The sequence below is a fragment of the Lactuca sativa genome, chromosome 6 (genome assembly GCF_002870075.4).
Source record: "Lactuca sativa cultivar Salinas chromosome 6, Lsat_Salinas_v11, whole genome shotgun sequence".
Taxonomy (NCBI): Eukaryota; Viridiplantae; Streptophyta; class Magnoliopsida; order Asterales; family Asteraceae; genus Lactuca; species Lactuca sativa.
Genome location: NC_056628.2, coordinates 57,387,821 through 57,459,909, shown reverse-complemented (window position 1 = coordinate 57,459,909; position 72,089 = coordinate 57,387,821). Strand labels below are relative to the sequence as shown.

The window sequence follows — 72,089 nt, the reverse complement described above, 5'->3', positions numbered from 1 at the left end:
AGTTTTGTTTGTTTGTTATTTGTGCTTAAAAGTTGAAAAAAGTCGAAAAACTTGTTGTCTGCCTGATGAACTCGCCGAGTCCATGGGGGGACTCGCCGAGTTCACTTGTATCTTCAACCTACTCGCCGAGTAGGTTCATGCACTCGGGGAGTAGGAGCCATAGAGTGCAGATTTTCGACTTTAGTTGCTGGAAATGGACTAGAAACATTAACCTAAACTGTTTTGGTACTTGAAAACTTGTTTTAGATGGTGTCATGTCTTTCCTAATCCATTTACAACAACTAGTTATCAAAATTACAAAGTTTTAAGTGTAATTTTGATTCATGAAAGTGTTCATATTCATGTTCTTCTTAGGATGTTTAGATGATCATAGGAATTATTTGTAACCTATGTGGTAGTTTAATTCTTGATCATAATGTGTTTTAAGGGAGTCCATAACTTGTCCTCAAGTGATGGAAAACCAAAAGTCTCTTGAGTTAAAACCATTAAAAGAACACAAGAGTTAGAAAAATGAAGAGTCTTCATTTTTATTACTCTAATAAACTCATAAGTTATAAGAAATGAAAAGTTTTGAAAGTTTACAAAACTTGCCCTCAAGTTTTTGAACAAGTAAAGTCATGTTAAAAACTTTAGTTCCAACCCTTAGAATTTTAAAAGTTAAAATTCTACCCTTATACTTATAATATTATAAGTTAATAATATATATATATATATATATATATATATATATATATATATATATATATAAGGTGGGTATAAGGTGGGTATAAGGTTGTTGCCTATAAAATGGCAACTTAATGGGTGTCCACTCTCACCCACCGCTTGCTTGACCGGTGGAGGGTCGTTAGCCGAACGGGTAAGACAAGGACTTATAAATTCTCATTAAAAGTATGATGAATATTATAAAGTAACTAAATGTTTTATTAAATTCCCAATATTAGTTACTTTAGAAAAAAGGTGAATAAGGTGCTAATCCATGAAATTACACTTTACACTTTGTTTAAGTCGTTGGTGGAGCGTAACCGGCACACTAACTTGGACTTAACAAGGTAGGTAAAGGGTGACTTAAGGTTTATTATAGTATCGGTGGAGCGTTTGTGGTTTACCGGCACATCGATTGAGTGATAAACTTTAAGGGTACCAAGTGATTTGCATGGTTACTTCACACCTCGTTTTGTGATCCTTGGTATCCCAGTCACAAAACTTGGAGGGCACACTCGAGATTGAAACATGCCTTTGAAAAGTTCATTGAATCTCAAAGAATCTAGGAATTTCTAAGAACCAATCAAAAACCTAATATTTAATATTTCGGTTTTCGAGGTGGAAATTGGTGAATCGTCATTCACCTACCTTTCAAATATGTTATAGCTTGGATTACGACATACCTCTTATAAGTTATAATATATTGTGATTGGGTCCTAGCCTTAATATTACATTTGGGTGTTGTATTAAGGACTCTCTTAATATCTAAACTAGTCTTGTCATTTTCTTTCAGATGTCTTCAAACAATGTTGCTTCTGGCTCTAATCCTAATGGCTCCTTTACCCTTATGAACTTGTGTGGGAAAGTTAGTTTTGATGGATCCAACTTCAATGAGTGCATCAGGAACATCAGGATGATTACTCGCTACGAGGACAAAGAATATGTCCTTGACAAGGAGCTTAAGGAGATTGATGAGACCACTGCAACTCCCCAGGAGATCGCTGACTTCCAGGCACATGAAAGGGATGCTACGAAAGTGGCATGCATCATGATAGCCACGATGACAGCAGAACTCCAAAAGTCTTATGAGGATTTCTACCCTTATGAAATGCACCAAGATCTGATGGAAAGACACCATCAAAGTGCACGACAAGAGAGGTATGAAATCATCTGCTCCATGATAACAACCGTGATGAAGGACGGGGAATCCGTCACGAGCCAGATGCAGAAAATGCAAAGGTATGTGGATCGATTGCTGAAGCTTAATGTGAACTTCCCTGAGGAGCTTGCAATAGATATCATTTTGCACTCCTTACCATCGTGCTATGATCAATTCCGCATGACATATCACATGAATAAGGAAGAGGTCACACTCAACAAACTTCAGGGACTTCTCAAGACTGCAGAAACAGGACTTAAGGGGAAGTTGGTTGTTACCACTCCTACTCCAAACTCTACTCCGGTTTTGGCAATCGGGAAAAGTCGAGGGAAGAAGAGAAAGAGCTCTTCAAAGGGTACCAAGGCTCGGATCCTTGATGGCTCTTCTTCAAGTGGAACCAAGAAAGGTTTCGTTACTGCTTCTTCTGACCCAAAAGAGGTTGAATGCTTCTATTGCCATGAAAAATCATATTGGAAGCGGAACTGCCCAAAATACCAGGAAGATGTGAAGGATGGGAAATTTAAACCCAACCATGCAGGTATTTACACTATCATTTCTAATAACTCACCCCATTCTAAATCTTGGGTCCTAGATACCGGTTGTGGTATTCACATTTGTTGTGACTTGCGGGGACTAAGAATAAGTGAGAATGTGGAGCAAGGAAGAATAAACCTAATCATGGGGAATAAGAAAGCTTTACCTGTCACCAAGATTGGAGTTTATACTTTATCGCTATGTAGTGGGTTTAGTTTAGATTTGAATAAGTGTTGTTATTCGCCAGAAATGGCAAGAAATATTATTTCCTTTCATGCATTGTATAAACAAGGTTTCACCTTTTCATTTGATAATGAAGTTGGTTCGATTAATGCTTTCTTTAATAATGCTCTTTATTTTAAAGCATTACCTTGTGATGGCGTGTATGAAACAGTATCTGTGGTTGATAACTTAGGAAATAATGTATTGTGTATTGATTCTGTTAATAATAACTTGGATAAAGCATCATTATGGCATTGTCGTCTTGGACATATAAGTAAGAAACGCATAGGCCAACTCCAAAAGGATGGAGTCTTGGAGTCATTTGACCTAAAGTCAGATGATAGTTGCGAATCATGCTTACTTGGAAAAATGACAAAGTCACCCTTCACAGGCTCGTGTGAGAGGGGTGAAGGTTTGTTGGACCTTGTACACACGGATGTGTGTGGACCATTCAAACATGCCACAAGGGATGCTAATCGTTATTATTTGACTTTTACTGATGATTACAGTAGATATGGATATGTCTACTTAATCAAGCATAAGTCAGAGACTTTCGAAAGGTTTAAGGAATTTAAACAGGAATTCGAGAATCAATTGGGCAGGAACATTAAGATGCTTCGATCCGATCATGGTGGTGAGTATCTTAGTTCAGAGTTCCTTGACTATCTAAGGGAATGTGGGATAGTCTCACAATTGACACCTCCCAGGACACCACAGTTGAATGGTGTGGCTGAGAGGCGTAATCGAACCTTGTTGGACATGGTTCGTTCCATGATGAGTCGAGCTTCGCTACCAATCTGATTCTGGGGGTATGCCTTAGAGACTGCCGCCCATATCCTTAATCTAGTCCCTACAAAGAAAGTTGCCAAAACTCCTCATGAGATGTGGACTAGTAAAGTACCCAAACTAGAACACATCAAGATTTGGGGTTGCGAGGCTTTCGTGAGACGCGAGACTCATGATAAGCTCGAACCTCGAAGCAAGAGGTGTATTTTCATCGGCTACCCACAGCAATCCTTTGGTTACCTCTTCTACAAACCTAGTGAAAATGTGGTCTTTGTAGCTAAGAGGGCTTTCTTTAGAGAGAGAGAGAGAGAGAGAGAGAGAGAGAGAGAGTTTATAAGCCAAGGAAACAGTGGGAGGCAAGTTCATCTTGAAGAAATTCAAGAGTCAAGCGGTGAAGGAACTTCAAACCCTAGCACTCAACTTGAGGAGGAAACTCCTGTTGAGCCAATTGACAAGTCTGTACCTCTGAGGCGGTCCACGAGGGCTAGGAATGCTCCTGATCATTACTATGGATTCCACATTACTGCAGAAGGTGATACACTTATCAGTGATAAGACACTGATAGGTCTGGATGAACCTAACAGTTACGCGGAAGCCATGGCAGGCCCTGAGTCAGCCAAGTGGAAAGAGGCAATGGACAGCGAAATACAGTCCATGTATGACAACCAAGTTTGGAACTTGGTTGAGAATGTACCAGGTCGTAAGACAGTAGGGTGCAAATGGATCTTCAAGAAGAAGACCGACATGGATGGTAAAGTACACACTTATAAGGCTAGACTGGTTGCAAAGGGCTTCTATCAAATTCCTGGAGTGGACTATGATGAGACCTTTTCTCCAGTAGCCAAGATTAAGTCTATTCGGGTTCTGTTAGCCATAGCTGCATTTCATGACTATGAAATATGGCAAATGGATGTCAAAACCGCTTTCCTTAATGGAAAGTTGGCTGAAGATGTTTACATGAGTCAGCCAGAGGGTTTTGTCAGCAACGAGTACCCTAATAAAGTGTGTAAGCTTGAGAAATCCATTGATGGATTGAAGCAAGCACCTCGCAGATGGAATCTTTTCTTTGATGAAAAGGTCAAGGAATTTGGCTTTTCTAGGAGTGAAGATGAGTCTTGTGTCTATGTCAATGCTAGTGGGAGTATAGTTATCTTTTTGGTATTGTATGTGGATGACATACTACTCATAGGAAATGACATCCCAACTCTGCAGGAAGTTAAGTCCTGGCTTGGGAAGTGTTTCTCTATGAAGGACCTAGGAGAAGCTTCCTATATTCTAGGGATAAGGATCTTGAGAGATCGGAGTAAAAGACTAATTGGACTTAGTCAGAGTACGTACTCGGATAAGGTGCTGAAGAGATTCAGCATGCAGGACTCCAAGAAAGGAGAGTTACCCATCCAGAGTAACGCCAGATTGAGTAAGACACAAAGCCCTATCACTGAGGCTGAGATTGCAAAAATGAGTCGAATACCTTATGCTTCGGCTGTAGGATCGATCATGTATGCAATGACATGTACTCAACCTGATGTAGCCTTTGCACTGAGCATGGTTAGCAGGTATCAGGGGAACCTTGGCAAGGCACACTGGACTGCGGTAAAGAATATCCTCAAGTACCTATGGAGGACTAAGGACTGGGTCCTTACCCTCGGTGGGAATGATGACTTGAGAGTTGTAGGGTATAGTGATGCTAGCTTCCAGACTGATAGGGATAATTTCCGCTCTCAGTCGAGCTGGGTCTTTACCCTAAATGGAGGAGCAATTTCTTGGAAGAGTTCCAAGCAAGAGACAGTGGCTGATTCAACTTGTGAATCAGAGTATATTGCAGCTAGCGAGGCGGAAAAGGAGGCGATATGGCTGAAGAACTTCATTGGAGACCTTGGAGTTGTACCAGCTATTAAAGAGCCAATGGAAATTTTCTGTGATAGTGAAAGTGTTGTTGCCTTAGCCAAGGAACCAAGGGATCATGGGAGATCCAGACACATCGATAGAAAATACCATTTTATCAGACATCGAATAGAAGAAGGACTCCTCGTGGCAAAGAGGGTATCATCGGATGAGAACCCAGCAGATCCCCTCACGAAGGGACTGACTCGGGTTAAGCATTTCCAGCATGCTCGGAGCATGGGGCTGAAGGATGATATTAGATTTAGTAGTTAGATAACCTAGAAATTTGTAAAGTGTAATTGACATTAGATGATGAATAAAAGGTGCTTTATTTATGAGTAAAGTGTTGCTATCTCTTGTCGATCGTTTACTATATTTCTTTTGCATATTTTGACTTCCAGAATAATTTTGTTTGGTATAACATATTATTCAAACCTCCACAATCGGTCATATGTCGGAAGTAGGTATGAATCAAGACTGTCATGATTGGTTGCAGAGGTCTAAGGTGTTGGACAAGGCTACAACAATCATGAGTGCTCATAAGTTCTGAGCATTGGACTCAACCCACGCTCACTGGAATCACTTCATGGAATTTATCTCGAGTGATCGTGAGACGGTAATATCATATAAGTCTTCAAACCTAGAGATATGATTTGTTACTTACAAGTTGGTTGTGCATTGATTGTACGAAAACGCATTGGTAACTCGATGTTATAAAACGTGCTTTTGTGTATAATTCAATAAGTGGTAGAAGAAACATATGAGTCGAAGTTTATCTGTTCCTTATTGGATTAGAAGCTGATATATGGGCCCCTCGATGATTTTGTTTTTACCTACGTATCGGGCCCGGTCAGAACTAAGTTGATGTGTTCAATTAAGTTCTTTGTCAAACAAATCGGAAACCGAGAAACAAACTGCTGGACAATAAGTAAGACATTGTTCCATGTATTTTTCCGGCTGGTATCTAGAACAGAGGATTATATGATCACTTATCTTAAATGGCGTATCAACATCTTCTCAATTCCGAGAGACCTTGAAAGAGCTACGATTGCCATTCGGTTCTTGAAGTACTGGAGTTATAGTTATTAGACTTATCCAAGTGGGAGAGTGTTGGATAAGGTGTCTAAGTCCATAACTATTTCTGGTCAGTACTTAACCCGACCCGGCATGGTCCATTTGGGTTGCATGGCACCATGCAATTGGATAGACTAAATGAGAGAAATAACACTTGGAGATTATTAATATATTATAAGTTCTAATATATTAATAATATTATTTGATTAGTTTGATCAAAGAATTAATTTAGAATTAATTAAGTGATCAAAAGATAACTAATTAAATATATGGGTTGATTTTGTAAATCATTCATATCTTGTATAGTGGGCTAAGAGGCTCCATGGATTATCAAGTTGGGTTCCACCCATAGGATGCTCCATGGATGCTCCATGGGAGTTACAAACCCATGGGTCATGGAAATGAAGATTCATGACACATTAGGGTTTACATGGTGTAACCCTAGATGTGTCAACACTATATAAGAGTCCCATTCTCCACCAAAATCGGCTAGACATATGAAACAAGAGGGCTAGGCCGATTTCAAGAAGTGTGTGTTCTCTCAAAAGTCTTTCCAAGAGCATTTAGTGTTGTGTGAAGCATTTGAGGCATCACACTTGGGGTGCTAGGCTCACAAGGTTTCAAGGAACACAAGCAACAAAAAGGTAAGTTATTCTATCTTTAATTCAAGTTAAAAATTGTTCCCCATGTATGCTAGATAGGAATATAACCTTGGAATTCAACTTTGCATGATAATTAGACAAACATAGATCCAAGGTTATTAGGGTTGCATGTACACTTAGGAAGTGTTAGAATGCTCAAAACCCATCACTTAGAACATCTTAAGGCCCAAGATCTACTCAAGGACCTAGTTAAAACCGAAATCACACCATCTTCTTCTGATCTTCCACAAAACTGAATCCAAATCTTCAAGGTGAGTTCATACCCCCTATTTTCGACTTTTACTTTGTTTTGGGGGAGAATACAAGTTCTGTTGTGTATATCTATGTGTGTATGCATGAATATGTGTGTTTTTCATGATTTATTTAGTGGTTATGTGTTGTTTACTTCATAAATCTAAGAATATGTTAAGAACTTGAAGTTTATCACTTGGATCTTCATAAGAACCTTGAGAAAAGTATGTTTTATCACATATATTACATATAAACTTGTAGATCTGGGAATTATACACTTAAAATAGCAAAAATGATTGTTGTGCTCAAAGATCTATAACTTATATTCAAAAATCAGCTTTTGACAGGAAAGTTTTAGTCCAATCTCAAACTGTTTTGACCCTCTTAATGGAAATATTTTTCAAAACTATTTTACATGGATAAATTTCAGATTTATACCTTTAAAACAACTACCCTCACGTTTTCATACGATTTTTCTATAATTTTTGGCAAATTTTACAAAACTGCCTATCATATTTGAAATAATTTCAGACCAACCTGTGAAGGTGAGTAATTTCACACTAATTTGAGGTCGTCAAAAATTATGAGAAACATTGTGAACAAAGTAGACAAAATTTCCAAACTTCCAGAATTTTACAGATCCAAATTTCGACTTACGATGAATTTTCTACGAATTTTCCATTAACTAGGTCAGAAAGCCCAAAACCAGAAAAATATGTGTTTTCACAAAAATCAATCCAAAAATGATATTTTTGACAAAAACGGGTTTAAAATGTTATTTTTACCACAAATTAGTCATCAACACAAGTTTTGAACAAAATGGAGACTAAAATGTTATTCTTACAAAAATTAGGCCTTAATTGTAAATTTTTGGCTTATTGGGCCAAAAACGTCATTTTTACAAAAAGTGGGCTTTTATGCTATTTTAGTGAATACTTGAACCAAAACCAACGATAAACTAACAAACGGATTAATTTGATCATTTTGTAGGTTATTGAGCCTTAGTGGCCCATTTTTATATGTGATAGGTCATGTATACTATTTACATGTTTATTGTGCCTCATTGACTCATTAACATGTGCGACAGACCTTGGATACTATTTCTGTGCTATTTGGGACTGTAAATACCTTACATGTGAAATGGGCCTTAGTTGTCCTTTCATATATATATTTCAGGCCCATGTTATATAATTTCATTCCAATTTGGGCCTTTAAATGATTTACATGTTTAGCGATGCCTTAGTGGTTCACTTACATGGTTCATTGGGCCTGGAATGAGATTATACCTTTCTTCACGTAAATTCAGTTAAGGATCTAGTGAGATTTGTCGGTTGGCACCTATTAAGTGTATGATCGTAGCCTGTAGTTATAACCAGAGTCTCTTGGAGGGAGAGCGGGGATTTGTGTATTGATCTATACGGGGATGACATCCCACACCTGAGCTGTTCACTACAGTTAGACTAACTCAGTCTAGGGTGACGAAAACCTTATAATCAAAAATCAAAACCGACGTCCAACAACGCCAAGACAGGTGAAATTGTCATTATTTTGTATGGTTATGATGACTCACTTAGTGGAACTAACGTTGTGATGTTTACGGAAGACCATTCTCTTTTCTCTTGGATTACTCGGAAACATTCTTGTACTGGTACTCAACCTCGGGGGTTGGTATGGCAGCTTTCTCTTTTACAGACAACATCGGGTTGTCTGGGAACATTCTCTTTACATGCTCTTTACATTCTCTCTACATTCTCTTTACCCTTTTAGTCAAATAAACAATAACATACATGCATTAATACAAGATATGACACAAACACACTAAATAGTTTGCAGAAAATATAGGATTTTCTGGGGGTTTTCAAAGCTATACAAATCATTTTCACAAACGTGCTTATGAACTCACCAACATTTTTATGTTGACCATTTTCAAAATAACTTGTATTCTCAGGAAACCGTTGAAACGGGATAAACGAAACAAACTAATGGATATTGTGTTATATGTTGTTTCATCATACTCTTACTATTTTGGCATGTAATATTCAAATACAATACTCGATGTAAACAATGAATGTTGTTATATTACATGTGTGATGATGATGATGTTATGTTTCAATTATATTCACTGTAATGATATTTCAAGATGAAGTCACGCACAAGCCCCCGGACGTTTCCGTCGTCTGGTTCGGGGGTGTGATATATTTGAAACTATATTACATTATTCCTCAGTGAATATCATTATATTTCAGGAAACATACAAAGGGTTTTACACATATACGATAACAGTACATTATTTCAAGTACAATATAGTTTACATTTCTGAAAAATAGACATTCAAATAGTTTTATAAAGAAATAAAAGTATACTATACTACTATAAAGTACAACGATACTTATACATTTTAGTCTTGGAACATTTAAGACTACATTGCATATACACAGAAAATATTGGATTTTCTGGAAGAACATACTATCATTTTCAAGGAACACAGACACATTTTTCATACAAATACCTATGAACTCACCAACTTAATTGTTAACACTCTTTTCAAAGCCACTTGTATTCTTAGGGAATCAGTAGATAGGTACCCACACATGTTTTGGTGAAGGCGGAGCTTATTATTGTTACGTCTTATATTTTGTTGTATGCTTTTGGAGTCAAACAATGATTCAAATACAATGTAAATATTAAATTATCAATACAATGTTTGTAATTCTTTGATCTCTGTTATGCAATTATTGTGATACTGTAAATGACGTCATCCGCCTCAACATGTTTCCGCTGTTTACTTGGTTTGGGGGTGTGACAGATCGATATCAGAGCATGGTTTATACTGAAATAAGTATATCAAACCACACAAGATATACAATTATAAATACAATGGGGCTAAGACATTCTGACTAAAAGTATACTTTTAAAAAATACAAATATTTTATCAAAAGTATACATACATGCAAACATACCAGAAACAATATAACAGTAAGAACTACATAAAAGTATTTAGATAAGTTGGATACTTGAAATAAGCCTAAATAGTTATGTAATCATATATAGGATAAATATAGCCTGGTCAACGATATTTATTTGAGATACGACCAACATGTTTTTGGGAATAGTCGTGGTGAACAACTAGTCTAAAACATACCAACACTACATACCAAGAAGCACTAGAACACAACATAAAGTTAAAATACTATAGGAGTATTTGATGACACTACAAAACTGTACAACTAGACCCTTCATGTGTCTTTTATTGCTATTCTTACGCAGTAAGCATAACTAAATAGTTAAGACACTCTGTTTTGATAATGCTCGATTCATAGCCATTATTAAAGAATTATCATTATTGCACTCTTAAACCTTGTGGCAGAAAGAGGCCAGCATGTAAATCAAATAGGCGTGTCAACAACACACCACCAACTCCACCACCGCCACCACCTCAACAGATGGACACTGCTATTTTTCAAGTTGCTGTAACAGCCGTTGTGGCAGCCGTCATGGCACAAATCAGCACAAATGGCGCCAGTGGGTCAGGAGGCAGTACTAATAACGCTAGCTAGGGAGATAGTCAGGGATATCCGAGGGAATGTTCCTATAAATACTTCAGGAATGCCAAACCAAAGTCTTTTGATTGCACCCGAGGTGTCATTGCTCTAACACGCTGGTTCGAGAAGACAGAATCGATGTTTGAAATTTGCGCATGCCCTAAAGCTAGCAATGTTAAATTTACAGCATGCAACTTCATGGATAGATCCCTTTCTTGGTGGAACAGTTATGTCAAATCATTGACTCTCCCAGTAGCCAACGCCATGAACTGGGAAGACTTAAAATTCTGATCCTAGCAGAATACTGCCCGAGGAGCGAAGTGTAAAAGTTAGAGCAAGAACTCTAGGGTCTGACGATGAAGGACTCCAACATTGCAGCTTACACTGCCAGATTTAGTGACCTAGCTATATTATGTCCTACGATGGTCACCCCAGAAAGTAAGAAAGTGGAACAATACATCTAGGGACTATCTCCCCAGATCCAAGGAAACGTGATAGGTGCAAACCAACTTACTTTTGACAGTGCCAAACGTATGGCAAAAACACTCGTGGATCATGGAGTCCGCCAAGGATTCATGACAGTCATTCCCGAGCAACCGAAAGAAGATGGAAACAAACATAAGTTTTGGAATAAAAGGAAGGGCCAATCGTCATAATAGCCTGCAAAGAAGCAACAAATTGTGGCAGTTCACTCAGCTACTATTCCTGCTGCTCCACTACCCGCCAAACCATATGATGGAACTCTCCTGAAGTGTAACCAGTGTAACTTCCATCACACCGGGGCATGTCGAGAAATGTATTGCAAAAATTGGAACAGTAAGGGGCACATCGCCCGTTTCTGTAGGACCCCGGCACAACAAACCACTAACACCGGAATGAGCCAGGCTTGCTATGGATGTGGCGAAACAGGGCATTTCAATAGGGACTGCCCAAAAGTAAGGAATGCAGGAGGTGGGACAGAGTTCTAACAATAGGGCACCAGGAAGCCCTGAATGATCCTACCGTGGTTGTCGGTACGTTCCTCCTCAACAATTCATATGCATGCATACTTTTCGATAGTGGTGCAGAGAAAAGTTTTGTGAACCATAAATTTAAACACTTACTTAAACAAAATCCTCAATCACTAAAAGACACATTCACCATAGAAATGGCAAACAGAAAGGTAGAGAGCATTAACGATATATACGTAGGATGTAGCCTCACTCTAAACAACTACTGTTTCCAAATCGACCTGATGCCAGTCACAATAAAAAGTTTTGACGTCATCATTGGCATGGATTGGTTATGTCCTCACCATGCCGATATACTATGTTACGAAAAAGCCCTTCGTTTTAATCCGCCAAGTAGCGAAACCCTCGTCATTTATGGCGACAAACCCGACACGAACCTTCAAATCATTTCTTGCGTCAAGGCTCAAAAGTATCTTCGCAAAGAATAATGTGTCTTCTTAGGTCACATGGTGGATAAGAAACAAAAAGTAAAAGACATCAAGGATATCCCTAAAGTTTGTAACTTCCCTGACGTATTTCCCGAAGATCCCCCAGGAGTCCCACCCGAATGCCAAGTCGAGTTCAGAATCGACTTGATTCTCAGAGCTACGACCATAGCGAAATCCCCGAATCGTTTAGCAACGGCAGAAATGCAAGAACTATCCAGTCAACTGAATGAACTGCTAAGCAAAGGATTCATAAGACCAAGCCTCTCACCTTGGGGAGCACCAGTGCTGTTCGTGAAGAAGAAGGATGGATCATTCCGCATGTGCATTGACTACCAGGAACTAAATAAACTCACTATAAAAAACCGATACCCTTTACCTGAAATCGATGATCTCTTCAATCAAATTCAAGGAGCAAGTTTCTTCTCAAAAATCGACCTAAGATCCGGATACCACCAACTGCGAGTCCAGGAGGAAGATATTCCTAAGACTGCATTTAGAACTCGCTACAGTCACTATGAATTCATAGTAATGCCCTTCAATTTAACAAATGCACCTGCGGCGGTGTTCATGGACCTGATGAACCATGTGTGTCGACCTTACTTAGACAAATTTGTAGTAGTTTTCGTCGACGACATACTAGTCTACTCCCGAAGTAAGGAAGAACACAATCAACACTTATGACAAGCCTTGGAAACATTAAGGGTGGAGAAGTTGTATGTGGTTAGCGAGGAAGGAATACACGTAGATCCTTCCAAAATCAAAGCAATCGAAAACTAGGCAACCCCACGAACTCCAATATAAATTCATCAATTTCTAGGCCTCACTGGCTACTACAGAAGGTTCATTCAAAACTTGTTTAAGATCACAAAGCCACTCACCTCCTTGAATCATAAGGGTGTAACCTTCAATTGGGAGGAGAAACAAGTGACTGCTTTCCAAACACTAAAGCGAGCCCTATACAGCGCCCCGATCTTGTCCCTCCCAGAAGGCAGGGAAGATTTTGTAGTTTACTGTGACGCGTCCAAGCAAGAGCTAGGCTACGTTCTTATGCAATGAGGAAAGGCCATTTCCTCTACCTCGAGACATCTTAAGAACCACGAGGTCAACTATACCACGCACGACCTCGAACTGGGAGTAGAGTTTTTTGCTCTGAAGATCTGGAGGCATTACCTTTATGGTACGAAGTGCACAGTCTTCATGGACCATAAACGCCTCTATCACATATTCGATCAAAAAGAACTTAACATGAGACCTGTACGATGGGTAGAACTACTCAATGATTATGAATGCGAGATTCGTTATCATCCATGTGAAGCCAATGTAGTAGCAGATTCCCTTAGTCGAAAATAGTACTCGGGCCGCCGAGTAAATTCATTAACCATGACCATCCATTTGCACCTGTCCACACAAATCAAAGAGGCTCAACGAGTAAAGTCATTAACCATGACCATCCATTTGCACCTGTCCACACAAATCAAAGAGGTTCAACTGGAAGCCTTGAAACCCGACAATGTGGTAAGTGAAGCCTTAAGAGGAATGGATAAAAACCTAGAAGTTAAGGGTGACGGAGTTTGTTACCTCATGAATCGAGTCTAGACACTGGAGTTCGGTGGGTACATATTCGTTGTCATGAACGAAGCACACAAGACTCGATACTTCGCTCATCCCGGTTTAGATAAGATGTACCTAGACCTCAAGAAACTTTATTGGTAGCCAAAAATGAAACCAGAAATTGCTACCTATGTGGGCAAGTGTCTGAATTGAACCAAAATCAAGGTAGAATACTAGAAGTCTTCGGGTTTACTACAAAAACCATAACTACCCGAATGGAAGTGGGAGTGGATAACTATGGATTTCATAACCAAGTTGCCCAAGACCAATGGTGGTCATGACACCATTTGGGTAATCGTTGACAGATTAACCAAATCCGCGCACTTCCTGCAAATAAAAGAAACCGACAAGATGGAGAAGTTAACTAGGAAGTACATTAAAGAGATAGTACGATTGCATGGTGTGCCAATATTCATTATTTCCGACAGAGAGTAGATTTACCTCGCGGTTTTGGCAATCACTGTAAAAGTCCATGGGAACCAAACTCGACATGAGTACAGCGTACCATCCCCAGACTGATGAGCAAAGCAAGAGAACCATTCAAATGCTGGAAGACATGTTGAGAGCTTGTGTGATAGATTTTGGTAAATCTTGGGATACTCATTTACCACTCATCGAATTCGCGTACAATAATAGCTATCACACTAACACGAAAGTTGCTCCATTTGAAGCCCTCTATGGTCGTAAGTGCATATCCCCTCTGTGATGGGCTGAAGTAGGTGATACACAACTAGAAAAGAAACAAGTACCTAACATCACTCTCACCGGTCCCGAGATCATTTGAGAAACAACATAGAAGATTGTCCAAATTTGGGAATTAATAAAAGCATCTAGGGACTGACAAAAGGGTTATGCGGACAAATGACGAAAGCCCTTGGAGGTTCAGCTTGGTGACCACGTCTTGTTAAAGGTCTCACCCAGGAAAGGAATGATACGTTTTGACAAACGTGCAAAACTAAATCCAAAGTACATCGGGCATTCGGGATTCTTGCTAGAATCGGCCCGGTGGCTTACAAACTCTAACTACCGCATGAACTCAGTAGCATACATCCCACTTTCCACATATCCAGTATAAAGAAGTTTCTGTCTGACGAGACTCTCATAATCCCACTCGATGAAATCGAGATAAATAAGAGTCTACACTTTGTAGAGGAACCTGTGGAAATCACTGACAGGGAAATCAAGAGAACGAAACAAAGCCATATACCAATAGTGAAGGTTCGTTGGAATGCCAAGTAGGGACCTGAATTCACTTGGGAACAGGAAGACCAAATGAAACAAATGTAACCATATCATTTCCCTAGTTCATGAGTAACAATTTAGAAATAATTTCGGGATGAAATTCCCTCTAACGGGGGGATAATCTAACAACCGGTTATTTCAAGTCAATAAAAGTCAAAGAAAATCAACAAAAGTAAATAAAACTCAATAATTATAACAAAAATAAAAAAGGTTAAGATTTAATAATAAATTATACCACACTTCTTTATATTCGGTTTTTGGAATCAAAATCCCACCAAAATTGAAATCCCATTTGGAAAACAATTAGGACCGAAATCAAGCCTAGATTGAAATCAGTTTTGGCTGAAATCTATGCGAGACTGGAATCAGCATGCGAGGTCCTTACCTTTCGGACCGAAAACCCTCTAGACCAAGAACTCTAGTTCTCGGTTGAATCTAGACTGAAATCAAAGTGATTTTGGTGGTACTTTAGACCGAAATCCCTCGATTTAATCGATGACACACTAATCATGAGGATAAAATACACTTCCCTATGCATCTATCACATCACATTTTATCCCATATATATATATATATATATATATATATATATATATAGGGAAAAGTGAATATACCCTTAAGGGTATATAAGCTTAGGTACCCAAACTCACCAGAAAAATGTCGTTTTGTATCATTTATAAGGGTATATAAGCTTAGGTACCCAAACTCACCATAAAATGTCGTTTTGTATCATTTATATACATTGTAATTGTCTAATGTTCTTATAATTCAACTTCTAACTTGATTTATTTCAAATATTTTTATAAATTTCGCATTTATCTTCCTCTTACATAATTTTCATTTTCAACTATAATATATATAACTTAGTAGGTGTTCGTCAAAAAATATGATGTAAGAGGAAGATAATATTGAAAATTTGAAAATCTTGAAAATAAATCAAGTTAAGGATTGAAGTTTAAGAACATTATAATGAATATATCAAACAAAACGACGTATTATGGTGAGTTTGGATACCTAAGCTTATATATCCTTAAGGGTATATTCACTTTTCCCATATATATATATATATATATATATATATATATATATATATATATATATATATATATATATATATAACCGAAAGCCCTTCCTCATTTCTCCTATGTCACTTCGAAAACTTCTCAAATTGCTCTCAAAACTCATAAAATAACCTTCATATCTACATATCATTACCCAGATTATCTTCAAATCTTCATAATATCCCCAAGAACACCTTCAAGCCTCTCAAGAACATCCATCAAATTTCATAGGAAACTAAGTTCATTTCAAGGATTTATAGTAAGCATTCTTACATAAACTAGTATTATAAAAACACTTTAATTGTTATTTCACTAATTGACACACAATATCATGTGTTAATATTATTAGTACACGACTATATATACATATTCTAACTGGAAGAACATCACCACTCATTTCGTTATCCAACCAAGAACACATATTCGAGGTGAGTTCATACCCCTATAGTTTTCACGCTTTTTATATGTTTTAGGGTGGAATACAAGTAAAACACATGATAAATTGTGTTAATATACAAACCGTTACATTTATATTTTTATTAAATATAAATATACATATGGGTACCAGTTTGATACAGAAAAACTTTAACCTTTTTGTAACAGGTTGAGCAAAAGAGTATAATTATTATTTCATTTCACTATGTTATCATAGTAAAAATGATAATGTTCATACAAGAGATTCACTATTTCAAACGAAACATTTTATATAAACTATAATATGTATAGTTTATGAAACATATAAACTATTTTACCCGATTGGGGGCACAAAAAATAATTATTTAAAAGAATAATTATTTTTCATACTATGTAAACATTTACATATAAACATTACAAGAAGAAGGAGTTTCATTACACTACACATAAACCATTAATTTAGCTTTCTGAGACATTATCTTCAAGTACTTACCTAAGTACCATCAAAAGTCCTGTATTATAACCAAAGTCTCCTGGAGGGAGAGCGTGATCTATACGGGACTGACAATCTCACACCTAAGTTGCTTGCAACAGGTAGACCGGCAGGTCTGGGGTGACAAATGTCGTAACATTCCGACACATGAAGAACGTCGTAACAGTCCAACGGTCGGTAAGTATGGTTATAATAACTCAGAATTTGATATAAATAATAAGTTTGGTTTACGAATACATACACGTCTTCAAATGGTTTCATTTATTTAGAACTACATTACATTATTCCTTAGTGAATACAATTATATTTCAGGAAACATACAAAGGGTTTTACATAGATACGATTAAGTAAATTATTTCAAGTACAATACAGTTTACATTTCTGAAAATAGGCATTCAAATAGTTTTATAAAGATATAAAAATATACTATACTACTATAAAGTACAACGATTCTTATACATTTTAGTCTTGAAACATTAAGAAAACATTACATATACACATAAAATATTGGATTTTCTAGAAGAACACACTATCATTTTCAAGCAACAAAGACATACATTTTTTATATAGAATACTTATGAACTCACCAACTTAATTGTTGACACTCTTTTCGAAACCACTTGTATTCTCAGTGAATCAATAGACAGGTAGCCACACATGTTTTGGTGAAGACGAAGCTTAATATTGTTTCGTCTTATATTTTGTTGTATGCTTTTGGAGTAAAATAATGATTCAAATACAATGTAAATATTAAATTATCAATATAATGTTTGTAATACTTTGATCTCTATTATGCAATTGTTGTGATACTGTAAATGACGTCCTCCGCCCCCGTACGTTTTCGTTGTTTGCTCGGTTCGGAGGTGTGACATCGACCCTGTTGCTTGACCAGACGAGGAATAGATATGTTGCCATGAATTCCGCATTCACAACACTTCTTCAAACAGGCTAGCTGCTTTTCATGATCCAAAATCTTCCTTTTTTTTTACATAAAGTGATGTGTTGGCATTTTTATTTTCTAGGGTTTTATGTTTATAATTGGATGGATTATAAGGAGTGATTTTTGATGTAGGTAGTGGTTTTGATTATACATTTGTATTTTTGTCACCATGTAGGTTTGGGGCTTCAAGTTTGACAATACGAAGGTCTAATATTTTTTAGTCAAGTAATTCACAGATGAATTTTATGTTGCAGGGTTTCTCAAATCAGAATTTGTTCTTATTTCTTACATACTGATACCATTCTTAGTGGAATAATTATGATTCTTGATTATTAGTTGTTGCCACCATAAGTGTAGGTAATGATTTTAAAGTGGGAGCATGATTTTGGAAGCAATTTAAATAGTAGGAAGAAAAGGTATTAGAGTTCCGGTTCAACATTTTAATTAAAGATTGCCCAAGGGCAGATCCAAGGGGGTCCTGGGATACCCCTCAAATTTTTTTCGGTAGTGTAATTTTTGTTTACGTATCCCTCAAAAAAATATGTATTGTGTATATATACGCATCCCTCCACTTATGAACACAAACAAACAGTTGGTCTGCTGGTTAAGGCATTGGCTTATTGAAATAAAGGTCTCAAGATTAATTCTTGCTTCTTACATATTGTTTGTTTACTTTTGTTTTATATTCCCATCTATTCTATCCCACATCGCTAAACACATGTAAACGCAGCCATTTTTTCTATTATATAAACCTGTTATCCTCATGCTTTATTTAATATCTACTTTGAGTCCCACATCGATTCAAGTATCAAAATATACTTCAACTTCATGTTTCTATAACAAGACTTGAGGTTAACTAAGGGTTCGATTAAGATTTGGGTTTAAAACCGAAACCGAACCAGGGAAACCCAAGCACACCGGGAAAAAAATTGGGTTACCCTAAAAAAATTGGGATACCCCTTTACTTTGATACTGGCTCCGCCACTAAGATTACCTGATTCACAAATAGATGGGACTTCTTTGCATCATCTGAATATTGTGTATTGATCAAGTATTTCCGTAGAAAAGTTTATGGATGTGTTCAGATTGCAAGTTTAAGGAGTAGTGGTTATGGTTTTTTGGAAGATTCAAAGGAGGCTTGGGAAGCTAGTAGAGAGCCTGTCTTGGGGAAGTGGGGCAGGTATTCTAATTTGATTAATATATCATTAATTTTATTTTTTTACTCAACATATTACAACTACAAATATCTGTTTTCTCATATTTGTTGTATTTATCTTTATGAAATACCATATTTGTAGGCACTTGATGTTTTAAGACATGAAGTTGGAGTAGAAAATCTCGTAACAGTACACAAAATCTCTCACTGCGATGATTATCTCATAAGTGATTGATTCTTCATATTAGTCTTATTCCCCGTAAATAAAATCATCACCTTATAAGATTATATATTTACATCTCACTACATATATTAGAAATGTTGACCATGGTGCTTGTATAGACTATGTTTCCAATAAGACTTTGCATGTCGGAAATTCAAGCTCGGAAACTCCATTTCCAATGCTCCATAATAAGGGAAATTTCGGAATACAAAATTCACTGACGGATTCCATTCCGGAATCCGAATGGAAAAATTACTTCCTTAGCAACACTTTTGGAATCGAGTTAAAACCGTAGATAAATTTGAAGATTTTTCAAAATAATTCATAGATAAGGAAGATAAAGAAGGGAATCTCCCACTCCAGTTTGCACAAACCAGAATGGAATTAACCCCTTTTCATCAACATCTCATCACTAACTCTATTCAAGAACATGGTGCGGATGGAATCACATAGAAAAGATCATGAAATCTCACAAAAAAGATACATTGATGAGTCATCAAAATTAACTCTAAAGAATTTAAAGAAGAGAAAAGAGCATTGGCGGAGCCTTATTAGGGCAAGGGGGTTGTGGCCCATCTGATTTTTTTTTTATAAATAGTCCTTATAGTTTCATTTTATACATTTTAGGCCCAAAAACATAAAAGTTTGGCTGGGTTTAAAACCGAAACAGAACCGGGGAAACCCAAGCACCCCGGGAAAAAAAAATTGGGTTACCCTAAAAAAAATTGGGATACCCCTTTACTTTGATCCTGGCTCCGCCACTGAGATTGCCTGATTCATAAATAGATGGGACTTCTTTGCATCGTCTGAATATTGTGGATTGATCAAGTATTTCCGTAGAAAAGTTCATGGATGTGTTTAGATTGCATGTTTAAGGAGTAGTGGTTATGGTTTTTTGGAAGATTCAAAGGAGGCTTGGGAAGCTAGTAGAGAGGCCGAGCGTCTTCAAACCTTCGCTCCAATACTTTCGAACAACTCTCGTACCCTTCGCTCATAAGCTAACTAAGAGCATGCCTTCGATCCGGCGTCGAAGGCGATGAAGAAAGGAATTGGCTTGCTAGAGGACTTGCTATATTTTGTTGGCATTCAGTGTGTGGTAAAGAGAAGAAAGTACGAAAGAATAGTAAACGGAGCACACCGCAGAAAGATTCTAAATATGAGAAATCCCCCTTTTTTCGATAAGAAGGAAATGCTTTTTACAAACTTCTTAAAGGGGGAGAGCGACACGACGGCTTCAAGGAGAACGTCGAGACGCCATCAGTTTGGAGCGCGAGGCGGAAGTGGGGCAGGTGTTCTAATTTGAATAATATATCATAATTTTTATTTTTTTACTCAACATATTACAACTACAAATATCTATTTTCTCATATTTGTTGTATTTATCTTTATGAAATACCATATTTGTAAGCACTTGATGTTTTAAGACATGAAGTTGGAGTAGAAAATATCGTAACAGCAAACAAAATCTCACTGTGATGATTATCTCATCAGTGATTGATTCTTCATATTATTCTCCCCCCCCCCCTAAATAAAATCATCACCTTATAAGATTATATATTTAAATCTTCACTACAAATATTGGAAATGTTGACCATGCTGCTTGTATAGACTATGTTTCCAATAAGACTTTGCATGTCGGAAATTTAAGCTCGGAAACTCCATTTCCAATGCTCCACAATAAGGGAAATTTCGGAATACAAAATTCATTGATGGATTCCATTCCGGAATCCGGATGGCATAATTACTTCCTTGGCAACACTTTTGGAACCGAGTTAAAACCATAGATAAATTTGAAGATTTCTCAAAATAATTCATAGATAAGGAAGATGAAGAAGGGGATCTCCCACTCGAGTTTGCACAAACCAGAATGGAATTAACCCCTTTTCGTCAACATCTCATCACTAACTCTGTTCAAGAACATGGTGCGGATGAAATCACATACAAAAGATGATGAAATCCCACAAAAAGATACATTGATGAGTCATCAAAACTAACTCTAAAGAATTTAAAGAAGAGAAAAGAGCAATGACGGAGCTTTATTAGGGCAAGGGGGCTGTGCCCCCCCCCCCCCCTGATTTTTTGTTTATAAATAGTCCTTATAGTTTCATGTTATACATTTTAGGCCCAAAAATATAAAAATTTGGCTGGGTTTAAAACCGAAACCGAACCAGGGAAACCCAAGCACCCCGGGAAAAAAATTTGGTTACCCTAAAAAAAAATTGTGATACCCCTTTATTTTGATCCTGGCTCCGCCACTGAGATTGCCTGATTCATAAATAGATGGGACTTCTTTGCATCATCTGAATATTGTGGATTGATCAACTATTTCCGTAGAAAAGTTCATGGATGTGTTCAGATTGCAAGTTTAAGGAGTAGTGGTTATGGTTTTTTGGAAGATTCAAAGGAGGCTTGGGAAGCTAGTAGAGAGCCTGTCTTGGGGAAGTGGGGCAGGTATTCTAATTTGATTAATATATCATAATTTTTATTTTTTTACTCAACATATTACAACTACAAATATCTATTTTCTCATATTTGTTGTATTTATCTTTATGAAATACCATATTTGTAGGCACTTGATGTTTTAAGACATGAAGTTGGAGTAGAAAATCTCGTAACAGTACACAAAATCTCTCACTGCGATGATTATCTCATAAGTGATTGATTCTTCATATTAGTCTTATTCCCCGTAAATAAAATCATCACCTTATAAGATTATATATTTACATCTTCACTACATATATTAGAAATGTTGACCATGGTGCTTGTATAGACTATGTTTCCAATAAGACTTTGCATGTCGGAAATTCAAGCTCGGAAACTCCATTTCCAATGCTCCATAATAAGGGAAATTTCGGAATACAAAATTCACTGACGGATTCCATTCCGGAATCCGAATGGCAAAATTACTTCCTTAGCAACACTTTTGGAATCGAGTTAAAACCGTAGATAAATTTGAAGATTTTTCAAAATAATTCATAGATAAGGAAGATAAAGAAGGGAATCTCCCACTCCAGTTTGCACAAACCAGAATGGAATTAACCCCTTTTCATCAACATCTCATCACTAACTCTATTCAAGAACATGGTGCAGATGGAATCACATAGAAAAGATCATGAAATCTCACAAAAAAGATACATTGATGAGTCATCAAAATTAACTCTAAAGAATTTAAAGAAGAGAAAAGAGCATTGGCGGAGCCTTATTAGGGCAAGGGGGTTGTGGCCCCCCTGATTTTTTTGTTTATAAATAGTCCTTATAGTTTCATTTTATACATTTTAGGCCCAAAAACATAAAAGTTTGGCTGGGTTTAAAATCGAAACAGAACCGGGGAAACCCAAGCACCCCGGGAAAAAAAAATTGGGTTACCCTAAAAAAAATTGGGATACCCCTTTACTTTGATCCTGGCTCCGCCACTGAGATTGCCTGATTCATAAATAGATGGGACTTCTTTGCATCGTCTAAATATTGTGGATTGATCAAGTATTTCCATAGAAAAGTTCATGGATGTGTTCAGATTGCAAGTTTAAGGAGTAGTGGTTATGGTTTTTTGGAAGATTCAAAGGAGGCTTGGGAAGCTAGTAGAGAGCCTGTCTTGGGGAAGTGGGGCAGGTATTCTAATTTGAATAATATATCATAATTTTTATTTTTTTACTCAACATATTACAACTACAAATATCTATTTTCTCATATTTGTTGTATTTATCTTTATGAAATACCATATTTGTAAGCACTTGATGTTTTAAGACATGAAGTTGGAGTAGAAAATCTCGTAACAGCAAACAAAATCTCTCACTATGATGATTATCTCATCAGTGATTGATTCTTCATATTATTCTCCCCCCCCCCCCCTAAATAAAATCATCACCTTATAAGATTATATATTTAAATCTTCACTACAAATATTGGAAATGTTGACCATGCTGCTTGTATAGACTATGTTTCCAATAAGACTTTGCATGTCGGAAATTTAAGCTCGGAAACTCCATTTCCAATGCTCCACAATAAGGGAAATTTCAGAATACAAAATTCATTGATGGATTCCATTCCGGAATCCGGATGGCATAATTACTTCCTTGGCAACACTTTTGGAACCGAGTTAAAACCATAGATAAATTTGAAGATTTCTCAAAATAATTCATAGATAAGGAAGATGAAGAAGGGGATCTCCCACTCGAGTTTGCACAAACCAGAATGGAATTAACCCCTTTTCGTCAACATCTCATCACTAACTCTGTTCAAGAACATGGTGCAGATGAAATCACATACAAAAGATGATGAAATCCCACAAAAAGATACACTGATGAGTCATCAAAACTAACTCTAAAGAATTTAAAGAAGAGAAAAGAGCAATGGCGGAGCTTTATTAGGGCAAGGGGGATGTGCCCCCCCCCCCCCTGATTTTTTGTTTATAAATAGTCCTTATAGTTTCATGTTATACATTTTAGGCCCAAAAATATAAAAATTTGGTTGGGTTTAAAACCGAAACCGAACCGGGGAAACCCAAGCACCCCGGGAAAAAAATTTGGTTACCCTAAAAAAATTGTGATACCCCTTTATTTTGATCCTAGCTCCGCCACTGAGATTGCCTGATTCATAAATAGATGGGACTTCTTTGCATCATCTGAATATTGTGGATTGATCAACTATTTCCGTAGAAAAGTTCATGGATGTGTTCAGATTGCAAGTTTAAGGAGTAGTGGTTATGGTTTTTTGGAAGATTCAAAGGAGGCTTGGGAAGCTAGTAGAGAGCCTATCTTGGGGAAGTGGGGCAGGTATTCTAATTTGATTAATATATCATAATTTTTATTTTTTTACTCAGCATATTACAACTACAAATATCTATTTTCTCATATTTGTTGTATTTATCTTTATGAAATACCATATTTGTAGGCACTTGATGTTTTAAGACATGAAGTTGGAGTAGAAAATCTCGTAACAGCAAACAAAATCTCTCACTATGATGATTATCTCATCAGTGATTGATTCTTCATATTATTCTCCCCCCCCCCCTAAATAAAATCATCACCTTATAAGATTATATATTTAAATCTTCACTACAAATATTGGAAATGTTGACCATGCTGCTTGTATAGACTATGTTTCCAATAAGACTTTGCATGTCGGAAATTTAAGCTCGGAAACTCCATTTCCAATGCTCCACAATAAGGGAAATTTCGGAATACAAAATTCATTGATGGATTCCATTCCGGAATCCGGATGGCATAATTACTTCCTTGGCAACACTTTTGGAACCGAGTTAAAACCATAGATAAATTTGAAGATTTCTCAAAATAATTGTAACGCCCGGGTTTCAAGGCTAAGAATTTTTGTCAATGTAATAGTCTAGGTTAACTCTTGTAACTCTTTTTGAAGTAATAAAGATGAAATATTTGAGTATTATGTGAATTATATGTGTTTATTATTTAATTATAAATGTATAATTAATAAAAAATAAAAATGAGCGTCAAAATTAAAGTGTGAGATAATTCCGATATCTCTACATAAAGTTGTAGAATATGTCTCAAGGTTTCCGTGCATATAAGGAACGCCGAAATCTGAGTTATAACGAAGAAGTTATGACCCGTCGAAGTTTCACGACAGAACCGACACGATACCGGGAAGCGTGAATAGTGAATTTACGATAGAGCGAGATTTAGCCTTAGTGATCTAAACGAAAGTCGTAGAATATGTTAAACTAAGAACATCGATAAAAAGAACGCCCAAATCTGACTTCGTATGAAGAAGTTATGAGATTTTAAACAGACCAATCATGTCCCGGCTTGTTAAAAATAACTTTAAAAATAAAGTCAAAATTAGCCGACGGAGTCTAAACAAAAGTTGTAGAGTACGTCTTCACCTACGCGTGGATATAAAGAACGTCAAAAACGGAGTTCGTACGAACGAGTTACAAATTATAATAGCATATTTACGTATTAAAATAAAGTATAAATCATGTATACGTACACATATATATACATATGTATATATCATTAGAAAGGTATCGATGATGTGGTCATTATAAGACTAATGTTGAGTTCTTTCGACATTAGTTTAGTACAAATATCATTAAATCCATTTATAATAGTATTATAGAGGGGTGTTTAGTTGTTTATATAACTAAAAGGTCATTAAGTAATTATGGAGGGTAGTTTTTGAAAATTCAATTAGTATAAATAAGAGCCTTGGGCTCTCATATTTCTTGCACCATTCTCTTGATTCAAGAGTCTTTCTCTCCTTATCCCCCGAGCATTTCGGTCCCTCGTGATTCGACTTCTCTTTCTGTAGCTTAGTATAGTAAGGTGAGCGCTGAAGCGCTGCACGAATCTTTCTTAGAAAGATTCAGCGACGAAGTTCTGCCCCTGCAGAGCCCGACTCCTAGCTAAAACCCCCTTGTAAGTAAGTTATGCTTACCTTATTTTAATATAGCTTATATTTAAAATTAGTACTGTTATTATGAACTTATAATAAATATTTGAGCTATTATTATAACTTATATAAGTGTCGTTATAATATTTTTTTTAACTACTCGCAGTATGGGGAATCTGGTTCAAAGGGCCGCATAGGGTTGTTGGATTTCAGAAGTGCTATATGCCAAAATGGTCCTGCCCTCCGGTGTTTTATGTCTGGCCCCTGTCTGTACATAGTGGTTGGAAAATATTGTTTAACGCTTATATAATAATAATAATACTAAGACTAATAGTTGGTCACGGTAAATATTAGACTAAAATTTAGCGATAATAATGCTAGGTTTCGTCGAAGGAAAATAGAATCGTTAGAAGCAAGCGTTGCCCGATTTTGGAATCATCACCTTAACAAGTGAGTGCATAGTTACTTTCAACTTACACATAGATATGAAGTATTTTATATAAATTACGCGCTATGTGTGCATATTATCTGAATACTTGCTATCTATGCTAGATGAACGTTGTTATACATGTTTTCAATGATTTAAACTATATATGTATTTTATAACTACGAAAATGTTGGGGTAAAACATGGGTAGATGCAATAGGTGATGTGTGATAAAATGATGAGAGGCCTCGATGTTGATGTTGTTGATTCTGTCATCTAGCGGAGTATGGATGACGACCACAGACTCTTCTAGACAGTCCAGTGGAACACTAGCAGGCTCGCAACCTGTAGGTGTTTGTGAACAATATGTTCACCGGTGTACTCCATCCCCCACATGGTTGCCTTTAGGACATTTATTGCTGAGGAATCCCCTTAGCAGTAGTGTCCGTCCCGATGATGATCCTTAGGCTAGGTCCCTTATGATAGGTGTTTAGGGACGTAAAGTGAGGATAACGGGAACGGGTAATCGGGTTATTGTTGATCGATGAAATTAATAAACTTATTTATTGTGGGTTGAAAACCTTATGTGCTCACCAGGCTCCCAAGCCTGACCCACTCAGTTTTATGTATTACAGGTAGTGGCGCATGAGCATAGGTGTGATGTTTTGGACGAGAGATTACGGATATAGGCCTATAGATATGAAATAATGTAGTAAGACTTATATTGTATTGTTTATGCTTTTGATCTGTACGAACATGACATCCCGAGTCTTTTAATGAAATACATTTCTATGGAAATGCTTTTGATAAATCTTTATCATATTTTTGTTTTGGGACAAATTCCGCAACACTTTCATTTAAAATGTAACTTTGATTTTTAAACAAAGCATAAACAAACCGGTCTTTTCTGGCCGTGATTTTGGGGATGTCACAATAATTCATAGATAAGGAAGATGAAGAAGGGAATCTCCCACTCTAGTTTGCACAAACCAGAATGGAATTAACCCCTTTTCGTCAACATCTCATCACTAACTCTGTTCAAGAACATGGTGCGGATGAAATCACTTAGAAAAGATGATGAAATCCCACAAAAAGATACATTGATGAATCATCAAAATTAACTCTAAAGAATTTACAGAAGAGAAAAGAGCATTGGCGGAACTTTATTAGGGCAAGGGGTTGTGCCCCCCCCCCCCCCCCTGATTTTTTGTTTATAAATAGTCCTTATAGTTTTATTTTATACATTTTAGGCCAAAAAATATAAAATTTTGGCTGTGGCACCCCCTGTAGACCAATTTTTATACATATTATATTTTCGCCCCCCCTCCCGAATCAAACGTTGAAGCTCCGTCTCTGGAAAAGAGCCTTCTTTCAATGCGTAAAGAAAAAAGAATCAAACTTTCATGTTTAGAATCTCGTGATCCCTTTCATGAAACTTCCATTTAACTGCCGGAAAACACTTTTAAAGACCGTGTTATCAAGAGAAAGGGCCCATTTGAATTTCAGTTTTACTATAATACAAAATATGAATTGTTATTTATAATTAAGTTTATCAACCGGGTCAATGACTTAGGAGCGTAATAAGGTTTTAACTTTGTCCACATTAGATACTTAAGGTTTATATATATATATATATATATATATATATATATATATATATATATATATATATATATATATATATATATATATATATATATATATATATATATATATATATTACACTAACATGGTTGTTATGACCGTTTAAAAAAGATAATAAGGTTTTAATTTTGTCCACATTAGGTACTTAAGGTTTTGTTTATACATATTACACTAACATGACTGTTATAACCATTTAAAGAGGGGTAATAAGGTTTTAATTTTGTCCACATTAGTTCCCTATTTTTAATATTTTTTTTATCATTTCATAAAAAAAAAAACAAGCAAAATATTTATACTCATAAATAAATATCTTTTTTTAATACATGTTGTACTCTTATTTATTTGACTACATTTCATTTTGTGGATATTTTAAATTAAACTTTTTCCATGTGATTTTTTTTTATTAACATTCATATTGTTTTTAAATGTAATACTATAATAAATGTAATAATAATTGGATAGCAATTTAATAATGCAACTTTTTTAAGTTAAAATTTTCTAAATTGACGTCTAATTATTTCTTTAGTTTATTTATTTAAATTATTTGCTTAATTAAAAGAGAAATTTCTAACTTCAATATCAAATCTCGTCACATGTTATATATTTACATATGAATAAAACATGTATTAACTATTCTCACAAGTTATATTCATATATCAGTAACACATTTATCCGAATTTTGTTGCAGTTCATTTATTTTTCATATACGAATAAGTAGTTTAAATTTTCAAAACACCTTGTCTTTTATTAACTACTACTTATTCATATATCAATAACAACTAAACTGTAACAAAAATGTGAAAATCTTTTATTCATATATGAATAAAACATATGACAATAGCTAATATATGTTTTATTCATATATGAATATAACATATTAAAAAAGATGTTCCAAAAAATGTATATATTAGGTCATAAAACTTTATTCCGTGTTATATTCATATATGATGATACTTAAACTGTAAAAAAAATTAAGCATACGTTTTTATGTATAAATAAATAATGAATGTACTATAATAAAAAAGTTGATTCATTTTTATTCATTTATGATTAACGGGAGATTAAACTATAAAAAAATTATTTTATCTTAAAACTGTATCAATATGGATGTCTATTTATAGAGATAAAAAATTATGAATTTTGTTATATTTAAAATAATTTTTCGATAAAAATAGCTTCTTCAGAATTAAAAAAACAAAAAAAACTATACATATTAAGGTAATGATTCGATAGTTTAAGAAAACATTTTTGGTTTGAAAACACACATGTACCCATTGACCAATGTGTGTCTGAGATTGACTCCCTAATTCTTAACCTTTTTTTATTAGTTGAACCCTCATATATATATATATATATATATATATATATATATATATATATATATATATATATATATATATATATATATATATATAGAGAGAGAGAGAGAGAGAGAGAGAGAGAGATAGAGAGAGAGAGAGATGAAGAGTGTGTGAGAGAAAGAGAGAAAGAACTAATAAAAGTTTTATCTACAATAAATGTAGGTATCAAATTTCACATATTTGTAGACATACATATATCAAATAGGATTGTCAAAAACAATTGAAAAAAATTATATGCATGTGCATATGCACTTATTTTTAAAAACGTATATATGCACAAAAAAATGAATTTGCTTTAAAAATGCAGTTTTTGGAAAAAATCTTTTTATAAATCTTAATTTCTAAAAAAATAGAAACGGTAATTTCGAAATATAAGGTATATTTTCATTTATTTGAAAAAAAAAACTTTATTTTTAATTCTTTTAGTTTTTTTTTTAATTTTTTAATTTTTTTAAATCAGTGAAATATTTCTTACATTTCTAAATTAATATTTAAAAAAGAACTTTAAAAAAAATGCATTTTAATGCATATTTTTTTTGTAAATGTAGACTTAAAAAAATGTGCATATGCACATACACATTTTAAAAAAATATTTTTAATGCATGTATTTGCATAAGAGTAAACATATACTTATACACATGAATAAATATATCCATATACATATGAATAAGTATATACATTTGCATATGTATAAGAATAAGTATATGTATAAGGCAATTAAATACATTTGATTATTATGTATATGCATATGCATACACATAAGTATATGCATATACAGATGAGTAAATATATGAATATTTATAAATATATGCATATGCATATGAATAAATATATGCATAATAAGAAGTATTTGCAAATGAATAAGATATACTTAAGAATAAGTATATGCATAATAATAAATATATGCATATACATAAGAATCAGTATATGGCATACACTTATTCATAAGTATATACATATACATATGAATAAGTGTATGCATGTGTATATTCATAAGAATAAGTATGTGCATATGAATAAGTATAAGCATATGCATAAAAATATGTGGATGTATAAGGAAATTAAATACAGATGATTATGCTCATGGATATGTATAAGCATAAGAATAAGTATATGATATATATATATATATATATATATATATATATATATATATATATATATATATGTGGATAAGAATATGTATATGCAGAAGGAAATTATATATATATATATATATATATATATATATATATATATATATATATGTAGGCATAAGAATAAGTGTATGGCATACATATTCATAAGTATATACATATACATATGAGTAAGTGTATGCATATGTATATGTATAAGAATAAGTATATGCACTTAAATAAGTATATGGATATGCATAAGAATAAGTAGATGCATAAAGCAGTTAAATAAATTTGATTACTCTTATGTAGATGCATATGGATATGTATATATATAAGAATAATTATACTACATATGAATATGCATAAGAATAAGCATATGTTATTCATAAGTATATGCATATGCATAAGAATACGTATATATATGGATATGAATAAGCATATGCAGTTATATATAAATGTTCATAACAATAATTATATGCATATTCATAGGTATTTGTATACGCATATTAATAACTATATGCATATGCATAAGAATAAGTATAAGAGTATGCATATGAATTTGTATATACATATGCATAAGAATAAGTATATGCATAGTGCCAGTAAATCCATATGATTATGAAAAAAATGCCCTTGTTCTGAGGTCATATGTGTTAGATTTGGTGTTTTAGCCAATCACTAGATTGGTATATAGTTGAATTAAAAGCAAAGTCCTTTTAGGTTGCCCTCAAAACTATTAATTGACTAGAATGGGTTTTAGAGAGAGAGACTAATTTATTGGTTTATTATATGATTAATAAATAATAATAAATAATTTGCTAATATATTATGAGATTTATATATTAATTAGAAATAGTATGATTTAATTAATAATTAATCAAAATTTAATTGGAATTAATTTTGGGAATAATTGGATACAAATCATCAGAGGCATTATATTTTTGGTACTTGTATTTAAGAGCTTTTTGAAGAAGGATTTGGTTGATTATTTGCAATAATAATCAAAAAGTATGTAAACCCTAATCACTTGTAATTTTTTTTATATAGTAGGGTTCCTTTAGGGTTCTTGAATTCATAGATTGTTGTTAACAATAGAGAACATATATCCAAATAGGTTGCATGTGAACTTAAGGGTTAAGTTTTCCCGCCACATGTTTATTTATAACCTATTAAACCCATCAGTAGTATCAGAGCCATATTTTTCTATTTGATTGTGCATAATAGTGAAAAAAAATCAAAACTACAGTTTATAGAAATGAAACCCTACTGGCCATGATTTTCGATTTTGCTAGGGTTTCTTGAAAGCCTAGCCTCACTAACCCTATTTTCGAAAATGAGGGAGCCTCTTTAGGGTTTTATCTTGTTTCCTTAATTATTATTTTAAAGGCCTTAAAATTTGAATAATTTAAACCTGATAATCCTATCCATAATTTCAAAAATTAGAAGGGTTTGGATTAGGATTAATTTGAAGACTTTGATCCTCTTGGGAGGTTGGGCGTTGATGAATAATGTAGAGTAGAACTCAACCTTATATAGAGACACCAACAATACTTCAAACTTGATAAGATGTTAGTCCTGGATTCTTGTAACAATAAGAGCACTCTTAATATCTAAGTCAAATCCCAAGTAATGACTTAAAGATAGTTTGTAAGTATCAACAATTTCTTTTTCTTTCTTAATACTCTTAATAAATAGACATGAGAGGAGAGAAAGGGACAATTTAAAGTTACAATGGGATCAGCAATTTCTTCAAAAGCACCAACCTTAGAAGCTAGTTCTCTTCTCTTTTTATAGACATAACATCCCTTCACAAGTAAGGAGACACCATGCATCAACTATGACAATGTAAAGCATGGGATGTACAAATTAGAAGAAATTACAAGCAAACTCCAACACCCTATTTTCTCTTGGGGTTGTTCATGATTTTAAGCAAGAGAAAGAGAAAGAGTGTGAAATAGTCTTCCAATTTTTTATATAAATCATGTCCTATTTTTATAAAAGCTAAAGCCCTTTTTAGTTTTTATAAAACATGTGATTTTATATATATCATTGTATATGATTTTATTTGATACTTAAAAAATAGAAAATTATTATTTTCATAAAATAATTATTTTCCAATTTATTACAAGAAATATAAATAAAAATAAATATTTATAAAGAACCAAATTCTTATAAATAATATATTTACATAAGGTTTTTGTTAGTATGACTTGTAGAATCATATGTTTTCTAGCAATATGATCATATAATGTTTCATGAGCATAAATATATTTCATCATATGTCCGCCCGCATAGAGGCATGCTGCCAGATGTTAGCGGTGTAGAGCCGGTAACTATAAATAGGCAATTTAAAGGCTACAATTTAAAGTTAACAAAATGCAAAGGCTTTGATTTCTTAGATGATTTTTGACCCACCAAGTTATTAATATATAATTATGTATATTGTTGATAATGCCAAATTCGTACTTTTTTGCTGCCGGAAACCACCCTTGTTCTTCTAACTTTTTTAGTTGAATAAAACGGATCCCACCAATCAATGTCACATTCTCCGCTTAGCTTTATCTTTCCGGAAAATTAGCTCCATCTCCCATCCCCCATATTGAAATTGACCTTTTTGAAGAGCTGTCGAGGTTGATTCCTTAATGGAAAATGGTCGCCATGTTTTTCATCCTATACAACATGCAATATTATTTTTGAATGACAAACCAACCAATGGTGGATTTCGAAGTTGGGTCAAATTTGCTGGAATTAGCGTCTGTGGTTTAGAACTTCAATACTAGACAAGGTTATGATGTTTGATGAACTCCCAATACGAAGGTGAAGTTTCAATGATGAAGTCATGATTTTTTACTCCTAACAAAAACCTAACTTCACTCATATACAAGGTTATGATTGGTCAATGCTCTTTAGGCTATTTATTAAGAAACTAACAAACCTTTATGGAGTTTTGGCAAGATGTAAACAAATGGCATCAACATGTCTAATGAACTTGTGTTGTGTTTTATTTTAATATGAAGTTTGTTGTAATGTTTCACACGTTTTAATTTCAAATGTCTTGTGTTTTTTTTTTTTTAACTTTAAATTTGTTGTCTTTTAATATCAAGTATATTTGTTCTTTGTATTTTAATGAAAATTTTAGCTTTATATGTTAGTTATTATAAAATATTTTTTTGTTTAAAAAAATGTGTTTTATGGCAAAAGTGTCAAACCATACCCTCTAAATGTCAAAATCAAAATTTTGAAAAGGTCTGACAAATCGTAGGTGGCACCATGTCTCTGCCGAAAAGGTGTGACAAAAGTGGCACTATTTGCTAAAATTCCAAACTTCGTCTTATTAAATATTATTATATATTGATGGATAATTGTTGATTGGGATGTATTTATCCTTTTCTATTGTTTAGGTCTAGTTCGTTGTTTTCTGTATCAGTATTTAAACTTCTTGTTTCTCACCTTAGGTGATTATCAATCAATAACGGAATGTTTCTTTGATACCATCGGAATTTTAGATGGTATCAGAGGAGGTTTTAAAATCTTAATCTTGAAGAATGACAGGAAGCAGCGGACCAAAAGAGGATTCGAGTTCAGGGGAGAATTCAGGAACGGGAATCGATCATAGTTCCCCCTTTCTATCTTCACCCTTCTGATTTCCCTAAGCAACTACATGTGAACGAGGTGCTCACAGATAACAATTATGTCGATTGGTCACAAGAGATGGAGAACTTTCTCTTTGCAAGAACAAATTCGAGTTTATCGATGGGACGATCAAGAAACCTGAAAAGGGATCTGCAGACTACATGCCTTGGATGCGGTGTGATGCGATGCTGAAGGGCTGGCTCACTACATCCATGGAGAAGAACATACACAACAACGTAAAATATGTGAGTATTGTGTCCGAGATGTGGTCAGATTTACGTGAAAGATTCGGAAAAGAAAGCTCACCTAAGGCATACGAGCTGAAGCAGAAAATAGCGGTTGTTCGACAGGATGGGTCATCTGTGTCTACCTACTTCATTAATCTCCGGTCACTTTGGGACGAAGCTACTTCTGTGCATCCTTTTCGCAGATGCTTGTGTAAAGGTTGTTCATGTGATATTGGAAAAAGACTGAATGAGTTACAAGAGAAAGAACGATTACATCAGTTTCTTATGGGGTTGGATTCCGAATTCAATGTGATCAAAACCCAAATTTTAGCCACCAAACCCACTCCCAACTTAAGTGCAGCCTATCACTTGGTTGCCGAAGATGAAAGACAAAGGATGATTTCCACTAAAAAAAGAAATCAGCCCAAATCCGTTGCCTTCAAGGCGTTTCAAAGAAGAGAGGGAAGCTTCAATAAAGAAAGGAACTATCAAAAGATTGCCAAAGATAACAGAGAGACAAAGGAAAATGAAACTTGCACTTTTTGTAGGAGGAATGGTCATAAGAAGGAAGGGTGCTTTAAATTGGTTGGATACCCAAAATGGTGGCCTGGAAAAAAAGAGAAAGGAAAACCCAAGACGGTTGCATGTGCGGAACCTTGTGCTAGCCCAATACCGGAACTCACCAACGAACAATATCAGATGTTCGTGAAACATTTTTCTGGTACAAGCAACGATGAGGTAAAAGGACGCGTTGCTAACATGGCAGGTAAAGAAACATATAAAGGTGACTGGATCATTGATTCAGGTTGTACCGAAACCATAACTTATTTGCCAGATTTATTGGAAAACAAGAAAAGAACCTTTTTTGAGTCTCCGGTTGTTATACCCAATGAGGAGTCTATTCCCGTTAACGGGAAGGGAGATTGTACTCTCCCATGGGGAGCAAAAGTTAACGGTGTCTTGTGTGTCCCCAATTTCAAATTCAACCTACTTTCTGTCAGTCGCATTAGAAAAGATCTTCAATGTGCTGTAACATTCTTTCCTGATTTTTGTGTGATGCAGGGGTTACAAACGAGGAACTTGATTGGTGCGGGGAGATGTGATGGTGGATTGTATCGAATGGGGATGATCAAGGAAAGGAAAACCATGGTAACTGTTGCAGACACTTGGCATAAAAGATTGGGTCACACCTCTAACGAAAAGCTATCTAGAATTGAGTTGGTTAAAGATAATTCCATTGTTCTTAGTAATGAAGTTTGTGATTCATGTGCTAAAGCTAAACTTACTCGAACACCTTTTCCAATTAGTTTTATTAAAACAAAATAAGTCTTTGATTTAATTCGGTGTGACATATGGGGTGGATATCGCATACCATCCTACACGAAAGCTAATTACTTTCTTACTATAGTTGATGATTTTAGTAGGGTTGTGTGGGTTTTTCTTATCAAACATAAGAGTGATGCTAGAAATTGTCTCATTGATTTTCATAAAATGATACAAGTACAATTTGGGAAGAATATAAAAAGATTTAGGTGTGATAACGGTGGAGAGTTCACTTTTAATTTTATGTTGGAATTTTATAAGGAAAAGGGAATTTTATTAGAAACAACATGTCCTCACACACCGCAGCAAAACGGTGTTGTTGAAAGAAAACATATACACTTGATGGAGACAGCTTGAGCCATACAATTTGAAGCCAATCTTCCCAAAAGATTTTGGGGAGAATGTATTCTCATAGCTGCGTACATCATAAACCGCCTCCCTTCTAAAGTCATTAAGAACAAGACTCCTTATGAAGTCATTTGGAACAAAAAACCTCAATACGACTATATGAAAGTGTTTGGTTGTCTCGTGTATTATAAAAACCACAACACAAATGGAGACAAATTCGAGAAAAGAGGAAAACCTGGGATTTTCTTAGGATATCCACAAGGAACTAAAGGATACAAAGTGTATGATATTGAAGATAAGAAAATGGTCGTTAGTAGGGACGTAATATTTTGTGAAAACATCCTTCCTCTAAAAAACAACAAGGCTGAACACTACAACACGGGTGACGAACCAACTAAATATTATGATGATGTTTGTCATAAGAGCCATCATCATGATTAGCTCCTTGAACAGCCTCCTACCACAGATCCGGCCCAGGACGATCAAGATAGTTCTGGTCCTGCTGACCTTCAAGACGAAAATCAAAATGAGGAAGCCCAACTCGATAACAACGACCTACAATCCCAGGTTGAGTCCACTGGTTTCACAAACAAAGATGAAATCGCTGATGAGACAGAGAATCATAACGGTTCAAGAAGTGTCAGAACCAAATCTCAGCCTCAACGACTCCAAGATTATTATGTAAAGGTGCCCCCTTCGAACAATCACCAGCAATCCAACTCTAATCAAGTTGCCTCAACGGTACACCAAATTTCTAATTTTGTTTCTTATGATAGTTTTTCTAAGAATCATAAAGATTATCTGACGGCCATTACTTTAAATAATGAGCCAAAAACTTTTAAACAAGCTTCATAGGATAAACGTTGGAGGCAAGCCATGCAACAAGAAATCTGTGCTCTCGAGAACAATGGGACGTGGACTCTTACTGAACTTCCTAAAGGAAAGCGAGCAATTGATTCAAAATGGGTGTACAAGATCAAGTACAAGCCAACCGGAGAGGTGGAACGGTTTAAAGCGCGACTTGTTGCAAAAGGTTTTACACAGATGGAAGGCGTTGATTATCATGACATTTTTGCTCCGGTTGCCAAATTAGTCACCATGCGTACTCTATTAACAATTGCTGCTAAGAAGAACTGGTTTATACAACAGCTTGATGTCAACAATGCTTTCTTGCATGGAGATCTAGATGAAGAAGTGTACATGAAGGTTTCCCAAGGTTTTTCCAAAACAAATGATTCTCGAGTCCGTTGTCTACAAAAATCTCTTTATGGCTTAAAGCAAGCCTCTCGTAACTGGTACCACAAGTTGTCCAAGTTTCTCCTCAGCATAACATTTCGCCAGTCCAAAGCCGATCATTTGTTTTTTTTTTTTTTTTTTTTTTTTTTTTTTTTTTTTTTTGCAAAATCAAGATGTAATTTACACAACCATCCTGATTTATGTTACGTATGTTGTTAACTTATTGAGTCAGTTTGTATCCGATCCTCGCGAAAGTCACATGCATGGAGTTACACGGGTACTCCGATATTTGAAGGGAACCGTAGGTCATGGGATTTTCTACCTCACAAAGGTGAACCGGTTTTGACAGCCTTCTGTGATTCTGATTGGCTTGGTTGTCCATACACAAGACGGTCACGTACAGGATACTTACTCTTATTTGGTGGTGCCCTCATTTCCTGGAAAACCAAAAAGCAATCTGTGGTCTCTCGTTCCTCAGCTGAAGCTTAGTATCGTGCAATGGCGTCGACAGTTAGTGAAATTCTATGGGTGAGGTGGCTTCTCAAGGATCTACAAGTCGTAGTTGATAAACCCACGAGTCTTTTCTGTGATAACCAGGCAGCTCGCCATATTGCAAGCAATCCAGTTTTCCACGAGCGAACAAAACATGTTGAAATGGATTGTTTTTTCGTTCGTGAACGAGTTACTTCTCGTGAGATTGCCTTGTTGAAGATCGACAACAAACTCCAGTTTCTACATGGCAAGATGGGCATTGTCAACTTGCATGCTCCATCTTGAGGGTGAGTATTAGATATTATTATATATTGATGGATAATTGTTCATTGGGATGTATTTATCTTTTCCTATTGTTTAGGTCTAGTTCGTTGTTTTCTGATATCAGTATTTAAACTTCTTGTTTCTCACCTTAGGTGATTATCAATCAATAACTGGAATGTTTCTTTGATACCATTGGAATTTTAGACATCTTGTTCAAGGTTTTAGTGATCTGCTGAAAATGTGTACAGACTAGGTGAAATTTGCAAGTTCTTGAGGTATCACCGGTAAGGTTATTGAATTCAAGATGAATGTTTTGAAAGGATTGGCGTTGATCAAAGGAGGAAGACAGTTGACCTCGAAGCATGTCATCACCAAGGGAAACAATGGTCAAACTTTTCAACTACTACAATATTTTTAATACTACGTTATTTTTTTATTTTTATTTTTTGAATGAGTTCCATGTCAGCACTTTGAACGGGTTCAAGCTTGTAGCAACTTCTAAATTTCTAACATCCACCAATTATTCAAAATCTTGATCCCTTACTCAATCATCTTGATTTCATGTTCGTTAAGGGTGTTTATGGTTTCAACTTGGGAGTTTTCGACTTTTTGTTTCAAGTCAGTTTATCGTCAAGTCTCTGGTTTTGAAATTTTGATAGGATTGATTTCCAATTTAAGGGTGTTACACTTATCAAGAAAAAGAAGTATGGAAAATGAGATATCAGTGTGGGACATTCCAAAACAACCAATCCACTACTAAATGCACATAAACCTAGCTAGCTCTCATAATGAGGAGCAATGTTCTAAAACTACACCTGACAAGTACTTGTCAAGTTTGGAAATTAACTAAAAACACAAACTCAACATTCTTTGTGAATGCTAATGATGCAGACTCGGTGAAGGTGCTTGGCCTCTCAATCTAGAATACTTTTCTTCTAGGTGGAGGGTGCTACCGGTGAATAATACATTGGCTATTTGGCTACTAGTTTCTGTTCATATTCAAGTCTTAAAACAAGCATAAAAGGAAATTACATTAACTTTCACGAATTGAAAAGAAATTACAACAAATCTTTATCAAACAAACTTGGTTATTTGAAGTACAGTAGTGTTTATTAAGGAAAGGGATGGTTTAAGTAAGAACACCACTTGTCAATAAATGGCAACTCATCTGGATTCAAGCTTGGAAGTTCACGATCTTGGAGGGAGTTGATTATCTGTGTAGTCTGACCGAGAAGTTGGGCTGCAGCATGCACATTCATCTCCCTTTTTTCTATGGCACTTGTGTGGCATTTCATTAATATGACTTGGGGTAAGTTGGTGAGACATGCTGCCAATATATCAGCAATCATTGATGATAACACTTCAAATAGTTCCTCTTGGCTAACTTGGTCAATGTTCTCGTGGTAGGAGAGTAGGATGGTTTCGGTGATACGAAACATTGAATTGGCACAAATAGAACTGACTTTGGAATTATGGTTTCGGCCTCGAATATCTGTACTTTCCACCTCAATGACCATGCTTTTAGCTGTATCTCTCAACCATTGAAGAATCTGCCTTGGTATATTCACTTTAGGCTTAGGTTTTGGCAGCTTGTTTCCTAACCACTTGTGGTAGACTTCAACTTCAAGCCACAAAGTTTTAGCTGCCTTTTGAATGATTACATGATCATCAGTAGCATTGAGACTTTCTTCCACAAGTGTGACATATACAAGACCTTCACTCACACCACTCAGCAAGCTATCAACTATGTTCTTTTCCATGTTAGGAAGAGACATGGCAATGGTTGTTAGAGTTATCAATGGCAAGCTCCAACAATTGATATATTCTTCTGAATGTAAAAGTGGAACATGATGGCTATCAAACTTTCCAACTCCTTCAAATCCTCCAGATCGTGCCAATAGCTTCATAAGATTGTTGGGTTGTTGTTTTTCTGCTTTTCGGATTAAGTGGTTCACAGATTTTAACATGCCTTTCAATGTTCTCTTAGCAAACTCAATGTCGTCTTGGAGTTGCAAAACATACCCGCTAAGATCTTTATCTATTCTTAGATGCTCCTTAGGCTTTTTTCTCAGAACAAGACATGAGGTGCTAAACAGGGTTTCTAACCATTTACAATAACGGATACAATACACAGCACATATCACAACGAAAAATGGAACCACTGCTATGATCTTGCATGCTACCACGACTGTCATCTGAAACCCTATACAAATATTGAGAATTAGGGTTTTGAGGTTCTCCATGAAAATTTTGCATTTGCGGCTACTGGATGGGAATGATATGCTACTCTGTTTCCAATCATACAAGTTCCGAGTCCAATAGCTCTCTACGTTACACACGTTAAGATGATTCCAAATCCATTTTATCGACACCTTAAAGCTTAAGGCTGAAAAACATCTAGAAAGTGGGGCAATTGTACCCACTACGATTCCGAAAAATTGGATAATGAGAATTACTGGCATTGACCACATATAATCCGACTTATAGTCCCGAAGATCGTCAACATAAAAAAGTAGAAGAAGAATGTGTAAGACAACGCTTGAAGCACATATTACCGCTGAAGCAGAGGTTGTAGCAGAGCAAGTTGTCATGAATTGGGGGCTTCCTGTTCCTGCCATGATCCAGTAATAGCTCACATGCCGCTTTAGCTTCTCAATAGTTGATATTCCTGGTTGTTTCAACTCTTCATCCTTTAAAACCTTTTGATGTGTAGCTTGGAATTTTGATTCTAGAATCTGTTTGGACATCAGAATTGCTAAAGATGAACATACGTATATTATGAGCAACATGAGTAACATACCCACATAAATGGCTGCTGTAAATCTGTTGTGTCTTTCAGGTACGTAAGATGGTAAACTTTTTACATAACCATGAAGGTTATACCCCGCACCATCATCTACTACATGATAGAAGAGAACTCCAGTGTTTAGTTGAATGCAAATATTCACAACCAAGGTAATAACCAGAACAGCCAAAGCTATGATGTTTGAGACAAGTTCTTTGCTGTTCATGGTTGCTAGAGAAGGCAATAAATTAGCCATCATGGTGCACATAAAGCCCAAGCTTCCCAGCTTTGTAACCTGGTCCATACAACCTGGCATTAGATTAGTTAGATCCATGGGTAGCTTTATTGCAACAGCTATCACTGTAAGAGAAGCAGCGTTCAGAGTGAAATATTTACACGGAAACCAGAGCTTTTTCTTCCCGAAACCATGTAATAAATCAGCCACCATTGCAAAGATGCAAAACAAAGATGCTAATGCGATATACATCCCAATCCACGGCATTGGTTTGCTGTACCTGTTTTGCTGATCCGCCTCATATGATGAAATCCACAAGTGAGCCAGGTATTCTGCTGTGTTATTGTTCAACGACGCAACACCATCAACAAGTTTGAAATAATCGTTAAAGTTGTAATTCATGATTATGTTTGTTCAAGGGAAAGGAAGTGGTGGTATGCGATAGATATGTCACATGGGGTGTAAGGAGATGCGAAGTGCAGAATTTGGGTTGTTTCTCCGAATCGTATGAATGAATCTAAAAAGGAAAATCAAACATTCATGATTACAATCATTGACTTGATCCCTTTCATGAAACTTCCATATAGTTGCCGGAAAAGACTTTTTAAAACCATGTTATCATGAGAAAGGGCCCATTTGAATTTCAGTTTTAATATAATATAAAGGGTGCTGATTTTTCCACATAGTGCTTTGATTATCCATGCTTGGACACTTATACCGCTCAACCCATTTTTGTTTTTATTCTTATATTGAAGAGAGAAAAAATAATTTGTTTCCAAAACAGCTTTGATTTCCTGTTGCATCTCCGATTCAATCAATTCAATAATTTCCATGGAACTTTCTTCGGCCGTTGCGTCTTCATCGATTCAAACAGTAAGTGAACTAGGAGAATATGAAGTACTCATGTTTGGATATGTCAACCATATCAGTGAACCGAAGTAAAGATTGAGGCAAGTAGAAGTAATCACATAAATTTGGTGTAAAAACGCAATATTGGCCATCTAATTAAGGATTCAAATGTGAATTAAAATTGGACTCTTGGCTTTCATAATCATATTATTATCATGTGTGACCAGAATCATTGTAAACTGATTTGATCATTCTTGTTTTGTTTTGGCGGAGACCACCACTGGTGCTTTTGGTTTCTTGTTTTGATATAGTGACCAGCAGCAACTCTTTTACTGCTTCTTTTTCTTGAACTCCTCAAAGATCCAAATGCATATGATTGTAGGTGTGTGTGTGTGTGAACCATTCTGTGTGGATGTGTTCAATATTGATTTGTAAGTGTTTGTGTGTGAACCATTATGTGTGAGTGTGTTCAATATCAATTTGTAAAAACCATGGATTGCACAGGCTGATTAAAAAAAATAAAATATTAAAATGTAAATAATAACTATTTTTTTAAAATAAAATTTTGAAACAAGGAATGAAATTTTGAAATAAGAAACATATTAATTGCAATTTAGTATGATATTTATTGCATCTGATAGTTTACATACAAAAGCATAAGTATTATTTGGCTTTTTTATTTTAAAATTTGAAAAAAACAATAAATTGACATGTGGATATTATTTATTTAAAATATATCACAAAATGATAAGTGTCAAAACTCATTAGAGACTGACATGTGACAAAATTATCTTCATGTAGACTAGATGTGAGACCCGTGTATTACACAAGTTTATTAAAGGACCAAAAGTAACGTTATGAGCAAAAAAAAGATCATTCACATAAGTTTTGGTAACCACAAAGACCATGTTCATAAAAAAAAAATTAAGTAATGACTGAGTTTATGACTTTTAGTAAACCATATGGACCATTTATGTAATTTGGTCTTAATTAATTTGTCTAATAAAATTAGTTAATATGAATTCACAAATGTAATGTACTATCTACATTAATATACATATATATTAATTAATATATTAATGGAAACAGGAATTCACAAATAGAAAGTTATTATGTGCATTAATTAAGCTATTAATTTAACGACCCAATTTTCACGACCAAAAATTTCATTTTTAATTAAATACTTCGCAAAACATTTGTAAATAAACATCGGGTGATCATATCATTTCATGAAACACATTTCGTGTCTGAAAACCAAAACATAAAATCAGCTATAATGTCAGAGTACAAATCCCAGAATAAACTCATAGTGCAGAAAACAAGGTGTGTGTATGATGTGCCACTACCGCGTCAGCTCCTTCCCCTTCGCTGAAGAGGTACCTGAAACCAAACTGAAAACTATAAGCACGAAGCTTAGTGAGTTCCCCCATCGTACCACATACCATACAATCATATATCATACATACTATCAGGCAATTCTGGGGTGCTCGACCTACCCAATACGGCCATTCTGGGGTGCCGACCTACCCATGCAGGCATTCTGGGGTGCCGACCTACCCATGCGGGCATTCTGGGGTGCCGTCCTACCCGAGTCAAGCCATTCTGGGGTGCTGATCGACCCATGTCAAGCTGTTCTGGGGTGCTGACTATCCTTCGGTCCTAACAACCGAACCTTGGGGACTATTCCACCCCCTACTACTACTACTACTACTATCACATATCATAGCATAACTGATTGTCAGACATATCTGGGGTGTCTGAACTACCCTTCGGTCCTAACAACCAAACCTTGGGGACTGTTCCCCTCATACTACCTCTAACACATATAACAGATCATGTTAGCATATACACATAACATCACATACTATCAGACGTATCTGGGGTGTCTGTCTACCCTTCGGTCCTAACAACCGAACTCTACTACTATCACATATAACATATCATGCTAGCATATAATATATCAGGTAGTAGCAAACCTAGATGAATATCACAAAGACAATCATCTAACATACAACTCCTATTGGTGGGCCGGTATTGGCCGTAGACCCACTGCAACTTACCTCGTAGTAGCTGCTGATCTGCGTGGGAACTGTCTGTCTGCTACGGCTGCTGCTCTGGAAATCCTCCGGCTGTAATTCCCACAAAACACTCAATCAAATACTGCTAACTGCCCTTGGCGTAAAATGACCATTTTACCCCTGACCAAGTCAAAGTCAAAGTTAACTACCAGTTGACCCGACTTGCCGAGTCCATATCCTTCCATTTGTCCTTATACCCATCTCTACTCGTCGAGTGAGGCGATGACTCGACGAGTTTTCCTTCCAAATGAACATCGACTGAATCTTCATCCAACTCGCCGAGTTATATGAACAACTCGTCGAGTTCATCTTCAACTGACAAACAGGTCATGTCCTTGACTCGCCGAGTTATATGAACAACTCGTCGAGTTCATCATCATCCATAAGAAGATTGCCTTGGACTCGTCGAGTATGCTCATGTACTCGCCGAGTGCCATGAATATCCAGAACAATGGCTTAGTCCAGAATGTTGGGTCACTTCCTGAGACTCCCTAAAACCACTCCACACTCAACTGGGTCCTATTTGACCCTCAACTGATTTGGGACTCAAGCTTGGACTCGCCGAGTCTATCTCATGTTCTCACTAGATCTTCGTTTTTTGATGTACAACTCTTGATCAAAGGATAGATCTATGCTCCTAGGACCATTCTAGCACGTAAAGTTACAACCTTTACGTGCTTGCATGGGACTTTAAACTCAAAAGGTCCTAAAACAAGCCCTTGAGTTACATGGAGCCTTTCTTGGGTGGAAAAGCACCCCCTTTCTGCTTTGTGACCCCTCAAGGGTCCTAGATCTGCACCCTCATCCCCAACCATTCTTGCATTCATGGTTCGCTAGCTAAAATGGCTCATAAAGCCCTAAAACTCCACAAAATGGGATCTAGCATTTGGAAGATTAAGGTACAGACTTTTTACCTTGAATGAGCTGTAAATGATGCACCAATACAGATCCCCTTCAGTCCTTTCTTGTTCCTTCAAGATTCTCTTCCTACCTTGGATCACAAGCACACCAAAAACTCTTCAAATGCTCTAATTTGCTTCAACAACGGCTAGGGTTTGCTATGGAGGTTCTCTGGGAGTAAATGGGATGAAGGAGGCTGAGTTAAAGTGTTTAAATAGGGTGCAAACCCTCGGATTAGGGTTTTTGTCCAGACATGGTCTACTCGCCGAGTCTATAGCTTAAACCTCGCGTCTTATCCCACTTCTACTCAACGAGTTGGTCCTTCAACTCACCGAGTCCAAGGCCAAAAATGCAATTATTTAAAGAGTTAATTACAAAGAATACGTACCAAGAACTAGGTGCTACAATTAATAAAATTAATTAGTATGATGTAACATTTAATAGGTGAAATTTGAACAAAAAAGAAAAAAAAATGATAAAATTGACAAATGAATATTAAATAATTCAAAAAAATCTAAAAAATGACAAGTGTCAAAATGATGGAGAAAAAGATATGTGGCAAAATCATTCTTATTTATTAGGGTAAGATTTTAATGTAGTAATTGCAATAAATATAGTAATAAATTGATATCAATTTCATTAAGCAACTTATCTTTTAATTTCAAAACTTCCAAAATTAAAGCTAGATCATTAGTTTCTTTTGTTTATTTATTTAAATTATTTGTTTAAATTTAAAAGATAAATAAACCTTTCTTTTATTATAATTCATTATTTTTCTTATTTTCTTATAAGTTCAAAGTTCTTAAATGTTTTGACCTTTATATTTAATTTTTTTTAAAAATTAACTCATACGATACATAGGTTTCACAACTAGTGATTTATTATTTATAATTATTTTGAAAAAAATATTGGCAAATGATTATCAGATGATAACAATAGAAAATTAATATTAAATTAACTTACTATAATTGAGAAGATTTTTAGAATACAGTAAATTAAGTAATTAACTAAGTAAATAAAGTTATAAGTACTATAATAAACTAATATATGGAAATATGTGGCAATTTCGTACATTAACCCTATAGTTATGCATTTTAATCTTTGAAAACTGCCTTTGTTCTTGAATCTACACAAGAAAGACTTCTTTAATAAAAAATTATATAAAATAAAAGTATTTGGTAACATCGTTTATCAGAAACAAGAAATATATTTTGAATATATATATATATATATATATATATATATATATATATATATATATATATATATATATATATATATATATATATATATATATATATATATGTTCAAATGAGAACATTTTTGAGATTTAGAACATTTGATAACATTTTTTAGCCTACAAGTTCAAAAAACATGCGCTTTCCTTTTTCTAATTGTGTTTAGGGCTATTTCGGTAACTTTGTTCTTATGAGTTCAAACCCTCTTAGTGCATTTCCTAAACCCACAATTCGTTGATTTTCTTGCAACTTCCGTCTCCTCTGCATTCACGACCGTCTCTACAATCGAACCTCGATCAAGTCCTTAAATTCTCTATAAATGGAAGACGAAGTAGTCATCGCTTCTTCATCCATTGAAGCCGAAATTGGCGGATAGGACCTTTGTTTCGGTGTAGAACATCTCTGCTACGGTTCATGCGCCTCTCCTCCTCTCGGCCTTGTATCCGTCGTCAGACGTTTCCTTACTTCTTCTCAGCTCCGTGACTCTTCCTCATCCTCTGGTTCCGTTCTCTTCTGGTCGTGGGACAAGGTAATTATTGCATCACATTTCTCTAAAACAATGCATGAAGGTTATTGGGTGGACAATTTCAGACATAAAAGGATTAAGCCTTTCCTTGTGCATGCACAAAATCTTTATGGAGGAAGACTTTAATCCAACAAGAGAGGCACACAGGTGGTTGAACCCTCCAATGATAGAGGTAGTGAAGAAAAAAATCATGAAGCTTTTGGATGCATGTGTAATTTACTCCATCTCTGATAGTAAATGGGTTAGTCCCGTTCAAGTGGACCCAAAGAAAGTCGGAGTCACTATTGTGAAAAACTCCAAAGGAGAATTGGTCCCCACTCGTGTGCAAAACGGGAGGAGAGTTTGTATTGATTACCAGAAGCTAAATGATTCTATAAGGAAAGACCATTTTCCCTTGCCATTTATCAACCAAATGTTAGAGAGATTGGCGGCTAAATCTCACTATTGTTGTTTAAATGGGTTCTCAGGTTTTCATCAAATTCTGGTAGCCTCGGAAGACCAATAGAAAACCACCTTCACTTGTACCTTTGGCACTTTTTTTTATAGAAATATGTCTTTTGGTCCTTGCAATGCACATGCAACATTTCAAAGATGCATGGTTAGCATTTTCACTGAATATGTTGAAAACATCATTGAAGTATTCGTGGATGATTTCTAGGTTTATGGAGACTCCTTTGATGTATGTTTGAGCTATCTAACAAAAAAATTTTGTAAAGATGCATTGACACATATCTTGTGTTTAACTATGAAAATGCCATTTCATGGTGCAAAAAGGACTAATTTTTGGTCATATTGTGTCTCAAAAAGGATTGGAAGTTGACAAGGCCAAGATAGATGTTATCAAGAGTCTTCCTTACCCGAAAAATCTTCGAGAAGATCGTTCGTTTCTTGGTCATGTTGTTTTCTATCGACGCTTCATTAAGGACTTCTCAAAGATCATGGTTCCAATGTGTCAACTACTCCAAAAAGATGTTGAATTCGAGTTTACTCAAACATGAAAAGAGGCCTTTGATCATTTGAAAGACCTACTCGCCTGTGGTCACATCATCCAACCATCTAACTAGGATCTCCTATTTGAGATAATGTGTGATGCGAGCAACATGACTATTACGGGGGTATTGGGCCAAAAAATGGATCGAGCACATCATGTCATCTATTATGCATCCAAGACCTTAGACGGGGCATACTGCAACTACACTACCACATAAAAAGTGTTGCTTTCCATTGTCTTTGCGCTTGAGAAGTTCCGACAATACCTTCTCGGGACTAAAGTGATCATCTATTCGGACCACACAACTATAAATCATTTACTAACCAAGAAAGATTTGAATCCAAGGTTAATACAGTGGATGTCGCTTTCGCAAGAGTTCAATATAGAGATCAAGGATAAAAGTGGATAAGAGAACTTGGTTGCGGATCTCCTTAGCCGTATCCTATCATCCGAAGATACCACACCAATCCGTGATACTTTTTTGCATGAGCACTTATTAATGACCAAAGAAGCACCATAGTATGTAGATATTGTCAACTATTTGGTCACAAACCAAATCCCACTGGAATCCATATGTTGGCAAAAGGAAAAGATCAAGAAGGAAGCAAAATGATATGTGTAGGATGAACCAAATATTTGGAAGTATTGCATGAATCAAATGATCTGAAGGTATGTTCAGCAAAATAAGGTATATAATCCACACTTAAATTTTGTCATTCTTATGCTTCGGACCCTAAAGGACAACTAAAAAGTTTTGGAGAGCAGATTTGATTGGCCTACCATTTTTCATGATGCTTACGTGCTATGTGCACATTGTGAGAAGTGCCAAAAAAATTCGGGTCCATAGATTTTAGGAACCAAATGTCTCTTACCCCCATCCTAGTTCGTAAAATATTCGACGTGTGGGGTATTGAATTAATGGGACCATTTCCATCCTCTTTTTGTTGTTAATATCTCTTGTTAGCATTGGAATATGTTTCCAATTGGTTGGAGGCCAAGGCCACCACTGCTATGGATTCGAAAGTTGTTGTGGATTTTCTTAAGTCATATATTTTCTCCTGGTTTGGTATTCCAAAAGCTCTCATCAGTGATCAAGGAACTCATTTTTGCAACTGAATGCTTGAATCAATTTTGAAAAAGTATGGGGTGACTCATAAATTCTCACCAACTTATCACCCTCAAACCATTTGGCAAGAAAAGGTTTCCAATAGGAAAATCAAAGGAATCTTATAGAAAACAGTCAATCAAAATTGTAAGGACTGGAGTATAAGGCTAGATGATGCTTTTGTGGGCATATCAGACTGCTTTCAAAACTCCTATTGGAATGTCCCCATACCGATTGGTATTTAGGAAATCATGTCACCTTCCGGTAGAGCTTGAGCACAAAGCATTTTGGGTTGTGAAGAATTTCAACTTGGATGAAGATGAAGCAGGAAACAAAAGGTAGTTGGGCATTCAAGAATCGGAGGAGATTAGAAATGATGCATATGAGAATGAAATAATTTACAAAGAGAAGACCAAGGAATATCTTGACAAAATGATCACTCGAAAAACCTTCACAAAGGGTCAAAAGGTGTTCCATCCTCAGGTGCTTCCAGTTCTGCTCGTCCCATCCCTTTCCTAAGCACAACATTTATATGGGTGAGTTTGCACGACTGAACACCTGCTACATGAGTCTTCAAGATGAGGTGGGGGAGATATACACCAATGTCGCCGAGCATACCACCAAAATTTAAGATTACCACGACACACAGTATGACCGTTGGGACCAACAGGAGCTGCGATGGGTCGAGTTTGATGAACGATGGGTCGTACAAGAGAAGCACAACCACAACATGCACTATTTGATGAGTAATCTTCACTGCTCCCTCATTTTACCACCACAGCCACACCCACCACTTTCTCATTCCCAGTGACCTCCCTACTATCATGTCGATTACCATCCCTACTACCCTCCACAATATCCACCACATCCACCTCCTCCCGACCCTCCATAGGCCAACTATGCCTCTCTCCAAACATTGAGTACGATGTTATACTTTAAGCTTGGGGAGGGACATCCATCCACGCAAATGGGTCCCGTTTCATGTAGGTTGTAGTTTAGTACACATATGTTGTGCATTTTTTTTCTTTTCATTGCATATTTTCTTTTTATTCTTTTTATTCTTTTGCATATCTGTTCTTCTAAGTCTCTTCAAAACCCCAAAAAGATTTTCTCATTTGCATCAAACTTCAAAAAACTCCAAAAAAAAAAATTAGTCTATGTTTGTTTTTTATCCATTCCCATTAACCTAATCTTCTAAAAATAGTTGAGTTGGTAAGTGAGTTGTATGCCTTGAGATTCGACTTGCTCGTTTTTCATTAAAATCTTAAAAGCGGTCTAATCACATGAACATGTCTCCCGAAGCTACTCGTCCAAAACAAAAAATAAAGAGGTTCTCAACACCAAATCATAATGATAAGTATAGGTTAGCCTTTGGAACGCACAACCAGTCTTATCATTAGTAATTGCTCAATTGGACCTAAATTCTAAATTCAAGAGAATCATAAAAAGAATATAAAATTTCAGTTCCCAGAACCTTCCGGCACTCTAAAAAGTCCTTTCTTCCTATTCCCTTATAAGTAACCTACTTGGGGACATGGTTTATGACTGTACTTACAGGTCTCAACGTGTTAACATCAATCACTCACAAAATACCTTAGAAGTCTCTCACGGTAATAGATCGTGAGATGTCCCAACATTAGAAAAGTCAAGTACAAAAATATAAAGAATTGGGCCAAGCAAATAACTTAAACATGTAGATATATACTCTTCCCTTACAACTGTACTTCTCTATATATGCCATAGTAGTGCCCTCCTTGTCAATACTATTTTGGTATGTTGCGTTAAGCTGACATTTAAGCATGAGTGTATCTTTAGATACTTTGATATGGATGTACCTAAGTTAGACCTTCTTTTCGATCATCCTAATGGTACTTCTGCTAGAATTGAGAAAACTCGAAATATGAATTTGTTTGAGTCCATAACCTCAGTTGATGTTTTTTTCCTTATTTTAATGTCATCTTGTTGTCTGTTCACAAGGTCTTTTTTGACCATTGTGGATGATTTCTCAAGAGCTACTTGGGTTTATTTGTTAAGGTCTAAGGATGAAGTATATGACCGTGTTTATATTTTCTTTAACATTCTTCTTAATCAGTTTGAAATCAAAGTTAAGACTATAGATCTAACAATGGAACTGAATTTTTAAATCATAGAATGAAACATTTGTTTGAATCTAAAGGAATCTTGTATCAAACTTCCTGCATTCATACTCCACAACAAACTGATGTTGTGGAGAGGAAACACGGACATATTTTAAATGTTGCTAGGTCTTTGATTTTTCAATCTATTTTAACTCTTAAAAACTGGGGAGAAGTTGTGTTAACTTCTGTGTTTCTTATTAATAGAATTCCCACTTTGGTTTTCAATGGTGCCTCTCCTTATGAACTTGTTTACAGTAGGTTTAGTGATTATGTTGTGGATGGGAGGCATAAGTATGGAATTGAGAGGTTTGTTAACTATTCTACTCTTAATAGTGAAAATTTGTGTTTTGTTTCTAATATGAATAAACCCATTGAACGTAACACTTATAATGAAGCTTCCTTAGACCCTAATTGGGTAAAGGCAATGAATGAAGAAATGGAAGCACTTAACTGGAATAACACTTGGGAGATTACTGAAAAATCCATTGGTTGTCGTTGGATTTACAAAATTAAATATAAATATAACAGTGAAATAGAGAGGTATAAAGCAAGATTAGTATCTAAAGGGTACAATTAAAGAGGAGGAATTGACTTTGAGGAGACTTTTTCTCTAGTAGCCAAAATACTTACTGACTGATTGTTATATCTTTAGTTGTTCATAATTCATGGCCTTTATATTAGATTGACATAAACAATGCTTTTTATATGTCGATTTAACTGAAACTGGTTTTATGAGTCTACCTGAAGGTTATCATACTAAGGGTGATGTCAGTCTATAAATTGATTGTGTCACTTTATGGACTTAAACAAACCCCTAGAAAAATAAAAAGAAAATTTATGTTCTTCTCTTTCAACCTTTGGCTTTAAATAGAGTATTAACGATTATTCTTTGTTTGTTAGGAATTTTAAAAATGCTATTTTTGTTTTAGTGGTTTATGTGGACGATATTATTATTATTACTGGAAATTGCAACATTGATTTGGATAATGTTAAAAAGTTTCTTAAATCTCATTTTTTTGATTAAAGACTTAGGAGAACTGACATATTTTTTGGGTATTGAAGTTATTAGAACTGATAGTGGTATTAGTCTTAATCAAAAGAAATATTGTTTTGAATCACCGAAGGAGTTTGGGATGCTTGCTTGCAAGACTGTTAAAACCCTTCTTGAAGCTAATTTGGTTATTAAAAGGGAATGTGATTTAGATAGTTCAAATTTTTTGGTAAATATAACTGAATTTCAAAAATTAATAGGCAAATAGATTTACTTAAGTATTACTCACCCTGACATATCTTATGTTGTTCAGATTTTAAGTCAATATATTCATAAACCTTATAAGTCACATTTAAATATAGCTTTTAGACTTTTGAGATCGATATTTGAAGGATAGTCCTCGTAAGGGTATTCATATAACTAAGAGTAGTTCTTTTGATCTAGTTGGGTTTTTGGATGCTGATGGGCAAAATGTTTGTTCATTCAAAGATCTAAAGATTTGTAACAGGATATCTTTTGTATTTGGGTGGTTGTCTTGTTTCATGGAAAAACAAGAAACAAAGTATTGTTTCTCAATGTTCCACTAAATCTGAGTACAGGACTTGGGTTCTATTGCTTGTGAAGTAATTTAGATTACAAAATTGTTGTTTGATTTAGGATTTGAGAATCTAACTCCTGTCAATATATTTTGTGATAACAAGTCTATCATTAAATTGGCTTTGAATCTGGTTTTTCACGAAAAAAAAAACAAGCATTGTGAGGTAGATCTTCATTTTGTTCGGGAAAAAATCAAAAGTGGTGTTTTAAAAAGTTAATAAAATTGAATCTTTGAATCAGAATGCATAAAACGCTCTTGGGGTGGTCAACATGATTATATTTTTGGTCGTCTTGGTTTAATTGGTGTTTTAAAAAGAGGTGATTTTTCCTCTCTCAAATAAATGTTTAGTTTGAGAGGGGGTGTTGAAATATCACATATTCATGTTTCTTTCAAACATAAACATTAGTTTATAATCTTGGTTAGATATTGTATATTGTATTTTTCCTATGGGGTTGTTGTGTATTTCTGATGTGGGTATCGGGTTTACACATTGATCTTGGGTGATCCATGGAGCTTCATGGGTCTTTCTTAGACATGAGTATTTATTGTTCAGTCGATGGTTCATTTTGCAACACAATCACACACACACACACACTCAGTCAATCCTCTCTGATACAAGAACTCTCCCTAAAAGATAGATTAGGGTTTCATATCTTGTTTAGGGTTTGATCTTTGTCAAAATTGATTTATTTCTTTCTGCTGTTCATATAAGCGTGAGTGTGATTGTAGAGAGCTTTCTTCTGTAAGTTGATGTACAAACGAACTGTTCATGTCGGGAATAGCTTGAGTTTCTACTTTTCGTACACCAATCTACAACAAAATTCACGTAAGAATAAATCCAATCACACCTAAAATTGAAAAGTAATCTTAGTGTAAAACATTTGAACTCACTAGTGTGCAAATGATGAGCAACAAGTACTTGTCAAATTCGGAAATTAACTAGAAATTAACATAAACTAAACATGATTTCTGAATGATAATGATGCAGTCTTGAAGAACAGAAATGGTTTTTAAGGAAATGGATCCTTTAAGTAAGCACGCCACTTGTCAATAGATGCCAACTCGTCTGGATCCAAGCATGGAAGTTCACGTTCTTGAAGGGTGTTGATTATCTTTGTAGCCTCACCGAGAAGCTGAGCTGCAGCATGGACACTCGCCTCCCTTTTCTCTATGGCTCTTGTGTGGCATTTCATTGCTATGACTTGGGGTAAGTTGGTGAGGCATGCAGCCAATATATCAGCTGACATTAACGATATTTGCACAAATAGTTCCTCCTGGCTAAGCTGGTCAACATCCTCATGGTAGGAAAGCAGGATTGTTTCTGTGACACGATACATTGAATTGGCAGAAATACACCTCCACTTAGAATTTTCATTTGGGACTCCAGTACGCATACCTTCATCCTTGATAACCATTTTTTTAGCTGTATCGCTCAACCATTGAAGAATCTGTCCTGCTGTATTTACTTGAGGATCAGGTTTTTGCAGCTTGTTTCCTAACCATGTGTGGTAGACTTCAACTTCTAGCCACACAGTTTTAGCCGCATTTTGAATGCTTACATGATCATCGGTACCATTGAGGCTTTCTTCCACAAGTGTGACATATACAAGACCTTCTCTCACACCACTAATCAGCAAGCGATCGACTATGTTCTTTTGGATGTTAGGAAGAGACATGGCGATTGTTGTCAGAGTTACCAATGGCAAGCTCCAACAATTGAGATATTCTTCTGAAAGTAAAGGTGGAACATGATGGCTGTCAAACTTTTCAACTCCTTCAAAACCTCTAGATTCTGCTAGAAGTTTCATAAGATTGTTGGGTTGTCGTTTTTCAGCCTTTTGGATCAAATGGTTCACGGATTTTAAAATCCCTTTCAATGTTCTCTCAGGAAACTCCATGTCATCTTCAAGTTGCAAAACATACCGGCCAAGATCTTTATCTTTTCCAAGTTGCTCCTCGGGGTTTTGTTCCCAGTTAACACGTGAAACCCGAAACATGGCCTTTAACCACTTCCAACATCGGAGACAATACAAGACACATATGACAAAGAAAATTGGAATGAGTGTTATAATTTTGCATGCTACCACGACTATCAGCTGAAAGGATATACAAATGTTGAGAACTAAGATTTTCAAAGTCTGGATAACAATCTTGCATTGACGCCTACTGGATGCGAATGGTATGCTGCTGTATTTCCAATCAGATAATTTCTGTGTCCAGTAGCTCTCTACTTTAAAGACCTTGATATGCCTCCAAATCCACTTTACGGATAACTTAAAGGTTAAAGTTGCAAAGCATCTAGCAAGTGGGGCAATTGTACCCAGAATGACTCCAATAAGTTGTACTATGCGAATCACTAACATTAACCAATTATAATCCGACTTAAAGTCCTTTGTATGTGGAATCCTGAAAATAGGCATACTCCAAATATGTAAGACAGTGGTTAAAGCACATATTACCCCAGAAGCAGAGGTTGTAGCGAAGGAAGCTGTCATGAATTGGGGGCTTCCAGTTTTTGCCATAATCCAGTAGTTGTTCACATGTTGCTTTAGCTTCTCAACACTCGGTTGTTGTAGCTCTTGATCCTTTAAAGTTGTTTGATGAGCTGCTTGGTATTTCGATTCCAGAATTTGTTTGGACTTTAGAATTGCTAAAGATGAACATGCATATATTATCAACAACATGAGTAACACAACCACATAAATGATTGTTAGCATGATATTAACAGATGGGTAGAATAGTTTATAAGCTCCATCATTAGAACCAATTCTGACCACAGTCTCGAATTCATGATAGGAGAGGACTCCCGTGTTTATTTGAATGCAGACATTCACAACCAAGGTGATTACCAGAACGCCTAAAGCTATCATATTTGTCACAAGTTCCTTGCTGTTCATAGTTGCTAGAGAAGGCAATAGATTAGACATTATGGCGCACATAAAGCTCACACTTCCAAGCTTGGTAGCCTGGTCCTCATAACTTGGCATTAGATTAGTAAGATCCATGGGTAGCTTTATAGCAACAGCTATCACAGTGAGAGAAGCTGCATTCACAGTGAAATATTTACACGGAAACCATAGCTTTCTGTTCCTCAGACCATGTAAAAGATCAGCCACCATTGCAAGGATGCAAATCAGAGATGCTAATGCGATATACATCCCAATCCATGGCATAGGTTTACCGAATCTGTTTTGCTGATGTGACTTGAACAGTGAAATCCAAAGGTCAGATAGATATTCTTCTGTGAGATTGGGGCAAGATGCCACATGCTCCACAAAATATAGAAAGTCGGAATCCATGATTATCTTCTTTCGAGGCAAAGGAAATCTTGGTATGGGATCTTCGAAGGGGTGTTTAAAGGGTACAAAGGAGATGCAAAGTGCAAAAATTAAAATTTAGCTAGTTATGTTTCTATTAATGCTATGATTAATGACTTCCAAAAATTAAACTTAATTTCATGTTTATAATCGCCCATTTGATCCCTCACACGAACCTTCCTTTTCATTACAGGAAAGACTTCCAATAAAAAATAAAAAGTCAATGTTGCAGGTGAAACGAGAGTTTCCAATGAAATATCAAGAGAATGTCATTGAAAAGTAGATAATTAGTATGAAATACTCAAGTAGCATATCGACACTCGTAATCAATAATATAATAATAGGAGAATATATATCAAATTCGTTCAATCAGATTTCAACGATTTGTTAAATTGTTTTATGTTCGAAGTTTTCGTCCATAGTGACAAAACCAAATGATAAATCTCTCTAAAAAACAAGAAAACATATACTATAGAGTAAATTACACAGAATGGTCCCTATGCTTTGGTGTAATATGTGTCCTTGATTTTTAACTTTTTCTTTTAAACTGTACGGTCCCTTTGTATGCTTTTATTGCATACTTAGTCCTTGTCTGACGTTAAAAAGACTATTCTACCGTTCTCTATTTCCTTTTTTATTTCTTTACTAGTTGTGAAACCTATATATTGTACGGGTTGATTAAAACAAAATGTTAAATAGAAACGATTAAATGATAAATTTATTTGAATTCGAAATTTGAAATAAATAAAAATTATGAGAAAAAAAAACATGCAAAAAATAAATAAATTAAAATTATTGTTTAGTTATCAGACCCATATACTAAACAGGTTAATTATAAAAAATGTTAAAAACAAAGGTTTAAACGTTAAATTTATTTGAAATTGAAATTGAAATTTAAAATTTAAAATTTGAAATTAATATCATTATGGTAGGTTTAATTTATGGAAACTAATTAATAATATATTAGAAATGGAAAATAAAATAAATGACAAGTGGAAAATAAATATATCTTTAAATTATGACAAAATGACATGTGGCAAATTGAATGAGAGAAGAACATGTGGCAAAATCATTCTTATTTATTAGGGTAGATTGCTTATTTTTATTTATATTATTAAAAAAATAAGGTCCCACCTTATACTCTTCCCTTTGAGACTTGCATGTTACCGCTTATATCTCTTGTCTCACTCATCAGAAGAGTTGATCTCGTAAATTATAAAAACAAGGTGATTTTTATGCCAAGGAATCAAAATATGATGCAACTTGAATCCAAATTATCACCTCATAAAAAATAAGATTAGGAAAAGTGAAGATCTAAATGAAGAAATAAGGTCAAAGTGAAGATCTACAATAGATGAACTATAGTTGATTATAGCATACTGGTTCCTGGTACGTAAATGATATTTGAGTATTTCCTTTCTTTTAGCCTTGGACTCGGCGAGTCATAGGTCCGACTCGCCGAGTGGATGCGGGACCCGGGACACGTTTAAGTTGGCGACTCGGCGAGTCCATATCCTGGACTCGGCGAGTCACAGCTGTTGGATGAAACCCTAAGTTTCAGGGGTTTGCACCCTATTTAAAGGACTTATCTACCCCAGGCCAGCCCCCATTCTCTCCCCAGAGCTCCCCAACCCTTGTTTGTGCTTTTCTTTGAAGATTGAAGTTTTGTTGTGTGATTTTGAAGGCTTTGAAATAGAAAGGAAGTAGATCCAAAAGAAAGGAAGCCATCCAGGCCATTATTGTGTTCTTCCAGCAGTTCCTTTGAGGTGTAACCCGTTTTCCCCATGATTCTATGCTTAGTACTTCATTTGGGCCTTTCTTGGTCAAATCCCCAAGTTTGTATGTGCATTATATGTCGTAATAAGGCGTTTGGCCCTTGGATCTAGGCATGATTAAGCTCCAGGGGCTCAGATCTGTTAGCTTTTTGGCCCCATGTTGCTTGTTAGCCCGAGATCTACCCTTTTGAGACATTTTGAGCCCTAAAATCCATATTGATGAATATCCACACGTAAAGTTGGAAACTTTATGTGTGATTCGTGTACTAGAAGTCCATATCTATGAATGGCTTGGAATGGAATCGAGCAAATCGGTATATTTTAGGAGTGCATGGCAACGACTCGGCGAGTCGTTCATGTGACTCGGCGAGTCTGTTCGTGAGTCTCCGAGTTTGTCCCATTTTCGTAGTGTCGAGTGAGCAGTGAGTCATGGGGTGTGGCTCAGTGAGTCGGAAGCTTAACTTATCTATGGAGGTACTCGACGATTCAATGCCCTGACTCGGCGAGTTCAAGGCAATCTCCTTAGATCAAGAACAGACTCGACGAGTTGTTCATACAACTCGGCGAGTCTTAGCATGTATGTTCATCGGATGAAGATGAACTCGACGAGTTGTTCATACAACTCGGCGAGTAGGACGAAGGACTTGAATATTGGTTGAGAAGGTGAACCAGTCGAGTCGTTGCCTAACTCGACGGGTAGGATCGGGATTCAGGGCAGTCGTTAGGATAAGGACTCGGCGAGTTGGGAAGCCAACTCGGCGAGTCGGGTCAACTGAAAGTTGACTCTAACTTTGTCTTAGGGCATGGTCAGGGGTAAGATGGTCATTTTACCCAAAGGTCAGCGAGTAGTGTTTGATTGGGTATATTGTGCGAATTGTAGCCGGAGGATTTCCGGAGCAGCAGCAGCAACAGTAGGCAGTCAGTTCCCGATCAGATCAGCAGCTACTTCGAGGTGAGTTACCTTCCAGTAGCAGTGGGTCTAAGGCCACAATGCCGACCCACTAGTAGTAGACGTATGATAGATGATTGTCTTTGTGATATCATCTAGGTTGCTACTACCTGATATGTTATATGCTAGCATGATATGTTGTATGTGATAGTAGTCGAGTTCGGTTGTTAGGACCGAAGGGTAGTCAGACACCCCAGATACGTTTGACAGTATGTGATGATATGTTTGCATGCCGGTTTGTTATGTTATATGCGATAGGGGTAGTATGAGGGGATCAGTCCCTGTGTTCGGTTGTTAGGACCGACGGGTAGTCAGCACCCCAGAATGGCTTGACACGGGTAGTCAGCACCCCAAAATGGCTTGACACGGGTAGGACGGCACCCCAGAACGGCCGTACTGGGTAGTCAGGCACCCCAGAATAGCCTGGCCGTATGTATGTTACGTGTTTGTATGGTATGTGGTACGATGGGGGAACTCACTAAGATTTGTGCTTACAGTTTTCAGTTTTGGTTTCAGGTACCTCCTCAGCTAGGGGAAAGGAGTCGGCACGGTAGCAGCATGTCACACACACACTCTCCGATTTCCGCATTTACGAGCTTCACTGGGATTTGTACTCTGATATTTTGATTGAATGTATGAATTGGCTTTTAGACATGGTTCACTTGTGTTATAATTTGATCAAACAATGTTTTTAGCTTTTAATATTTTCTAAAGTAATGTTTTTAAAACGAAATTTTTGGTCATGAAAATTGGGTCGTTACAAGTTGGTATCAGAGCCCTGGTTTGAGGGATTCGGACACGCCTTTGGGAGTGTCTGAACTCAAATCGAGGGATTAAAAGATTTTCTAAAAGAAAATGTTTTCTAAAATTTAGAAAAGAGTTTTGAGAAAGAACGAAGTGTGTGATGTGCGCGACCGGCCGAGCTCAAGTAAGTATCCCCAAAGTACCCATACAAGTTTATGTTATGTTTATCAGCTTTTGTAGAACAGCATGCCAGAATAGGACTAAGGATCTAGGAGTGATGCCTTATGTGCCTGCTTTATGTGTTCCAGTTGTATGAGAACTTGCATGCTAATTGTTGAATAAACAGTAAGTAGGATAGCCTGCTTAGGTTATGCCTGGTAGTATGAGTTTAGCACTTTATGCTAGCTCAATTCCGGAGAGTAGATAGAGTTAATTGAGATTGTTAGCCTTATCTGAATGCTGCTTGCTTCGTGCTACGTGGGACTCTGAATAATGGGAGTTAGCCATTAGGCGAATACGTCACGTCACATGTGATCAGGGTTGAATAATCTTAGAGTGCCGGATTTGATCCTACTGCGCAGCTCTTGTTTGAGTCCAACCTTTGTAGGGACGAGTCGGGTACTCGAAGGATTATCTGAGCCTCGTCACATGTGATGGTATTCGGGTAATGGCTAATTGGCATTACAAGGAGGCCTGCAGCAGCTGAGGACTGGTTAGAGTGGAACTAGAGATTTCCCTAGGGCAAGCCTAGGATGAGTATAACAGTAATCAGCAGTAGTGAAAGGGATCTGGTGGAGTCGAGGCATTCCTTGAAGAAGGTACGGATAGATGTGGAAGGTAGTATGGGCCCGTACTACTGAAAGCAGAGGATCCGTACCCGAATCAAGGATGGCCAAGATAAGACCAGGGAACTTGTAAGTAGATGTGATCCCTCAGGGAGTATCAGTATCACTAATGATTGTTGTGATGTATTGCAGAATGGTGGTACTTCGATCGAGGCCGGTAGATGGCGGTTCAGGAGAGGGGTCAGGTTCGGGATCAGGTTCCGAGCCGATTGATGAGGGACTACGCGAGTTCATCGCGTCAGAGATTACCAGAGGCATCCTTGAGTCGACCCCCATTCTCTTTGAGTCGATCAAGGAAGGGATCATGGAGTTGATGGAGGATCGCCTTCGGGCATTCAGGAGTGATATGACATCTGGCCAGTCGGGATCTCGCACACTGTCCTTCAAGGACTTCAGGGGCAGTGGTGCGTCGGATTTCCATGGGGTGAAAGACCCCATTGCTGCCAGGCGATGGATTGCAGACATCGAGTCTGCCCAGTTGACTAGCTTCTGCCCCGAGGGGTCGAAGGTGAGGTATGCAGCAGGATGTTTACGGGACCGAGCCCGGGATTGGTGGGAGTCAGTGGGTGACTCGTTGGGAGCCTCAGCTATCGAGGCTATGACCTGGTCGGACTTTGTGACCAGGTTCAGAGCAGAGTTTGTGCCGGCTGTCGAGCTTCAACAGTTGGCCAGGGAGTTTCTGGATATGAGACAGACGACGGAGACCGTGGCGGAGATCACCGCCAAGTTCTGGGAGAGGGCTTTGTTGGTGCCCCAGTACGCTAGTGACGAGGACATGAGGAGGACTCGTTATCATGATATGCTACGAGCTGACATCCGGGAGCATGTTAGCTTTTCGGCTTGCCCTACCCTGGACTCTATGATTTCCAGGGTGAGGGAGAGGGAGATAGATTTAGAGCACATCCGAAAACGGAAATTGGAGGAGGGACAGGCAGGAGGGGCTTCGGGGAAGAAGCCCAAGGGATCAGATGGTAGGCCGAAAGGCCAGTCAGGACCGAGCCGCTGCAGGAAATGCGGCAAGCCGCACGAGGGGGCGTGCAGGATGGGATCATCAGGCTGCTACAAGTGCGGCAAGTCCGGGCACATCAGCAGGGATTGCACTGCTCCGGCAGCAATTATTCACACATCAGAGTTGCTGTGTTTTCACTGCAACCAGAGGGGCCACAAGAAGGCCAATTGCCCCCAGTTGACAGTCTCAGCGCCGGTGAAGGCGCCAGCTCCAGTGACCCTACGGATCACAGATGGCCGGCAGGGCAAGTCAGAGGCTCCAGTGGTGAGGAGCCGAGCATTTCAGCTGACTACCGAGGAGGCACGCGCCGCACCCGATGTGGTGACGGGTATGATTCTTTCCCTCTATCTTATTTTTATAATGTTATGTTATTGATATGTGCTCTGTATGTATGCGTATGCTTTAGGATCGTTCCATGTGAACGGCCTCCCAGTTCAGGTGTTATTTGATTCAGGTGCGTCCCGATCATTCGTTTCCCTTGCGCTTAGCAGGAAGTTTCATGAGTCATCAGGCGAGTTAGATTGCCCTTTGGAGGTGGAGATTGCTGATGATCGATCGGTGCGAGCATCGATGGTGTTCCGAGATTGCGTGCTGCGGTTGTTCGAGGAGCGTTACTTGGTAGACTTGGTTCCCATACCGTTGCGTGGGAACAAGGTGATTATTGGCTTGGATTGGTTGAGCCCTAATGGGGCGGTGATAGATTGCGCGCAGTAGCTAGTGCGGGTCAGGACCCCAAGCGGGGGAGAGTTAGTGATTCATGGTGAGAGACCCCAGTATGGACCCGCTGTATGTTCAGCAGCGAGGGCTAGGCGCTAGCTTCAGCAGGGATGCGCAGGTTACGTCGCGTATGTGATGGATACCCGGGAGACGGGTAAGGCGACAGTGAGCGAGGTTCCGGTGGTCCGAGACTTTGCAGACGTTTTCCCAGAGGAGCTTCCTGGGATACCTCCGGAGCGACAGGTGGAGTTCAGGATCGACCTTGTCCCTGGTGCGGCTCCGATAGCCAAGGCACCGTATCGGTTGGCTCCTCCCGAGATGCAGGAGTTGTTTACGCAGCTGCAGGAGCTGCTAGACAAGGGGTTCATTCGTCCGAGCAGTTCGCCATGGGGAGCCCCGATCCTGTTTGTGAAGAAGAAGGACGGGTCGCATCGGATGTGTATAGATTATCGGGAGTTGAACAAAGTAACGGTGAAGAATCGTTACCCGCTACCGAGGATTGATGACCTCTTTGACCAGCTTCAGGGAGCATCTTGGTTCTCCAAGATAGATTTGCGTTCGGGTTATCATCAGATGAGGGTCAGGGAGGAGGATATGCAGAAGACCGCGTTTCGGACGCGCTATGGCCATTATGAGTTCGTGGTGATGCCGTTTGGGCTCACCAATGCTCCTGCCGCGTTCATGGACCTCATGAACCGTGTGTGCAGACCGATGTTGGACCGGTCTGTGATAGTCTTTATCGATGATATCTTGGTTTATTCCAAGACTCGGGAGGAACATGAGGAGCATCTGAGAGAGGTGTTAGAGACCCTGAGGAAGGAGAGCTTGTATGCCAAGTTCTCCAAGTGTGAGTTTTGGTTGCGCGAGGTGCAATTTCTTGGACACCTCGTCAACCAGCACGGGATTCTGGTTGATCCGGCCAAGGTCGAGGCCGTGATGAGATGGGAGGTTCCGAAGTCTCCATCTGAGATTCGGAGTTTCCTGGGATTGGCAGGCTACTATCGGAGATTTATTCAGGATTTCTCCAAGATAGTCGTGCCCCTGACGCGGCTGACGAAGAAAGTCGTGGTCTTTCGGTGGGGGCCCGAGCAGCAGGCTGCATTTGAGACACTGAGGCAGAGATTGTGCGAGGCGCCGATCCTAGCCCTGCCAGAGGGCGTGGAGGATTTTGTGGTTTATTGTGATGCGTCCATTTCTGGGTTGGGCGCGGTGCTGATGCAGAGGGGGCATGTCATTGCCTACGCTTCGAGGCAGCTCAAGCCTCACGAGGCGAACTACCCGACGCACGATTTGGAGTTGGGGGCGGTGGTCTTTGCCCTCAAGATTTGGCGGCATTACCTCTATGGGGTTCGATGTACCATCTACACGGACCACAAGAGTTTGAGGTACCTCATGGATCAGCCGAATCTGAACATGAGGCAGCGTCGATGGTTGGACGTGGTGAAGGATTATGATTGTGAGATCCTTTACCACCCGGGGAAGGCCAATGTGGTGGCCGATGCGCTTAGCCGCAAGGCAGCGCCGATCAGGGACGTTTGCATGAGGATGACCGTGGTGACTCCCCTGTTGGAGCAGATTCGGGAGGCTCAACAAGAGGCTATCAAGGAGGAGCATCGGAAGAGCGAGCGTGTGGTGGGTCAGGTTTCCTCCTTTGATTATGATAGTCGAGGGTTTTTGACACTACACCGTAGGGTGTGGGTGCCGTATCACGGAGGCGTGCGCCGGATTTTGATGGAGGAGGCGCACAAGTCCCGATTCTCCATTCATCCCGGGGCGACGAAGATGTATAGGGATCTTCGTCTAGACTATTGGTGGCCCTGCATGAAGCGGGATGTGGCATGGTATGTCGAGCGATGTTTGACCTGCAGGAAGGTCAAGGCCGAACATCAGAGACCGCATCGCAAGATGCAGCCGTTGGATGTTCCACTGTGGAAATGGGAAGATATCACGATGGATTTTATTACGAAGCTTCCCAGGACCGCACGTGGAGTGGATTCGATTTGGGTCATCGTGGATAGATTGACCAAGAGTGCTCACTTTATCCCGATTCAGGAGAGCATATCGGCTGAGAAATTGGCCGACATCTACATCAGGGAGATTGTGGCACGACATGGGGTGCCAGTATCGGTGATCTCGGACAGGGATGTGCGTTTTACTTCCAGATTTTGGAAGAGATTCCATGACGAGTTGGGCACTCGTCTGCATTTTAGCACTGCCTTTCACCCGCAGACGGACGGGCAGAGCGAGCGGACCATGCAGACTCTAGAGGATATGCTGCGGGCATGCGTGCTGGACTTTGGTGGTAGCTGGGATACCTATCTTCCCCTGGCCGAGTTCTCCTACAACAACAGCTATCACGCGAGTATCGACCGCCCTCCCTTCGAGATGTTGTACGGACGAAGGTGCAGGACCCCGATATGCTGGGGTGAGGTTGGCCAGAGAGTCATGGGGAGCACCGAAGTGGTGCTCAAGACGACCGAGAGGATTCAGCAGGTCCGGAGCAGACTTCAGACTGCTCAGAGTCGGCAGAAAAGTTATGCCGAAAAGCGTCGATCCGACTTGGAGTTTCAAGTCGGGGATATGGTTCTCCTGAAGGTGTCGCCTTGGAAAGGCGTCATCCGATTCAGGAAGCGGGGCAAGTTGGGCCCGAGATTCATCGGACCGTTCAGGGTCATAGCCCGGGTGGGCAAGGTGGCGTATAGGCTGGACCTGCCAGCCGAGCTCAGCCAGATCCACAGCACTTTCCATGTCTCTCAGTTGCGAAAGTGCCTAGTGGACGATTCTGCGGTGGTACCTTTGGAGGATATTCAGGTTGATGACAGCCTGAATTACATTGAGCGCCCAGTCGCAATCCTCGACAGGAAGTCGAAGGATTTGAGGAACAAGAAGGTGGAGCTAGTGAAGGTGCAGTGGCAGCACCGCAAGGGTTCGAAATGGACTTGGGAACCGGTGGACGAGATGATGGAGCATTATCCCGAGCTGTTTCAGGATCGAGCAGCAGACTTCGAGGACGAAGTCTAAAATAAGTGGGGGAGATTTGTAGCACCCGGTTCCTGGTACGTAAATGATATTTGAGTATTTCCTTTCTTTTAGCCTTGGACTCGGCGAGTCATAGGTCCGACTCGCCGAGTGGATATGGGACCCGGGACACGTTTAAGTTGGCGACTCGGCGAGTCCATATCCTGGACTCGGCGAGTCACAGCTGTTGGATGAAACCCTAAGTTTCAGGGGTTTGCACCCTATTTAAAGGACTTATCTGCCCCAGGCCAGCCCCCATTCTCTCCCCAGAGCTCCCCAACCCTCGTTTGTGCTTTTCTTTGAAGATTGAAGTTTTGTTGTGTGATTTTGAAGGCTTTGAAAGAGAAAGGAAGTAGATCCAGAAGAAAGGAAGCCATCCAGGCCATTATTGTGTTCTTCCAGCAGTTCCTTTGAGGTATAACCCGTTTTCCCCATGATTCTATGCTTAGTACTTCATTTGGGCCTTTCTTGGTCAAATCCCCAAGTTTGTATGTGCATTATATGTCGTAATAAGGCGTTTGGCCCTTGGATCTAGGCATGATTAAGCTCCAGGGGCTCAGATCTGTTAGCTTTTTGGCCCCATGTTGCTTGTTAGCCCGAGATCTACCCTTTTGAGACATTTTGAGCCCTAAAATCCATATTGATGAATATCCACACGTAAAGTTGGAAACTTTACGTGTGATTCGTGTACTAGAAGTCCATATCTATGAATGGCTTGGAATGGAATCGAGCAAATCGGTATATTTTAGGAGTGCATGGCAACGACTCGGCGAGTCGTTCATGTGACTCGGCAAGTCTGTTCGTGAGTCTCCGAGTTTGTCCCATTTTCGTAGTGTCGAGTGAGCAGTGAGTCATGGGGTGTGGCTCAGTGAGTCGGAAGCTTAACTTATCTATGGAGGTACTCGACGATTCAATGCCCTGACTCGGCGAGTTCAAGGCAATCTCCTTAAATCAAGAACAGACTCGACGAGTTGTTCATACAACTCGGCGAGTCTTAGCATGTATGTTCATCGGATGAAGATGAACTCGACGAGTTGTTCATACAACTCGGCGAGTAGGACGAAGGACTTGAATATTGGTTAAGAAGGTGAACCCGTCGAGTCGTTGCCTAACTCGACGGGTAGGATCGGGATTCAGGGCAGTCGTTAGGATAAGGACTCGGCGAGTTGGGAAGCCAACTCGGCGAGTCGGGTCAACTGAAAGTTGACTCTGACTTTGTCTTAGGGCATGGTCAGGGGTAAGATGGTCATTTTACCCAAAGGTCAGCGAGTAGTGTTTGATTGGGTATATTGTGGGAATTGCAGCCGGAGGATTTCCGGAGTAGCATCAGTAGCAGTAGGCAGTCAGTTCCCGATCAGATCGGCAGCTACTTCGAGGTGAGTTACCTTCCAGTAGCAGTGGGTCTAAGGCCACAATGCCGACCCACCAGTAGGAGACGTATGATAGATGATTGTCTTTGTGATATCATCTAGGTTGCTACTACCTGATATGCTATATGCTAGCATGATATGTTGTATGTGATAGTAGTCGAGTTCGGTTGTTAGGACCGAAGGGTAGTCAGACACCCCAGATACGTCTGACAGTATGTGATGATATGTTTGCATGCTGGTTTGTTATGTTATATGCGATAGGGGTAGTATGAGGGGATCAGTCCCTGTGTTCGGTTGTTAGGACCGACGGGTAGTCAGCACCCCAGAATGGCTTGACACGGGTAGGACGGCACCCCAGAACGGCCGTACCGGGTAGTCAGGCACCCCAGAATAGCCTGGCAGTATGTATGTTACGTGTTTGTATGGTATGTGGTACGATGGGGGAACTCACTAAGCTTTGTGCTTACAGTTTTCAGTTTTGGTTTTAGGTACCTCCTCAGCTAGGGAAAGGAGCCGGCGCGGTAGCAGCATGTCACACACACACTCTCCGATTTCCGCGAGCTTCACTGGGATTTGTACTCTGATATTTTGATTGAATGTATGAATTGGCTTTTAGACATGGTTCACTTGTGTTATAATTTGACCAGACAATGTTTTTAGCTTTTAATATTTTCTAAAGTAATGTTTTTAAAACGAAATTTTTGGTCATGAAAATTGGGTCGTTACACACACCACATAATGGAATCACGTAACCAATTCGGTCAAAAAAGAATTGGTATCCATTCTTGTTATTGGTCTTGATTCTTATAGAATGACATCCTAAATAATGAAACATTACAATCTTTCAAAATAAATTACATTGCAAGTTAAGGAATGATTTTTAATGTTGATTTGTAGAAATTATAGTTATATTCTATTTGAATATTTATCACATTCTATCGGAACTTATTGTTTTATTCTATTTAATGCACTAAAATTTTTAATATCTGAAAGTTGATTATGTTTTCTTTGTGAATTTAGGTTTTCAAGAGGTTGTTATTAATGTGGAAAATGAAGAAAGCATGGAGAACAATATTGCATTCTAGCATAATGTATTCCGTCAGAATTTATAAATTGTTTCTTAACAATAATATGTTTTCGGATTAGATTAGTGTTTTTGTTATATTTTGATGTTTTTTTTTCTTTTTTAACCATTTTTAGTTTTAATCTTTAAGAATAAATGTAATCCTTAAACCATTATTTGTCATAATTTTATCAGAATGAATGTAATAATTGTTTATAGTCTTATTCTTTACGGATGAATGTAAATAGTGATTCTTAAAGAATAAATATGTATTCCGTAGAAAATGTTATTCTTGATAATATATTGTATAATTCTTTAAGCATGTTTAATATAGAAAGTATCTTGGATGAAACCATATTCTGCAAGAATAAACCGCAAATATATTTACTAGTTTATTGTTGACTTTTTGTCATTCTGACAGAATAAAATCGGTTATTATTAAAAATAAGATTAAAGTTTAATTAGAATTAATTTAAAAAATTCAGATTTTAAAAAATAAGAGAATTAATGATCCCTTAAAATCCGAAAATTTCCATTTTTAAAATAGGTTAATTGACCAAAATACCATTTTGCTAAAATTTGTGTGATTATATGATATATGCTATCCAATTGTAATATCATACCCTCAGATCATGACTATTGATATATTCATCTGATAGTCTAGATCTGTGCATTCTGGCACACAACAGTTAGTAGAAACAAAATAACTTAATGTCAATAATAATATTATTTCAGAATGAATTCATATGTAGAATAATAAGAGTGTATTCTAGCAGAATGAGAGTATATTCTACTAGAATACAACCTCATTCTTCATATTCTATACAGCTTTATTGTATTTTAAGTAAGTGAGTCCTGAAAGAATGTTATTACTGACATAAAAACTTAAATACGAATTCATTCTGAAAGAATGTTATCGCTGACAGTAATGACGAAATTAATTAGTTTCCATAAAGAGAAAATTATGTTTATGGATATCATTTAATATACATATAATTATGGAAATCATTTAATATATCTATCTTTATTTAATTAAATAATAATTAAATTTTACTAAATTTCTATTGGTGCATTCTAGCACACAATAAATATAAGAAACATTTTAACCTAGCCCTATATATATATATATATATATATATATATATATATATATATATATATATATATATATATATATATATATATATATATATATATATATAAGAATCCTTTTCTCCACATGCTTTTTCCATATTGATTTTCAGCGAAAAGTAATTTTACCTTTATACCCTTCACACTTTTAGTTAATATTTCAAAAAGAGAAATTAAATATCATCATTGTCATTTCTCTCTATTTCTCTCTCTCTCTCTCTCTCTCTCTATATATATATATATATATATATATATATATATATATATATATATATATATATATATATATAAACAGGATCGGGTGAGGACTCATTTTAAAGTAAGAACTCGTGAGGACACCTTCAAAAATTGTGAAAAAATTTATAAAAATACAAATCATTAAATCAAGCATAGATCTATGTTTGGAAGGAAAAAAATTGAAAATGTTTTTTTTAGATCAATAAAATTGAATCACGGATCATAATGATGAAAAATAAAATTTTAAAATTGATTCATGGATCAATTTTAATGTTGCAATTTTTTTCCAATTTTTTTCTCCCGGGCATAGATCTATGCTCGATTTTATGATTTGTATTTGTTTTAGATTTTTTAAAATTTTTTTAAGGTGTCCTCACGAGTCCTCACTTTAAAATGGGTCCTCACAGGAACCAGACCATATATATATATATATATATATATATATATATATATATATATATATATATATATATATATATATATATATATATATATATATGGTTAAGATTAAATGTGAATGGTAAATATATTGTGAATGTAAGACTGAATTTGGTCCATCGTATGAGAAAAATCATGTGATTAAGATTGAATGCTGATTTTAATAATTTTTTATTTAATCTTTAAATTAAATAGCTGATAATATTGTTAGAAGGGTAATTGAGTATTTTTTTTTTTTAGATTTTAAAAAAGAAAGCCGACCTGTTACGTTCCTACAACCCAATGTTTCTATTCCACCATTTAATATCATTCCATATTGTTAGGCAAGAATGTTTATTATATTAACAAATGAATATATGATTTCCCTTAAAACAAATCAAGCATCCACTCTGAAAGATATCGTATCCCCAATTCTAAAAATATAATAGACCTATAAAAAGAGTGATAGGGTTTACATTCAAAGCAAAGAAGCAGCCACTAACTCCATAAACGAACAATGAGAAGTCGATCAAGCTCAAGATTACGATAGAACTTCAAAACAAAGTTCACTAACACAACAGTTTCAACTGTTTGGATCGACGACGACGATGATTTTATTGATCCACCGATGTTAGATAATGTTTTTTTTAATGTTTTTGCGATATATATTCTTCAAGAATTGAAGTGGCATTTTGCAAAATAGTGTTAATTCTATAAGAATGAAAACGTAATGTAGGATAATTTTGTTTTATTAAATTTAGTTCAAAACAAGTTTGGATTTGAACAGGTTAGGTTAGTTAAAAACAAGTTTGTGATATATTCTTCTAGAATTCTAATGCAATTTGTCTGATATGGTTCATTCTATAAGAAAAAAGCATTATTCTTGGAGAATTTGGTATGAATGGAAGTTTAAAAAAAATTAGTGTTTGAACATGTAATGTATTGGAAAAGTTTGTTTTTTTTTACAATGTTCATGGGATTTTGGGTTTGCTGGTGTTGTGGCTTATTAGTAACTGTTCTGTTAATATTTTTTTGTGCTTGTACGTGTAATGCTCTTAGAATTAATGGTTGATTGCAATTACTTTGATGTTCAGATGGATGAACAAGTGCTACTACAGTTGAAATGTATAGTGTTTTTTGATGTAACGGTTACATACATAATTTAAGATTAGAGAACAGTTGGTTTAGTAAAATGTTTTTTGTTGTTAGGTTAATTTTTGTATTCAATGTTCGGTTAGGACATAGGTTCATAGTTGCGCACGGATTATATAAATTGCAATACAACCTTATAGCATTTATCAAAAAACAGGTTTTGTGGAGAATGTCGTGGGGTAGTAAAAAGATATAAACAATTCTTTTAGAATATTATGAAAGAAATAATGAAGGAATTCTTCAAGAATGTTGTGAAAGAAATAATAAAAGGAAGTATATTAAATTTTATGAGAATACAGAATGTCAGTAGAATGGTTCCGTGTATATTATTATGAACGAATTGTAACGGTTTAGGTAAGTTGAGACTCATTTCTAATTTGTTTTCATTGACAGACAGTGTTTTAATAAAACAACCTCCCCAAGTTGTAGCGTAATTTGATGAACAATTACCAATGGTAAAAGTCATTATAGAACAGGAAGCAACTATGGGTGAAAGGGTTGATGTTAATCAGAAAAAAGAAAGGACAAGTACATAGTCGAATCAACCAAGAATTATGAAAGGCTAGAAAAAAAAAGATGATTGTTTTCATGTAGGTGAAATCCGATCAAAAAGAAGATGTAATTTAGTAGCCATTTTATCATTTGACACGTTAAAATTTCCTTCCATATATACAACTATTTTAGTTTAGGTAATAAAAAAGAAAATGCCGATCATACCCTTGGGAGATGAAAGGTTGAAATTTGGTTATACAATCACACAATAATTAGGGTTCATATATGAACCTAACTCTCTCTCTCTCTCTCTCTCTCTATATATATATATATATATATATATATATATATATATATATATATATATATATATATAGTAGGTGTGAGACCCGTATACTAAACGGTTGATTAAAATGAAAGTTTAATTACTAAAAAAACTAAAAATGGTATTAAATCAAAATCGATTATAATGAATTACATTGAATTTATTAATTATAGAGAGTCACATTCAAGTTGTTTCGGATTGTAATGTATTCATTTTATGTGAAAACTATTTAGGAGGTTGAACTTAAACTTCAAATGACTTTTGATCCATATAAATTGACATTTATAATTTAAGTTAAAGTTTGACTTTAAACGGCCAATCAATATGTGTCAAGAAATTGGTGTAAGTTTGGTAATTATATGGTAAATTGTAATACCATATAAGAAAAATGGTATTATTTTGGAAAGTATATGATTAGCTTAGAATTTGAGACGACACAATCAAAACTGGATGCGTATTTGTGATATCATAGGAAAGAAACGTATATATATCATTTATAATTTTTATTTTCGAAATTCATAGAATAAATACTTTGACTAATTAAGTAATCTCATTTAATACAAAGCAACCACAAAATGACATGTGGAATTAATTTATTAAAAAAACCATAAAATTATATGTCGCAAAACTCTTGAGAATTTGACAAGTGGCAAAAAAACCTCCATTTATTAGAGAGGATATATATATATATATATATATATATATATATATATATATATATATATATATATATATATATATATATATATATATATAATATTCCGAAGTTTTTTTAGTTATATGATGATTAGATCGTATAAAAAAACTATAATTTGCAATATTTATAAAAATAGCCATAGCTTTTTGGTAGTATTGGGATAGCTTCTTTAGTTAGGATCACCAATTTTTTTTTCCTTTTGATCAATATTTGTTTAGATTTTACATAGGATTCATCTTTTTTTGGTATGGAAGCGGATTGCTTTTAAAGGAAGTCAAGGTGTCCCATATTGTATATACACAATTTCTTTTCTATCTCCCTATTTCTTTCTAACGAGTCTCAATTTAAACTCCACATGATTAATAATAAACTAGAATAATTTTTGTGCTTTACACAGATTACAACTATATAATCTAAAACTTTACCAATATATGTTTTTTTAACTATAACATGATGTTTTTGTTAACTTTAATATAATAATTCTTATATTAAATTAATATAAAAATTGATTATTTAAATTATAAGATAATATACACCTCTATTAAAACTATATTATGTCAATAATCTTAATAGTCTCTACCTGTG

The 72,089-nt window shown here is 36.6% G+C and overlaps 2 protein-coding genes across 3 annotated transcripts; both read right to left on the bottom strand.

Annotated features, from left to right (window-relative positions):
- Nucleotides 1-38,786: 38,786 nt before the first annotated feature.
- On the bottom strand, nt 38,787-41,368 carry LOC111905403 (uncharacterized). Of its 2 annotated transcripts, none has more exons than XM_023901105.3 (2): nt 40,994-41,368; nt 38,787-40,906 (listed from the first exon to the last, which is right to left on the bottom strand). In XM_023901105.3, exons 1-2 carry the CDS (start codon nt 41,232-41,234, stop codon nt 38,925-38,927), a joined length of 2,223 nt encoding a protein of 740 aa, XP_023756873.1. In that variant the 5' UTR covers nt 41,235-41,368; the 3' UTR covers nt 38,787-38,924. The 2 variants fall into 2 exon arrangements, with proteins under 2 accessions (XP_023756873.1, XP_042751683.1); XM_042895749.1 differs by having other exon boundaries at nt 38,787-40,892; nt 40,994-41,166.
- An 11,657-nt stretch (nt 41,369-53,025) lies between these two features.
- LOC111905402 (uncharacterized) lies at nt 53,026-55,659 on the bottom strand. Its single transcript, XM_023901104.3, has one exon. It carries the CDS (start codon nt 55,543-55,545, stop codon nt 53,257-53,259), a length of 2,289 nt encoding a protein of 762 aa, XP_023756872.1. The 5' UTR covers nt 55,546-55,659; the 3' UTR covers nt 53,026-53,256.
- Nucleotides 55,660-72,089: the final 16,430 nt, after the last annotated feature.

Coding starts and splice junctions, on each gene's coding strand:
- LOC111905403 (XM_023901105.3), bottom strand. CDS start 41,234: ATGAATTACAACTTTAACGATTATTTCAAACTTGTTGATGGTGTTGCG. Junction 40,907..40,993: donor GAAAAAGCTCTGGTTTCCGT/GTAAATATTTCA, acceptor ATCTAATGCCAG/GTTGTATGGACCAGGTTACA.
- LOC111905402 (XM_023901104.3), bottom strand. CDS start 55,545: ATGGATTCCGACTTTCTATATTTTGTGGAGCATGTGGCATCTTGCCCC.